The sequence below is a fragment of the Lissotriton helveticus genome, chromosome 6 (genome assembly GCF_964261635.1).
Source record: "Lissotriton helveticus chromosome 6, aLisHel1.1, whole genome shotgun sequence".
Classification (NCBI taxonomy): Eukaryota; Metazoa; Chordata; class Amphibia; order Caudata; family Salamandridae; genus Lissotriton; species Lissotriton helveticus.
Window position 1 is genome coordinate 1,583,983,936 of NC_136067.1, and position 72,089 is coordinate 1,584,056,024.

Genomic DNA, 72,089 nt, shown 5'->3' on the forward strand with positions numbered 1-72,089 from the left:
ATGTCTCATCACCAAAGGACACCCAAGGACCCTTCTCCCGCCGCAACTGCAGCTATACCCTGAGCCGCCTCCGCACTCCAGCACTCCATCACCCAATCAACTAACAGTGAACCCGACCGGCTCAGCTGCATCCTTCTCAGCATGCTCTCCCTCCACAAACATGCCACGGGAACTCTGGGACCTCCTAGACACCGTCTCTCCCAAAATCGCCTTACTCACAGAAACCTAGCTCTGGCCAAGACATTGCCACCGCCATCCCCGATGGTTACGAGGTGACCCGCAAGGAATGCGCCAACCGACCAGCAGAAGGCATTGCCATCCTCCACAAAAACACCCTCCGTCTGACCCCCACTCGGACGACCCAATGACTACCATGGAACACCTCCACTTCTGGATCCAGACCAACCCCAACACCACCCTCCATCGCACCCTCATCTACAGACCACATGGCCCGATTGCCCTTTACCGAAGCCATCATCGACTTCATTGCCCCCCCTGGCTCTCACATCCCCCGATTACATCCTACTCGACGACCTTAACTTCCACGACCAGAACACCTCATCCCTTCTGAAGAACCATGCAAATGTAGGACTCAAGCAGCTAATCACCACTCCAACCCACCCAACAGGACACACACTCAGCCTAGTCTTTTCCACTAGCAAAAACATCACCTACAGCCACACCACCAACCTCCTCTACCACCACTGCGCGCACTTCACCTTCACCAAACTCCCCATACACCATTGTCCTCACAGCCCCCCATGCCAAAGCTGGAACAAAGTCACTGAGGAACAGCTGACCGCCTCCCTCAGCACTAGCACACCGCTGACAGATGCCAATGCCAAAACTGCAGCACGCAACCTCCACAGATGGAGCTCCACCTGGGCCAACACTCTGACACCCTTCAAGAAGGCACCCGTCAAGCAACACTCCAAAGAAAGGCTGGTTCCCTGCCACCCGCCATGAGTCCAGATGCACCTGCAGATGACTAGAGAAGATATGGAGGAACAACAAAACCCCAGAAACCAACACAGCCTTCAAAGTTGCGATCACCACACACCACCTCCTCCTCAAAACCGCTAAGAAAACAGACCTCCAGGACAGAATAAACACCAATGCATACAATAGCAATGAACTCTACCATCATAGAGCAGTTCACCAGGCCCAACAGCAAGACCAGACGTCCCATCCTCCCAGGACCTCTGCGACAAACTCAGCACCTTCTTCCACCACTAGATCAGGCTTACCTATGACAGCTTTGACACCAAAGACTCTCTAATCAAGCCTGATATCACCGCACCCAACCACGCAGCACCCCAACAGATCCTGCTCATATGGACCCAGCTCACCACTGATGACACTCTCAAGACGATGAAGAGCATTTACTCTGGAGCCCCCGTCGACCCATGTCAGCACTACATCTTCCACACAGCAGCCACCGCCAACTTCCAAGCTCTGCTGTACTATCAACAGCTCCAACAAGACCACCACCTTCCCTGACGACTGGAAACACACCGAGATCAACTCTCTGCTAAAGAAAACATCAGCTGATCCGACAGACCTCAAGAACTTCAGACCCATCTCCCTGCTCCCCTTCCCAGCCAAGGACATTGAGAAGGACATCAACTTCCATATCTCTGATTTCAATGAAGAAAACCATGTCCTGGACATCTCTCAATCCTGCTTCAGGAGCAACCATAGCACCAAGACTGCACTCCTCGCTGCCACCAATGAAATCCACTCCCTCCTTGACTGAGGATAAACCGCAGCCTTTGACATTGTCTTCCACCGTACCCTAATCAAGAGACTTCATGACACCGGCATCCATAACAAGACCCTGGTCTGGATGCACTCCTTCCCCAATGGACGAACACATCAAGTCAGTCTACCTCTGTTCCTCTCTGAACCCACTGAGATCGGCTGAAGAGTCCCCCAATGTTCCTCTCTGAGCCCCACCCTCTTCAATATCTACATGGCCCCCCACGCGACCATGGTCAGGAACTATGGACTTCACATTGTCTCCTACACTGACGATACCCAACTGATCCTCTTCCTCACCAACTAACCAACAACTGCCAGAAACAACTTCCACAGAGGAATGAAGGCTGTTGCCACCTGGATGAAGAGCAGCTGCCTCAAACTGAATTTGGACAAGAACGAAGTCCTCATCCTGGGACCCTCACCCTCAGCTTGGAATGGCTCATGGTGGCCCCTCACACTTGGAACACTGCCCACCCCCACAGACCACACAAGAAATCTCAACATTATACTAGACTCCTCACTCACAATGAACCGTCAGATCCGCGCTGTCGCCTTATCATGCTTCTACATACCCCCCCTGCTATGAACTACATTCAGATGGATCCCCACCGATTCCAGAAAACAGTCACCCAAGCACTCATCAGCAGCAGACTCGACTACGGCAACACACTCTATGCCTGCGTCACCCAGAATGTCCTCAGAAAATTCAAGAACGTTCCGAACGCCGCAGCCAGACTGGTACTCGGCATCCCACGAGGCAGCCACATCTCCGAACACCTCAGAGAACTTCACTGGCTCCCAACCAACAAAAGGATCACCTTCAATCTCCTTGCGCACACCTACAAAGCCCTCCATGATGCAGGACCAGCATACCTGAACCAAAGCCTCTCATTCCACCCACCCACCAGACACATTCGCTCCACCCAGCTAGCCCTGGCCACCTTCCCTAAGATCCACAAGGCAAGAACCGGAGGAAGATCCTTCTCCTACCTCTCCAACAAGGCCTGGAACACCCTGTCAACTCACCTTGGACAATACCCATCGCTGACTCATTTCAGGAAGGACCTCAAGACCTGGCTCTTCGACTGAACACCATAGGGCAGACGAATCAGCACTGTGATATCGAGGGAAGTCGCCTAGCACCCAGGAGCAGCTCTGACTGGTATAGTTGCTTTTCTTACCCACCATCCCATCTGTTAGTGGTAGAGGGGTGTTTGGCAGTAGATATTGCACTGCCTGTTTTGTCACATTTAGGGCACCGGCGGGTGATGTCATGGTTAGCGAGGATATTGCAGGTCCCCTTTCGCTTGCATTTTAAAAGAACTCCTACATCATCAGAGACATAGTAACCTCAAACGTAGTGCTTGCAGCATCTAGTAAATGAGTTCAAATATCCGTTTTGGGTATTTCGTCATTCCTATTTGAACCTTATCATTACGGTATTTATTTATGCTGCGCGTTCAGCTAATTTACTAGATCTTCAACCTCCTTTGGCTCTTCTATATTGTACATTTTCTTGTTCCACATTATTCTCAAAATTGTGGGAATCCTCAGCCGATCAGTGGCTCATAATAACTTAAGTTCTTGAAAGTGCTTTCCCTGTTCCCATTGTCAGTCCTGTGTCACCCTTGAGATATCCGATCTTTTACGGAAAGACCACTCATCTTTCTCAAACTCACCTACGTTTAGTTCCACTGATAGGATCTGCTCTTTTAAAGAGTAAGATTTAAAACTCATCAATATCCTTCTAGGATTTTTTCTCTTCTGATTTTTTGTAAAAGGATCTCTATGGATCCTCTGTATATCTGCTTTCAGTTCATTGAGTTCTGTTGATGGGATAAACTCTTTAATCTGTTTGGTCATAAAGCCTTTTTGATCCTCTCCAAAGCCCCTTTGGGGATGTTTAGCACTCTTACGTTGTTCCTTTTTGCAATATTTTCCAGGGACTCCACCATATCACATAACTCTTTTTCCCATGCTCTTAATAGTTGAATGTCATTACGATTGGTTTCCACCTCTTTGTTTAGTTCTTCTAAGGAAGCTTCCATGGTGCTCATTCTTTCCCTTAAATCATTCATTGTACCCTCTAGGGTATCACAAGTCCCTTGTATCCTAGCTTAATTTATTTCTGTTTGAGATTGTAAATTTAGTTTTTTTTATTTCTTCCATCAGATCTACCTGTAAATTTTCCAATCTAACCTGCCCCATAGGTCTCTGTATCTTTTCCTTTGCGCCTTTGAGCTGTAACTGCATTTTGTCTACTCGGTCTGTGTCTAACAATTTCTCCGCTATTGCCTGAAATCTCTTCTCAACTACTAATCCTATTAAGTCTCCTGAGCTCTGTTTTGTTGCTTCCATAATAAAAGTCCTCATGTGGGGAGAACTAGCCTATTCATGAACAACGTGGAGCCACAAGTGAAAATTGCTTCCCACAAACTAGAAGCCTGAAGGTGAGCTTTCCCATTTAATTTAGTACCAACCAATTTCGCTGTTGAATAGCAATTTTAAGATATATACACATCTATGAGCGAAAAGGCTGGGGAGGGTCATTGGAAGCCTAGAGCACAAAGATCAAAAGGGCTTCATCAAGGGCAGACAGCTGCATGAGCTGACTCACGACCCAGTAGGCGCAATAGATATGGCACCTGAAAGACAATTGTCCCTAGCAATACTAAATTTGATGCTGCTAAGGCTTTGACAGGGTGAGCTGGCATTTCTTATATAAAATAATTAATCAATACAATCAGGGAGTGGACTTCTTAAGGGCAATTTCTTCAATTTGCAAAGAGCCGACAGCAAGAATAGTAATAAATGGTAAACTAATAAAAAGGCAGATCCATATAAGAAGAGGAACGAGGCAAGGGTGCCCTCTCTCTACCCTGCATTTTAATTTGTACATCGAACCCTTAGCAAGCAGAGTAAGAAAAAAACTGGATATTATTCCTTTAGATAAAAAGTGTCAATATATGTGGATGACTTAATGGTATATACTCAGGACAAGGTCTTTTCCGGATAGTCTGCAAACATTGAACTACTTCAGGAGGGTCCCAGGACACCTAGTGAACCAGTAAAAAACTGAACTAATGACATGGAACACCCTTATTGATAGCCCTCAAGAAAAAAATAAATATGATATCTAGGATTCAGGTAGTAAAGGATCTGGACAAAATACCCCAAATTAGCTTTGATAAGCTCATGGCAGAGATAACGAAATTGTTAATATCATGAGGTTGTCCTCCCCTTACAATTCTTGGAAGGACTAACTTAATAAAATTGGTGATACGCCCGAAATGTACTTTTATCTTTAACTCAATACCACTAATTTTCAAAGAAGAATGGTTCAGGAAACTGCAGAGAGTATTAAATAATGTATTTTGGGCTTACCAGGGAGCTAGTATTGCCTTGAAGAAACTCCGGAAAAATAAATCAAAAGGAGCAATAGCATTTCCAGCATTCAATTGAAGAATATAAGATTACTGCTAACAGACGGCTTCCAAAGGATTTCCCCTCTATTCGAAGCTCTGACTAAAAATACGCCCAGTAAGGAGGCCATTTCCTATTTTAATTTGGCCACCCAAATTCTTTTAAAAGATCAAAACTAAAGATTTACTGGCAGATGCATCAAAGTTATGTTTTGCGAGTCCTTAATAGCGAATTTTAAGGAATCGCTATTAAAGACTCGCAAAACGGGATGAATGTAGGAATCGCAATGTTATTTGCGATTCCGACAGATTCCTTATTTGCGATTCGGTAATAGCTAATTACTAATAAGGAATGGCTTTCTCATTCATTCCTATGGGCCTAAAGGCCCATAGGAATGAATGGGAAAGCCATTCCTTATTAGCGATTAGCTATTACCGAATCGCTAATGTTCCGCTATTTCAAGGGTGCCAGGGTGTCCAAAGGACACCCTGTTGCCCCCCTGAAATGGACCAGTGCACAAATGTTACACACACACATGCCCTAAGGGCATGTGTGTGCGCAACATGTAACTTTGAAAAATGCACAAAAGTGCATTTTTCAAAGTTTTAGCAAATTACCACGAAGTTCAACTTCATGGTAATTTGCTCCCCCTATTAGCGAATTCGCTATTTTTTTGGGTTTCATGCATTGCATTTAAGGAATCTCATTTTGGGATTCCTTAAATGCAAGAGCAATTTAAGGAATTGCTATTTAGAGATTCCTTAAATTGCGATTTCTGCATTTGGGATGATGCATCCCAAATGCAAAAATACCGGGAGCAAACGGCCAGATTCTGAGAATCTGCCCGTTTGCTCACGGTATTTTCTTTGATGCATCTGCCTGTATGAGAGCTGCTTGTAAGGTCTGAGCCCAGACCAGGTGCATGCTTGGAATACCATATTGTAGCGACTTCACCACGATATGGAATCTACCTGGAATGCCAACTTGCTTGCAGGACAATCTAGCCTGCCTTTAAAAAAAAACGGTGTTGAAAGATGAGGCCAGTTGGTTGAGTCAGGTTGCTTGGTCTAATGATAAACCTAGCTTGGATTACAGATAACAGGCTTTCCAAAGTTAAGTTTTACCAGCAGGCTAGCTGGGCACGCAGACTGTGCACCTTTGGGGAAGATTTTGATGAAGCCTTCACATTGCCAGATGAGATGTGGAGGAGGGACCTAACAATGATGGGATTAGCACACCTATGGCAAGAATCTATGTCTACTATAAGAACAGACTCTTGTCTGACCTATATTTCTTTATACCTGGCCTCCTATGGGTTCAAATGTTAGGCTAGACCCCAACAATGATGACATCACTAGGCTGATGACATCAGTGATGTGATCAGTGATGTCACTGACCATGTGATGAGTGATGTAATATGTGACGTCATCAGCAGTGCACTGCGGACGCGCGAGTTACAGTTAGCTGAACTAAATATAACGGGGGAATTTCAATGGTTTTGTATGAGAGAAATGTCCAGCTAACTCTAACATGGGTGAAACCTATGGTTTTTTTCAGTGAATTTCTAAGGTTTTTTAAATGCTAATTCCTAACTATAACGTGGCTGAAACCTATGTTTTTTTCAGTGAATTTCTAAGGTTTTTTAAATGCTAATTCTTAACTATAACGTGCCTGAAGCCTATGTTTTTTTCAGTAAATATATATATGCACTGGAAAACTAAACACCCACTTCCTTTACAAAGAAATGGAAAGTTTGCATCTCTGCAACCTCTCTAATTTTGAACTTTAGTCATCTTCCACTCAATGAACACAACAACCACAAATACACACACCTACTTGCTGCCATTCTTGCCTATGCTTATCAATTATTCTTCTTTAATTCAAATTCAAAGTGCAGGCCCTTTATTCAGCCTTCTTGGTAACTACTACCCGTGAATAGCAGTGGGTAATTTGCATACTACTGTCCTTTCTTGCGTCTTTTCTACCACACATTTCGACAGGTTTACAAGCCCCTTGCGCCACTTTTGCATTATTTTTCCCACGGCCTTGTAAATCTGCCCATCTGTGTGAACTTTATACACTAGCTTTCTTCCTTAGTTGTTGTACTAGTTTCTGTTGCGGCCACTGCGGAATCCAACACCCTATCTGTGTAATGACCTGGAAATCCAAAGATCCACTTCACTGACAATGCAGTGGGTAGTTTGCGTCTCTCCAACCTTTCTTATTTTTCACGTTTTTCATCTTCCACTCAATCTACACATCATCCACACATACACACATCTAATTGCTGCATTCCTTATCTGTGATTATCAACTATTCTTCTATTTTATATTCATATTCAAAGTGCAAGCCCTTTATCGAGCCTTTTTGTTGTAACTACTGTTCCAGGAATTCTGCTCATACACAGAACTGTGCATAAAGACTTAGGACCTCAGTGAATTACTGTGTTCCAAACCCATCTTACTACACAAACCCCCTACCAAACCAGCAATCAGTGACTCATTGGTTCTTCGCCCTAGAGCAAAAACAACAATGACTAGTCAACCCAGAACATGCGACTTAAATTACATGAAGTAAAGTGGATAACAAAAACACTCTTTCAATATAGTCTTACACCAGTCCAAAACAAGATGTAAATAAAGACACGTGCAACGTTGAAATGTTTATTTCTAACGCCATAATCTCATGCACAGTACCTTAGAAAATACAACCAAACATATTATCAGAAACAAGGTTGTCAGCATTGTTACTCTTCTATGAAATACAAACGGAAAAAGCATCCTATAATGCTAAAGGTAAACACATTTATAATATACCTACATTTCACCCTCCCTACCTAGCAGATTAGTTTATAACTACAGAAAGTCTCATAGGATTACATGTGCAGACCCATACCTCTGGTACTCAGCAGTAGTGGATCACATTCAGTTCTCCACAAACTGTCAAGATACGAATGTTCTCCAACTGTGTGTAACTTTGCCTCCACAATGGATTATGAAACGCGCAAGTACCAGAGGTGGCCACAGCTCCATATGTATTATGGCTCGAATGTGCGAGGATCATTCTGAATAACAGACACAGTATTCAAGATAACCTTGATGTTCCATGCTCTCACTATACACACAAAAAGCGAGGCAGTTTGCAAATCTAGCATATCTAATTATTCTCATATAAAGCAAAATACTCAGCCTTCTCTAAACAATATCACAAGTACGTGTCGTGTGCAAAGCAGAGCAGGAAAGCAAAAATAGCGTATAAGCTTCTAATAAACCCATGCTAACTTAACAGGGTGTGAGTGCAACGCTCAACCCCACAGCACCCTTTCTTGATCAAAGCACGTGATATAAACGTGGGCGAATTAAAAAAGCAGAGTCCAAGCCTAAAAAGCAGAGTCAAGTTCACATTTCCAAAAAAAAAGTTATTCACACTTTGATAGAAAGCAGTAGCTAAATAATAAAGAATACGTAGAAAAATCAAAGAGTCTTAATCCAACAGCGTGTAAGCACAGTATGTAGCAACAGCCTCCAACAGGAAGTCATTGTTCTCATCTGAAAACATTGCAGCCATCCAATTCAATAGTGAGAATGAACATACATGTTCCTCAACGACCGGTGACTCTATCACCATCGGAGGAAAACTCGGGTCATCTTCAATGTAACTGCATGCCAAGAACTCAAGCGCCGCTGCAAAAACATTCCAACGTCCCATTATTCCATCTGTTGCTGCTAAGGCCATAATCCCGCCCCCAGAACAGAGCACGTCATGAACCAGTAAGGGGCTCATCCGCTGGTCATAATCCGCGTTGGGAGACACCGTACTGCAGAGACACAAATCCATGGCCCAGTCGAAATCACAGCTCATGCAATGGAAGACAGGTTGAACGCATGTGAAAAAGGAGAATCGAAACGATAATCTATAAGCTGCACTCAACGTTGCAAGAGGCAGCGCTCCATAGTAACTAATCATTCGGTTGCGAAGCAGCAACAGCCAGGACATATTATCGTCTGCTGCAGGATGTGCATCTATATTTATGTAAACAAATTAATAAAAGCACAACGGCAACTAATGCGAGTATTAAGCGCAAACCACCAAAGATGCTGGAAAAAATTGAATGAAAAAATCCCGAAAAGACACCAAATATACTTTCTACAGAAGTCACAAGGCCACTGCTTCAAACTTTAAAAAAGTAAGGTAACCCCGTAGTCAAGGACACATTAAAGATACTCTAAATTAACTCCCCAAAATTCAAGAGCACGTCTGTATTTAATAAAGCATGCACTTCTACGCGGGTGTTTGCTATATGAAGGACAAATGTTTCTGTACCAGATATAAGAGCGACCTCTTTTTGAGACAATAGCGCTCTTATACAACTCATTTGGTTGACTCTGCTTTCAAGGTCAAAATCGACAGCCAGATAGAAACATCCAGCTTCCCATACAGAGGAATTAACACAACAGTTTTTTAATCAAACCACATGCTCAGTTACCGTAATCTTGTAAGCGATGCCTGCTAACATTGCACAACAATCTCTATTATTTCAAAGTAAATAACTCCCGTTTCCAGTAAAGTGAACGTTGTTATGATAGCAGGTGTCGGACTACCTTTCAAAACTCAGTCCAAATTAGGCGCATCTTGTATTCAAGAGCCATGCAATTGTATGTGTCTACAAATTAAGTAGTGATCTGGTACTATTGTGCAATCCTCGCCATTCAGGGATCCTCATTGAGCCCGACCCTATTTAATATCTATATGAGGCCCCTGGCTAATGAGGTCCTTCCCTGGGGAATCCAATTGGTCACCTATGCCGACGATACGCAGTTGGTGGTTTCCCTGGCTAGGGCAGATGCTGTGGATTCCGGTGTCAATAACCTTTCCCCGTGTCTCACCAAGGTCCTCGATTGGATGTACGCCTCTTTTTTGAAACTTAACGGTTCAAAAACAGGGATTATGATGCTGGGATATAAGGCCCCCATCAATCTTGACGCTAGGTGGCCCATATGTTTGGGTCCGCCCCCTCCCCTGAAGGAGCAAATTAAAAGCCTGGGGGTGTGGCTTGATCCCACCTTTAGTTTTCAAGTTCAAGACCGTAAGGTCGCCGCTACCTGTTACGGCCTTCCGAAGATCCTACGGAAGGTCCTGACCCTTCTTCCGTTCGAGGCAATACGGATCCTGGTTCAGTCCCTGATCCTCTCGCGGCTTGACTATGTGAACGCGGTCTACTTGGGGGCACCATTAGGGACCATTAAGATACTCCAGTCAGTCCAGAACTGCGCAGCCCGAATGCTTATGGATGTCCCTAGACACAGCTCGGCGAAGACGGCCATCCGGGCTCTACACTGGTTAGTGGTTACCTGTTCAGGAAAGGATCCAGTTTAAGGCCTTGTGTATGGCCCACAAATCAATAATCAACAAGGGCCCTGCCATTCTGTGCCCTCTTCTGAGGCACCATCAAGGGCCCAGAGCTCTTAGATCTAACCACAGCAATCTGCTCTCTGTCCCGAGGATCAAGCGTTCTCGTACAGGGGGCCGACGTTTTGCAGTACAGGCAGCAAAAAGTTGGAATCAGCTGCCCGATTACCTGCGGCTTGAGCCTAATCATTTACAGTTTAGAAAGCGGCTGAAGACCTTCCTGTTCTGCTGAGTGATTTGTCTGAGATGGGTCTAAAGCGCTGGGATGCCCCCGGGTAGCCAGCGCTATACAAATCTGTACTCGTTCATTCATTCATTCATTCATTCATTCATTCATTCATTCACATAGACTTCTTTTCCCTCCCTTAGACATCTATATGTAAATGGTAATAACCAAGCTTCATGCAGATAGGCGCTACCTAAACATCCACATCTGCCTATAGCATAGTACTTCATGCAAACCTCAAACTTAACCAGGTTAAAAAATAACGTTATGATACTCTGGATAAGCCACGCACCTGAATTGGATCTCCAATGAGTGACCACTTCTAACCATTCTCATAGCGCGCCCTGTGCTCTGATTTGACAGTGAGAGAGTTATCACACCATCATTTTTACTGCTAATCATTCTCAGCATACGCTGCGAATACCCTTTGACGTTACACGTCGCATCAAAGCTTCCGTGTGACGTCATGTACGGCGCCCGTACAAAAAAGACGCGAATGTTTTAATTGTTTAAAAACATATATTCATGTATTTAATGAACATACTAACGGAAGAATTAATATTGGATAATTATGGAATCATTTTTTTTTAAGTTTTAAAAATCCTATATTACTTCTATATTGTATGAGTGCAGCTGCGTGCCCCTCCGCATGGTACCCTAGACTCCACCACGCCCAGACCCGGTTCATAAGCACGCGTGATCGTCACCACAAAACCATTAGCACGCATATCGCTTTTCCACACATGCTTTTACAACTAAAATGCATTTACCACACATGATAAATGCATAATCTTAATAATGTTTTTTTGCTGACCAACACGTGTTGTAATGCCTGTGCCTTACGTCCTTCAAATTAGTTTCTAGCTATACGTGTGACCAAGTCTGATAAGATCGGAGACCAAGGACAAACACCGTGGTATCTGTGGCACGAAATCTCATCGATCACAGAGAAAATATGCACAGGGTGAAATGAAAGTAACAGGTATAAATAAAAATAACGGAGAAAAACTACTAAAATGGCGGTTAGACGGCGTATGTAATCAACGTTTGGAGCCTCGACACTACATTTCAAATAAATATACATACAATATGTTTATTAATATATTACAAAAGTATTGCACCGGATGACACACATGCCCCGGGAAAAGAAAGCGGCAAATTTAATACCTAAAATCAGGAGAGGTTTGCTTGGCGAACTTGAAGAAAAAGAAAAAAAAAGTGCACTTGCAAACAAGGCTGCGCATGCGTAGAGAGTACAACTGATGGAGGCAAAAAAACGGAAAGTTTTACATACTGTCATAGAAATATAGCTCTAAAAATTGCCCCCGTAATTTGCCCCCCCCCCTCCCGGGACCTAATAAACAAAACGGACTTCTAGTTTTTTTTCACCTTTTCCACCGCATACAAGTACTGCACGAGTACCCCGCCATTTTTTATTTTATTTAAACCAGTTGTGGAAGGCAAGATGGCCGCTGTTGGGGTGTAGAGGACAGTCGCACCTGACTCCCTCTCCTAAACCATGATGCTGATGGACGATTAAGCTCGGCATGCTGTGGATCTATGGGCGAATGCAGGATCAGAGAACGCCGGTCATAAGCTCAGAGGTGTGGATACACTGGGCGATAACATCAACGTTAAAGGATATTAAAAATCGGCTGAGGAAACTATATAACGGCGTGAGCACCTATAAGGTTTCTTGGAATATGTCTCAACACACGAGGCAAGAGAAGGAGAAGCCGCCGCCGGCTTTATCTAGCACGACAAAGGTGCTTGGACATAAGGATGGTTCAAACTCCGGGTGCAATACAAAACTGCCTCCCCTAAGTAAGCGATCAGCCTCGCTTGCCAGCATGGCAGCAAAAACACAACAGAAGAAGGCTAATAAGGAAAAGAAGCTGGAATCGAGACCTAAGCCCCCTGTGCCAAACATGGGTGAAGAAACGAGCGCTGCCGCGAAACTAAGAGCGCAGCAAAGTACTTATTTAATCATCAAAAACGGAACGCTACGGCAGCCTACCTTATCAGAGATCTTCAGCGCAAAGCCCCCCAACCCCTCCGGAATAACAGCAGCAGCGGTGGCAGGCAAGACACCGGTAAAACATCCAGCTGTAGAGGACGCCGAGCAGGGGAAAGCCGTCCTCGAGGACGCAAGCGACGCGGTTGCTAGGCAACTCCAAGGAGTAAAGCTGATCTCTGAACGCATGGCATCCGCGGCAACCATGCAGACCTTGAATGGAACGTAGAGTATGCAGCAGGTGAGCGAGGGCGCCCCAGTGGAGGAGGAGGCTGCGGTGGGGGGCACAGACAGGCCAATTAATGAACAAATGATGGACGCATTGTTGCAGGTCAAGGCAGGGCTGGGCAACAATCAGATTCCTGAAACAAAGTGGGGCAGTTTGGTAAGCCTGGACTCGCAGAAAGAACCTGGAGAGACTAGTGCCCTGGATAAAGGGGCCAGAGAAGGGGGCTCCCCTGAGGGGGATAAATTCTACTCAGTCAACGAAGAAACAGATTCTATCTCGTCAAGTGAAGGGGAAAGCTTCACGGGGGCAGCTCAGACTCTGAATTAAGCCCCACTGACTCAGAGGGTAAAAACACACAAAAAAAAGAAGGAAACCAAGCGCCAGACGATTAGGTGGTGGCTCTCCCGCTAGCGTGAATAAAAAACTATTATGGAATTACTCTGATACCTCCAGAATATATCAAGAATGCAACCCTACGGCAGCGGCAGTGACAGGAAATAAGAGTGAAAACCCCCCCGCAGCATGCCACGATGGATCTGTTGTTTAACACGCTAAAACAAATGCAGGGGGAAGCCAGAACAGATAGCCGGAGAGCTAGACAGGCAACTAAGAAGATCCAAGCATCACTCAGGAAAATGAATAGGAAGTATGAAGAAGTGGAGGACAGGGTGACCCAGGTGGAGGAAAGAACTGGCAGACTTGAAGACGATTTGGGGGAATGGCAGTCTTTTAAGGCGGATCAAGAAAAAGTGGTGGAAGATCTTCAATGGAAGATTGAGGACTTTGAAAATCGCCAGAGATGTAATAACGTTAGACTTCTTGGATTGGCAGAGGGGGCGGAAGGGCAGGATGCAAGGAGGTACGTTATCAAGCTATTGAAGGGAGCTTTCCCTGAGTCACAGTGGCAGTGGGAGACAGAGATTCAAAGGGCGCACAGGTTCCCACTTACACTTAAAAAGAGAAGGGATGGCAACCAGGATAGCCTGCCTAGGGCAATGTTGGTTTTTGATGGGAATTTTTGGGCAAGACAAGAAATTATGGATAAAGCCAGACCAGACTAAAAAAAAACATACGACGGGGTCTAATTTTTTGCAAGGCCTGATTTTTGCCACGTGACAGTGGAGAGAAGGTGGAAACTCAGGCAGCTAATTGCACCCTTCCACGGACAAGGCTCAGAAGCATATCTACCGTTTCCAGCTAGGCTAAAGGTCATTACTAGAGGGCATGCTAGGATGTTCTACTCAGAAATAAACGCAAGGCAGTTTTTAGAGGAATTAGGGGAACAGGGAAGGGGACAAACGAACAGAGGAAAAGGTCCACCTGCAAGCAAGGGGGACCCATAGGAAGAGCACAGCAACTAATGGACTGGTAAGGGAAGGAGAGGGAAGCGACAATACAACCTACAGCAGTCACACATAGGTCACACCTGACCTATTTGCCTGTAGAAGGGGGAGGGGAGTCAGTGGGAGGGGGGGGCTCAGGGGGGCAGAGAGGGAGGAGGGGGGATGATGGAGGCAGTATGGTAGGCACAGCACAAATCAATAGGACACAGCGTCAACCTTTTTTGTTATCAATTGCACTAGGGAAGAGGAGAGGGAAGGCTGGTGCTAGAAAGGAAACACCTAGCAAATGTAGATGGCGGTAAGGGTTGCTTCTATGAATATTTGCGGCCTCAATGATGGAGGTAAAAGACAGAAGGTGGCTGCTATGTTAAGAATGTTAAAATTAGATGTAATATGTCTACAGGAGACTCACATTGAGGGGAACAATAAATACATCTTAGAGCAAGTAGGCTTTGAGGTACTTGCCCATACAAGACAGGGTACTAAAACAAGAGGGGTAGCCATATTATCCAGGAAGGGAGGGGTTAAGGTTAAAAGCAAAAAAGAAGATCAGTGGGGGAGGTGGGTAATGGTGGAGGGGGAAACTGGGGCTGGAATTTGCACAATTGTTTTTATCTATGGCTCCACAGATGATGAACCAGAGGTCTTTGAATTTCTAGATACGGAGCTACCTCTTTGGCCAGAACCAGTAATATGCTGCGGGGACTTTATTATTAATGGGCTGGTTGGGCTAGGCACAATGGGGGGAAGATCTTATGATGGACGAAAAAAGAGGACATGTCAGGCTATTTGCAAATTAGCACGGCACAATGCATTAGTGGATATGTGGGCCCAGAATAACCCGCCAGGCACGGGGAGCACGTATTATTCTGCCCCGCATAGGATTGTGCTTCGGTTAGATTACTTTTTTATTTCCAGCTCTTTGGTAGGTATCAGTCAGTTGGAAAGGCTGCTAAGGCTCCTATCAGACCACAATCCCCTTGTTTTAACACTATCACTCTGCATTAGAAGGAAGAAGGAGCACACGTGGACTTTTGAGAGAGGGCTCCTAAGGGAAGAAGAATATATTAAGTACATGCATGAGTGGATCGCATTCTTCTGGGAGACTAATAGGAGGACAGCCCCCCCGGGCATTGTTTGGGATGTGTTTAAGGCTGGAATTAGGGGGGAAACCCTGAGCTATACTCTGCATAGGAATAGACAGGAGAGGATTAAGATGGAGAGAAGGCTTAAAGATCTGGCAGATCTAGAAGATCTTCTTATAGGGGCTATAGTCAAACAAGATCCATTAGATGACATATTATTAAAAATTGAAATAACTAAAGCAGAGACAACTGAAAGTATAGCAAGGAAAGCGGCAAGCAACTATCTCTCCAAAAAAGAAAAATGTTATGAGTATAGTGAGCGGGTAGGTCACCTGTTAGCAATTCGTACGAGACAAAATCTGGCAGCAGGGGAAATAAAAGAAATCAATGACGGGATAGGAGGGGTGGTAAATAAGATAGAAGACGTGAGGGAGGTCTTTAGGAAATTTTATTCAACCTTGTATGGAACCGTGGAGAAGTGTGGCTCACTGGTTAGAGGAGGCAGACCTGGAAGCAGAGGTCAGCCCGGGACCAGGGTTCAATTCCCAGCTCGGCGGGGTCTTGAGTCCTAAAATGTCCATGGACTCGACAATTCTCGCTCCGGTGCCTACTCGATTCACGGGTTCACCCTCTGCGACTCTGGGCAATAGCTTGCTTAATCTCCACAATGGCCCCTCGCGGCGGGATGCCTGGCTTTCACCTTGCGGATACCCTGCCGGGGTTATCTCACAGGGGAATACCAGGACGGGTTCCCTAAGCAAGCGCTTAGAAACCGCTTGGTGATTTGCGCTATATAAATTCCTGTACATTTACATTTACATTTATGATCAGAGCCTTCTTAACACAGGTCCAGAAATTATGGAATACCTGGCAGAAATACCACACTTGGCACTAGAAGAAGAGGAGAGAGAAGAGCTAGACTCTCCGCTTACCCTACTGGAAATACAATCGGCCATGAACAACCTCCCCTCTGGGAAAGCCACAGGCCCGGATCAAATTCCGGCAGAATTCTATAAAACTTTTTGGGATACGCTGGGTAAAGATCTGCACGAGATTTTTAGCCAGGCACAATTAGGGCTCTCAGTTCCGCAGTCATGGGCAGGCGCAGACATTATAGTTATACTAAAAAAAAAAATCTCCACTAGAACCAGGGTCCTATAGGCGAATTACGCTGATGAACGTGGATGCTAAAATCTTTTCCAAAACATTGCCACAAAGATTAGGCAAGGGTATTGAGAGCCTGGTTAGCAGTACACAGCACGGGTTTTCCCAGGTAAAGGGACCACTCAACATACGAGGCAAATGATAACCCTCCTGGATGCAGCAGAGGTTGCAGGAGATCCTGTCGCGGCCATATTCCTAGATGCGGAGAAGGCCTTCGACAGGGTCTCCTGGAACTATCTTTGGAAGGTTATGCAATGGTTCGGCATTGGTAGGGATTATATTAAAGCAATACAGGCCCTATATATGGAACCAACTGCAAGGGTTAGGGTTAACAAAGGCTATACAAAGGCAGTACAGATAAAGAGTGGGACAAGACAAGGGAGTCCGGCCTCAGATTTATTGTTTGCATTGTATTTGGATCCTATATTACGAAGGTTAGCTGGTAACAATAATATCCGCCCAGTTAAGCTGCATGGTAAGGAATACAAAGTATTCGCCTACGCGGATGACGTGGCTATTATTACACCGGATCCAGGGAGATCTATTGTGGAAATAGTGCAGGAGGCAACGGAGTTTGGCGCACTCTCAGGCTATTCGATTAATAAGGGGAAGACACAGATTGTACAAAATAGTCTCTCACCATATCAGGATGCTAGGGTGGTTCCTGTGGCAGTCTACCTAGGAATAAAAGTGACAGCTGATTTAGATAGACTGGTAGAGATAAACATCGAGCCTTTGTTAGCAAAAGTTAAAAAGAACACAGAAAGAATACACAATTTACACTTAACTCTGATGGCCCTCATAAATGTTATTAAAATGATTACATTCCCTAAATTCCTATATATTTTCAGAGCTATTCTGCTATTTTTTGACCATTCATTGTTTAATAAACTAGAACTGATACTTAATAGGCTTATCTGGGCGCAGGGGAAAACTAGGAGAGCATATCGCCACATTACTCTCCCTAGGGAAAAAGGTGGCTGGGGGGCCCCAGACTTTAGGCTTTATTATTGGGCAGCGGACATGCAGTACTTTCAGGGATTGATAGGGGGTGGAGGATTTGAGCAATTGGGTAACAGACCTGTCTTCACGAATGTATATAATGCACTGCTGGGTGGGGAGGCTGAAAATGGGTTTTTAACTACAATTGACTTTAGTTATTTAAGCACACAAGGTTTAAGACTTGAAAAGCAGCATACAATATCTGGAAAGTAGTCTCAAAAAAGCTAGGGCTATGAAGATACAATAGATACACGCGATTGTTCACAAACCTCTCATTGCCAGAGGATATCTTTAGGGATTCAGCTATGAGGGAATGGGAGAATAAAGGCATTAAGAAAGTAGTAGATTCGTGTGATCAGGAGGGTATCCTTCAGTTTCAACAATTGCAAACAAAATTGAATTTATGTGGCAGGAGTTTTTTAAAGTATTTCCAGGTGAGAAGTTTCTTTGCAAATAAACAGGGAGGGCCACTGGGATTTGGACAATGTCGGATAATGGATTACGTAGAGAGCAGTGGACACTGCACAATTCGATGGCTATATGCAGAATTATATGTACTCAAGATTGATGACAGGGAAAAATATGCCAAAAAGTGGGTAGAGAAAGTAGGCTCCCCTCAGGAGGGATTACAGGTTTCTTTAGATTTGGGATGTACTGTTTTATGTTCAGCAACGTTACAAGCGCAGCATTATAAGACACTGTACTCTCTATATCATACTCCTGCTAGAATAGCACAATGGGGAGGCACCTCGGAAACAACTTGCCCGCGTTGTGACTCGAATAATGCGGATATTCTTCACATGTTTGCGGAATGCCAACAATTATACTCCCTTATAGTAGCAATTGAGAAATTTATTGTGGTATCATTGGGAGTGAGGGTGGCAATCTCATCTGAATTAATAATGTTGGGGGTGCGGGGAGGGGCAGTGGGCCATCCTACAGAGTTCCTGTTTATGGCTATGGCAGTTTACCGAATCTGCATAGCAAAGGCATGGCTGGATACAGCTCCGCCAACATTTCAAACTTGGATTGCTAGGTTACTCTCTACTTATAATCTAGAGAAAGCAATATATGATAGGAAAGGTCGTAGAGCCAGGAACATTGGGGGGGGGAGATCTGGTGACCTATAGAACAATGGAAAAAAGGAATGGACGCTGGTTTTGCGGCAAGAGCTGTACCCATACATGGTTAATGGAGGGTTAGCAATATTTGGGCTTTACGAAGTAGTAAGTGCATATGTAAAATTATAAGTATGTGATGGAAAATGTGAACATTTGATATGTAATGGTTTGATTAAGTGTGCTGTAACACTGGTTGGATTATCTGTAAAATATAAAAACTTTTAATAAAAAAAAATTTAAAAAAATTGAGCCTAAAGATCCATGTACCATCCCCTTGACCAAGACTATAAGGTAAGAATGTTTCTACCCTGCCCCCTTTCCTTATTTCTCAACTTTCTTTTACTGTTTTCTTGTGACTCGGCTCTCGCGACAAACAAGATGGCTGCCAACATTTCCTGTTTTGGAGTATTGACAACCAATCAGCATGCAGCTCTTGCTCGTAATTGTACGTATTTCCATACGCGTACGCCACGATTTTCCTTAAAAAAAATCAAGATAAAAAATAGAGCCTAAACATCCATGTACGACCCCCTGAACAAGCCTAGAGGGCCAAAATGTTTGTAGCCTACCCCCTTCTCTTATTTCTCACTTTGCTTTACTGTTTTCTTGTGACTCGGTTCTAGCGAGGCACAAGATGGCCACCAACACTTCCTGGTTTTGAGTGTTGACAGACAGTTCACAGCCAATCAGCATGCAGCTCGCGCTCATAATTGAACAGATTTCCGTACGCGTGCTGAACTCCGTCTCTAGATATCGCTATGATTTTACTTGCAATTTTCTCAGAAACTACTGAACAGATTTACACCATTTAACAAAAATCACAATCTGCGAACAGAACTCTACCTCTCTTCCAAATTTTGTGTAATTCCGTTCAGCTGTTCGGGCTGTAGCCCTGGCTAAAGGTCCCTATAGAAAATTACATGGGGAAAACACGTTTTGGGACCCCCCTTTTTTCTCGGCCCCCACTTGACGAATCACCCCCAAACTTTCAGGGAAGGAGCGGAACCGAGCAGGCCATTTTCTTGGAGAAATTCAATATATATATATATATATATTACCTACTGGTGGTCGCCAGTAAGTAGTTATAGTTAGGATCTATTTTCCATAGGAAATCCGCAACATTCTATTTGGAATAACTTTGGCGCCAGTTGACGAATCTTCGTGACATTTTCAAAACTAATGGCAAGATATGCTCTGCTCTTATCCTGAACGTCTCGGGGTGATTCGTGAAGTGGGGGCCGAGAAAAAAGGGGGGTCCCAAAACGTGTTTTCACAATGCAATTTTCAATAGGAACCTTTAGCCACAGCTACAACCCGAACTGCTGAACGGAATTACACCAAATTTGACAAAGAGAAGAGGTAGTCCTTAGTTCAGACTCGTGCCTTTTGCTTAAATGGTGTAAATCTGTTCAGTAGTTTTTTAGATATTAAAGGAAAAAAGTACATATATCTGGGCGGAGCCTAACAACACATCTCATCGTGAAATCTGATTGGCTGTCAGCACTTCATCCAAGAGGTGTTGGCAGCCATCTTGGGACCAATATACATGATAGAACCTCATTGAAAAGCATTGCAGTTAATAGAAGGTTTTAAGACTTTAGTTACATTATACATCATTTGTTGATGGTACCATAATCTTTTTAGTAATTGTGGTGTGTTCTAAGGTGATTTTACCATGTGAAAAAGCCTTCAGCTGGGATATCATGAATCATGTTTGAGAGAAAACTATTTTCTCATGCTTGTCCCATAGAGGTTTGGAAGGTGCTCCAGAATCTAAAATGAGAGCATATTTTCTGTAAATTCACATTATCTTTCTCAGTCATGTGATAATGAAGTCTGACATTCTCAGTAAAACATGTACATCCAACAAGGGCAGAGACTGTCAGTTGATTCCTTTGGGTTCTACTGCAGCTTCCCAGAGTGTTCTAAAGAACAACTAGAGTGCTAACAGCCTTACTATTGACAACATTATGGCACAAACTGAAGCCATCTTGATTGAAATAAACTGGTAACACTTAAAACATTTAATATAAAAAGGAACACAATAAGAGGGTTTATTTTGTCAAAGAAAAGTATGGTTAGTGCTGTAGAAAGAAAAATTAGGACATGTTTAACTGAGATCTCAAATATCTTCCTGTTATATTTCAACAGGAGCAGCCCGGCAGTTGATTCCTTTGTGTTCCACTGCAGCTACCCAGAGTGTTCTAAAGAACAACTAGAGCGCTAACAGTCTTACTTATGACAAAATTATGGCACACCTGAAGCCATCTTGATTGGAATAAACTGGAAACACTTAAAACATTTAATTTAAAAATGAACAAAATGAGGGGGTTAATTTTGTCATAGAAATTATGGTTAGTGTTCTAGAAAGAAAAATTAGGGCATGTTTAAAGAGAGATCTCACATCCTCTTTTATTTCATTTGAAAATTCTGACATGCACAATGAACAATCACTTCAAATACCAGCAGTAGACTTCCAGTTAACTCCCTGGTGAGCACCGCCCCCTACACTACTCAAACACCACTGCACTACCCTAAAACACTACCCCCAGCACAAGCCCCTATACTACACAAACAACACTGCGCTTCCCTAAACCCTAAAATACTACCCCCAGCATGACCCCCTATACTACACAAACACCACTGCGCTACCCTAAAGAATAAAACACTACCCCCTACAGTACACAAACAGCACTGCGCTTCCCAAACCCTAAAACACTACCCCAGCACGACCCCCTACACTACCCAAAACACCACTGCACTACCCTAAACCCTAAATCTACCTCCAGCACGACCCACTATACTACCCAAACACCACTGTGCTACCCTAAACCCTAGAACACTACCCTCTACACTATACAAACACCACTGCACTATACTTAACCCTAAAACACTACCCCACCACGACCCCCTACACTACACAAATTGCACTGCACTACCCTAAACCCTAAAACACTACCCCCTACACTACACAAACACCACTGCAGTACCCTAAACCCTAAAACACTACCCCAGCATGACCCCCTACACTATACAAACACCACTGTAGTACCCTAAACCCTTAAACTCTAACCCAGCACGAACCCGTAAACACTACACAAACACCACTGCACTACCCTAAGCCCTAAATCTACTCCCAACACGACCCCCTACACTACCCAAACACTTCTCCACTACCCTAAACCATAAAGCTACCCCCAGCACGGCCCCCTACACTACCCAAACACCACTGAACTACCCTAAACCCTAAAACACTACCCCCTACACTAGATAAACACCACTGCACTACCCTTAACCCTAAAACACTACCCCCAGCACGACCCCCTACACTACACAAACACCACTGCACTACCCTAAACCCTATATCTACCCCAGCACAACACCTACATTACCCAAACACCACTGCACTACCCTAAACCCTAAAACACTACCCCAGCACAACCCCCTACACTACACAAACACCACTGCACTACCCTAAACCCTAAATCTTCCACCAACACGACCCCCTGCTCTACACTAACACCACTGCACTACCCTAAACCCTAAATCTACCCCAGCACAACCCCTACACTACACAAACACCACTACACTACCCTAAACCACTACCCCAGTAGGACCCCTACACTACCCAAACACTGCTGCACTACCCTAAAACACTACCCCAGCACGACCGCCTACACTACATAAACACCACTGCACTACCCTAAACCCTAAAACACTACCCCAGCACGACCCCCTACACTACATAAACACCACTGCACTGCCCTAAACCCTAAAACACTGCCCCCTACACTAGACAAACATCACTGCACTTCCCTAAAGCCTAAAACACTACCCCAGCACGATCCCCTATACTACACAAACACCACTGCACTACCCTAAACCATATATCTATCCCGAACACAACGCCTACACTACCCAAACACCACTGCACTACCCTAAACCCTAAAACACTACCCCAGCACGACGCCCTACACTACGCAAATACCACTGCACTACCCTAAACCCTAAAACACTACCCCAGCACTACCCCCTACATGATGAGGAATTTATGCAGTGCCTTGTTTCGTATCCTGTTTTACAAACATGTCTGTTTGCAGTTTCACAGTTTCGCTTTTAGCATAGTTTGTTTCAGTGCCTCTAGACTGAGGAAAAGTATTTCACTAGAGTGATGTCACATAATTGAGCCCTCCATTCAGACCTATGAAAGTGCCTCAGTCCGTTTTTTCAAAGGTTTGTCACGAATATTACTGCAGGCAGTTTGTGCAAATGTAGAAATTATTCAGAACATGCTAAGCAGTAGCACAGTTGAACTCTGATAGATCGCTCACCACTTAAACGGTAAGTCAGGTGACAAAAGGGGCATGGCCTCAGACCACCTCTCTGCAACGCAGCTCTGTGGCGCTTACTGGAGGTACCTGGTGGGCTAGTTGGACCACAGGAACCCTGAATATTCAAGGGGACTAAATCCCCCAACTTAAAACGCGCCACTGGCGCGTTTGTACAGTGGCGAAGGAAGGGAGCTGGGCCTGAAGTAGGCCAGGGTGGTAAATTCCGTTCCATTCGCGGAATTTGCGGAATTTGGGTACTTTTGCGTTCCGCGGAGAACGTGAAATTGCCCAAAATTCTGCGTTCCGCGACTTAGCAACATTTTTTGCTTGTTCAAGTTTTCAAATGCGTGTTCACAAGATATTTCCCCCGTGCACGCAAACAGCAATTGCGAACAGTAAAAAAGCATCGCGAGCAAGCAATTCTGCGTGTTCGTGGAATTTCTGTGTGTTCGCAGAGATTCTTTACCGTTTTGCGGAGTTTTGCGTAAACGCAATTACGCAAATTCCGCCCACCCCTAGCCTGAAGAATAATGTGTGAAAACACGCCCTGTGGCGTATTTTAAGTTGGGGAATTAATTCCCCTTCAATCCTGAGGGCCCCTGGGGGCCAACTAGCCCACCAGGTACCTCCAGTAAGCACCAGAGGCCTTCGTTGCAGAGAGGTGGTCCATGCCTTGCCCCTTTTTACACCTCTCTGCAACACAGCTCTGTGGCACTTACTGGAGCTACCTGATGGGTTAGTTGGACCCCAGGGACCCTCAGGATTCAAAGGGACTTAATCCCCCACCTTAAAACGGCCACAGGACGTGTTTGCACACATGTCACCTCACGCCCCCCTTCCTTCACCACAGTGCAAACGCGCCCTGTAGCACGGTTTAACAGGTAGTTTTAATCCCCCTGCCATATTATGTACTAGGGCCTTACAGAGGAGGTTATGCTAATCACATGGGTACCCCAACGCATAGTGCTCCCTAGTGTATGTAGGTGTTTTCCCTGTATTCTAAGTGTATTTTAGCATACCACTGGCTCTAGGCCTGGTTAGTCGGAGTCAGTTACCACCAGTACCCGTCTGAAAAGGTTGTGGACACAGGATGATTTTCTAACAAGGCCTCTTTCTGCTCCTCTGTTGGTTCTTTCTGCACATGTCTTGCTTCTACCTGCACTTATTTTCGTCTTTGTGGACTTCTGTTGCTTCTTTCTGAATTTCTTTTGCTTCGTTTTGTGCGTTTTTTCTTCTTTATTCACCTGTCCTACCTCTGTAGCCATCACTAGAAACTAGCATTTGGAAAACGTCTGAAATTCACTGAAAAGAAACATAGGTTTCAGGCACGTTATAGTTAGAAATTAGCATTTAAAAAACCTTTGAAATTCACTGAAAAAACCATAAGTTTCAGGCACGTTATAGTTAGAAATTAGCATTTAATAAAACCTTAGAAATTCACTGAAAAAAACAGAGGTTTCAGGGGTGTTATAGTGAGCTGGACATTTCACTCATACAAAACCATATAAATTCCTCCGTTATAGTTAGTTCTGCTAACTATAACTGGCGCCCCTGCAATGCACTGCTGATGACGTTACATATTACATCACTCATGACATGGTCAGTCACATCACTGATGACTTCACTGATGACATCTCAAACGACATCATTGATGACGTCACTGATGACATCTCAAATGACATCACTGATGACATCATCCATGTGATAAATTGATGCATCTTCTCACACCCTAATATAACTGTTGATACACCCACTCTAAATTACAGACTGCCATTCTCAAAACCATGGACATTCTAACAGCAATAACTAAATACACACTCACTGATTCTTAGGTTTAAACACACATCCACTCACTCACCTGTACAGTCACTCGTACTCATGGTCACTCAGTACAGGACTATAATATGCACTCATACCTATATAAACACTCACACACCACCACTCATCCATAGAGGTACTCACACATCTATTCAGTCATGCAAATAATTAATCACACTGCCTTTTACTCACCTATACAGTTATACACGCACCAGCTCAAATACTCATACACATACTAGCATATTCTTACACTCTTATACAATCACTGATACAAGCACACATCCATCTATACAGCCACTCTCAGAATCACACACTCTCACTTATAGCCATTTATATACTCCAACACCCATATATACTGCCTTTAACATATGTAGTTACTCACACATGTACCACTGAGATACGTATTCACTCACTAACATGGCCATACACACAGTCACCCACCCATACAGTCCATCACAGATGCACTCTTGAAACCATGCACCCAGTGAATCATCCACTCACACATCTATCCACAGAGTCACACACACCCCACCAACATAAACACTCAGGCTCCCATACAGATACTCAGACAAACAATCAATAACACATATAGACACTCATGTAGCTATTCACAAACCCATGTAGCCGGTTACATACCAACAAACAGACAGATACAGACATTCACACAGTTTAGTCACTAACCTATGCATCCAGTAAGATACCTTTAATCACTCACTTATAGAGTCAGTCACGCACCTACTAAATCATCCATTCAGACATTTATACACCCACTCATTCTTCAATATGACTTTCCCTATATATATTAAACAAATTTAAACTTTACAGAAACACAGTCACTGGATGATGTCATCAGTGATGTCATTTTAGATGTCATCAGTGATGTCACTGACCATGTCATGAGTGATGTAATATTTGATGTCATCAGCAGTGCATTGCAGGGGCGCGAATTATAGTTAGCAGAACTAACTATAACGGAGGAATGTCTATGGTTTTGTATGAGTGAAATATCCAACTAACTATAACACCCCTGAAACCTATGATTTTTTCAGTGAATTTCTAAGGTTTTTTAAATGCTAATTCCTAACTCTATCGTCTATAAAACCTATGTTTGTGTGTGAATAACTGTATGAATGAGAGTCGGTGTCTGAGTGTATGTACAGATGTGTGAGTGGATATGATAATGTTGTGGAGATAGCTGACTGTATGTATGAGTGAATGGGTGAATGAATTGATGTGTGTGTAGACATAGGAATTAGTTAGTGGATATGTACTAACTGGTATTGGTATGTTCATGGTTTCGAAAATGATAGTCTGTATTTTACAGTGGCTGTATCAAGTCTTATATAAGAGTCTGATGAGGTGCAGCAGATTGTCACATGGATGACGTCATTTGTGATGTCATCATTGATGTCATTTGAGATGTTATAAATGATGTAATATGAGACATCATCAGCAGTGCATTGTGGGGGCGCGAGTTATAGTTAGCTTAACTAACTATAACATGGGATTTTCTATCATTTTGCATGAGTGAAATGTCCAACTAACTATAACGTCCCTGAAACCTGTTTTTTTCAGTGTATTTCTAAGGTTTTTTTAAATGCTAATTCCTAACTATAACGTCTATAAAACCTATGGTTTTTTCAGTGAATCTCAAAGGTTTTTTAAATGTTAATTTCATGTTTTAAGATATATAAAACCTATAATTTTTCTATTTTTTTTTACAATATTTTGCATTCTATTATCCTTTTTTTAACTTTCTAAATGATATAATATTTTATATCTTCCCCCAAAAATATGTATATCATTCTTTCTTTTGTTGGAGAAAACTAAAGTGTTGTACCAGTAGTCTACCAAGCTCCATCAGCACACAAATCCCATCCACCATATTGAAATGATGCGCATTTCGTATTAGACGGATTGGTCCCGCATAACAACATATACGTATGAGGTCGTGCCAGCTGCTAGTTTGGTATGTGACGGGTACGCAGTACCAAGCCGCGCATTATGTCATGTACGTATGGGTCCGCGCCCGCTGCGCGTTGCGTATGCGACGAGTGCGCGCTGCAAAGCCCTGTCTTACGTCATAGACGTAAGGTGTAGTGCCGGGTACGCCATTCGCTCATTTTATTTATGTCTCAAAAGGATATGTAAATAACTTTAAAGTGTATATGAGACAAAGCGATAATCTAAAATATTTGAAACATTTATATATTTCTAACTGCCATAAACTTATATTATGGTAAATATATTGTCTCAAAATCGCGTTCGGTGCGGTCTCCTTGTACGCTGAGTGCGCGATTGTCATGTGACCTTAGTTCATAACATTTCCCATTGAAGCAGTTGCACATTTTGGTTATTCTCTCTACAGCATTTGATGAGACACACCTCTTCTGCTTAGAGAGCTTTTTTGAAACTTTTTGCTATGTACACATATCTTACACTACACACAACATGCAACCACCATCTTCATCAATATTCATTGTCTGTAAAGTAGCCTTCCACCTGTGCTAGCCATACACCTAAAAGCTACATAACCAAAGTTTTCCCCACTAAAAGAGGTAACATGGATGCATACGCTGTCCACAGCACAATGTAATGTAGTATGGCCCAAGGGCAATATCATGCATAGATAATGAACACAGGGACACAGATAGATAGTGGAAGTGGGTACAGGCACGCGCGCTTGACACCTTTTTATTAGCAGGGTCACATATCCAGTGACGTCTGTGGTGGATGCGTGTGGAGTGAGTGTAAAGCAGCCCTCAGGGAATGGTTGCTGCTACCATCTACTACAACAGTAATAATTGGATCACACACAGGCATTCAATAATAAAAGAACAAATAGTTTGTGCTGCAGTAAGGTAGGGGCAGTAGATGCAAAATAATACAGAAAAATATTCTATTGTAAAAGCACCACGACTTGTGGTATACTGAGACACAATCAATAGATCTGAAATAATACACAAAAAGATTGTATAATAAATGGTCCATCAGTTCTAGTGCACTCAGATAGCCACACAAAAAGCATTCAGCATGTGCACAGCCAGCGATGATGCGTGCTGCAGGCGGGCCGTACTAGGAGTAATATATGTTGCCATCAACACAGCATCATTTGCAATAGCGACTCGATCTGAATTGTGAACACTGCTGTCTGCAGTGTAGGCCAGACAGAGAGCGGTCAGCAAAGGCCCACAGCCACATAACGTAGACTTGAGCTGCCCAGTTTTTCATACAAGAAGCAAGAAAAAGTGTGTGCGGACAGAGCGCACTGGATCAATGTTTTTTGCCTACAGGACTGCGTCATCTACAATAGCGACTCAATCTGAATTGTGAACACTGCTGTCTGCAGTGTAGGCCAGAGAGAACGGTCAGCATCGGCCCCCAGCTACGTAAGGTGTTCTTGAGCTACAGTTTGCCATACGAGAAGCAAGAAAAAGCGTGTGCGGAGCCTGCAATGATGCGTATGCGTGATGCGGACAGAGCGCACAGCAGCAATGTCTTGCCTACAGGACTACCTCTTCGACAATACCAACTCGATATGAATTGTGAACACTGCTCTCTGCAGTGTTAATTGAAGGCAGTACTCACACAGACATCCATGAATACTTTTTCTCACTTCCTCTTCACAAAATACAACAACATAAATTACAGAAAACTCTGCAATAAATACATCAAAACAATTCGAATTCCTATTTCTGCTGTCCACAGTGTAGACTATTCAGTGTTCCTTTGCACTTGCAAAATAAATTTGGTCATTGTAGTAAAGCTATAAGTCATCTTAAAAAATGTCTTCAAGCAAGTATACTAAAAGGATAATGTGTATATTTCAATAGACGTTGTAGTTACTTGACTACTGAATTCTGTAATTAAACAACCACCACTCGATCTGAATTGTGAACACTTCTGTCTGCAGTGTAGGATAGAGAGAGCGGTCAGCAAGGGCCCACAGCTACGTAACATGGACTTGACCTGCCAAAAAAAAGTGTGTGCGGAGCCTGTAATGATACGTATGCATCGTGCAGACCGAGTGCACTGAAGCAATGTCTTTTCCTATAGGACTGCGTCATCTACAATAGCAACTCAATCTGAATTGTGAACACTGCTGTCCACAGTGTTAATTGAAGGCAGTACTCAGTCAACCATGAATACTTTTTCTCACTTCTTCTTCACAAAATACAACAACATAAATTACAGAAAACTCTGCAATAAAGAAATCAAAACAATTCGAATTGCGATTTCTGCTGTCCACAGTGTAGACTATTCAGTGTTCCTTTGGACTTGCAAGATGACTTTTGTCTTTGTAGTAAACCTATAAGTCATCTAAAAAAAATTCTTCAAGCAAGTATACTAAAAGGATATTGAGTATGTATTTCAATAGACGTTCTAGTTACTTGACTACTGGATTCTGTAATTAAACAATCACCACTCGATCTGAATTGTGAGCCCTGCTGACCGCAGTGTAGGCCAGAGGCACTATTTATTAACCCCTCACAGCCACGTACCGTTGAATTCGAAAGCATGGAGTTGGTAGCACCGGATCGGAGGGGGTACACAGAAATAATCACAGACTTATACTTGTGACATCCTCAATCATAGAATCAAGACCCCGTTTCACTGTTCGGACCAGCTGTACCACAGTGTACTCCACCGACTGGTGTCAACCAAGCACAATAATCATGTGCAACAGTTAGCTTCGCAAGCACAGAGCCTGAAGCACCTCAACGGAAGGAGTTCTATAAAAACCAAGCAACAAGTAATTTCGGACATCTTTCATTGTGGAATCAAGACACCGTTCGACTGTTGGGACCTAGAGTAGATTGCACCTGGTCGAAGGGAGTACCTTCATCTCCACTCTCAGATGCAGTTCTAACATCGTCCATTGTGGGATCAAGACACCGTTCCACTGTTGGGACCTACGGTTGGTTGCACCTGGTCAGAGGGGGTACACAGAAATTATCACAGACTTTAACTTCTGACATCCTCAACCATAGAATCAAGACCCCATTTCACTGTTCGGACCTGCTGTACCACGGTGTACTCCACCGACAAGTGTCAACTAAGCACAATAATCATGTGCAACAGTTCGCTAGGCAAGCACAGAGTCTGATGCACCTCAATGGAGGGTTCTATGAAAAATAAGTATCAGGTAATACCCGATATTCAGGCAGATGCATCAAAGAAAATACCGGGAGCAAACGGGCAGATTCTCAGAATCTGCCTGTTTGCTCCCGGTATTTTTGCATTTGGGATGCATCATCCCAAATGCAGAAATCGCAATTTAAGGAATCTCTAAATAGCGATTCCTTAAATTGCTCTTGCATTTAAGGAATCCCAAAATGAGATTCCTTAAATGCAATGCATGAAACCCAAAAAAATAGCGAATTCGCTAATAGGGGGAGCAAATTACCATGAAGTTAAACTTGGTGGTAATTTGCTAAAACTTTGAAAAATGCACTTTTGTGCATTTTTCAAAGTTACATGTTGCGCACACACATGCCCTTAGGGAATATGTGTGTGTAACATTTGTGCACAGGTCCATTTCAGGGGTGCAACAGGGTGTCCTTTGGACACCCTGGCACCCTTGAAATAGCGAAACATTAGCGATTCGGTAATAGCTAATCGCTAATAAGGAATGGCTTTCCCATTCATTCCTATGGGCCTTTAGGCCCATAGGAATGAATGGGAAAGCCATTCCTTATTAGCGATTAGCTATTACCGAATCGCAAATAAGGAATCTGTAGGAATCGCTAATAACATTGCGATTCCTACATGCATCCCGTTTTGCAAGTCTTTAATAGCGATTCCTTAAAATTCGCTATTAAGGACTCGCAAAACATAACTTTGATGCATCTGCCAGATTGTCCATTGTGGGATCAAGACACCGTTCCACTGTTGGGACCTAGAGTAGATTGCACCTGGTTGAAGGAGTACCTTCATCTCCAATCTCAGATGCAGTTCTAACATCGTCCATTGTGGGATCAAGACACCATTCCACTGTTGGGACCTACAGTTGGTTGCACCTGGTCAGAGGGGGTACACAGAAATTATCACAGACTTTAACTTCTGACATCCTCAACCATAGAATCAAGACCCCATTTCACTGTTCGGACCTTGTGTACCACGGTGTACTCCACCGACTAGTGTCAACCAAGCACAATAATCATGTGCAACAGTTAGATACGCAAGCACAGAGTCTGATGCACCTCAATGGAGGGAGTTCTATGAAAAACAAGCATCAGGTAATACCGGACATTGTCAATTGTGGGATCAAGACACAGTTCCACTGTTGGGACCTAGAGTAGATTGCACCTGGTCGAAGGGAGTACCTTCCTCCCCACTCTCAGATGCAGTTCTAACATCGTCCATTGTGCGATCAAGACACCGTTCCACTGCTGGGATAGACAGTTGGTTGCACCTGGTCAGAGGGGGTACACAGAAATTATCACAGACTTTAACTTCTGACATCCTCATTCCTCAGTCATAGAATCAAGACCCTGTTTCACTGTTCGGACCTGCTTTACTGCGGTGTAGTCCAGCGACTACAGTCAATCAAGCCCAATAATCATTTGCAGCAGTTAGCTACAGAAGCACAGAGTCTGATGCACCTCAACGGAGGGAGTTCTATGAAAGCCAAGCATCAGGTAATATCGGACATCGTCCATTGTGGGATCAAGACACCGTTCCACTGTTGGGATCTAGATTGCACCTGGTCGAAGGGAGTACCTTGATCTCCACTCTCAGATGCAGTTCTAACATTCCCCATTGTGCGATCAAGATACCGCTCCACTGTTGGTACCTGTTGTACTACTGTGTTAGTAGTATACAGAGCACTCCACGGTGCTGGGCCTCAGGCTGGGCACTGTGTGCCGGTGTCGCAGTAGCCAATGTGGATCTCAGGAACGTTCCGATCTCGCAGACCTCTGCCCAGGAGCTTCCGCCGGCACGTGGTGGGCCCTCTTTCACATAATGCGGTAGCGAAAGGTGAACTGTGGGGCATATGTGCGTCGCAGCGGCCATGACAGTTTCTGAGTACCAGCAGGCTGAGAGCATCATTCACGCAGCCACCTTCACTCACGGGGTCAACCTCATGGCGGTGTAAGCTGCACAGACCTGGCAGACACGTTCGCCATTCCTGAGCAAAACCACACCCACAGAAACGTGCCTTTTATTCATACCCCTATGCTAGCTTTGTGTACGCTGAGCCAGTCCACAACGCTAAAGATTTGGGGGGAGATGGCACGTACGTGCTATGTTTTCGTATTCTTCCCTACTGACTGTACTATCATGGTTGCGTCCACTGTCTACTTCACTCAATAGACCATCAGTGTATATTCACATGTACATGTCTGTGCTCTGCATACTCAAGTCTGTCTGGCACATCCCTTCAACACTTTGCATTGTATACTTTTATAATCGAGAATCACTTCCCACCTTTCCACATACTTTGCTCCCATCTCTCCCCGCATTCTGAATTGTGTGGCAGAGGTGCCATGCCATGTTTGGTTTGTATAAATGGCTAGCCACGGTTCCCACAGTACATAGTGTCATTGTGTCTGCTAGGTGTACATGTTGTTTGTCATGTTGCATGTGATTATATAAGGTAGCGCGTTTATTCACGAGCAGTGGTTTCTCACATTTACATATCGCTGTCTTAAAGAGGATACAGAACTTTGTCTCACAGGTGAAAAGTGCGACCACAATGGCACTCATTCATTACTATCCAAGAATGTCCAACTGCACGACGCTTATAAGTTTACAGCCCAAATCTTGCGTGCTTTCTTAAAACCACACCAACTCCCGCAATCAGCCCAACATTCACACAGCTTTCTAACAGCAGTTATCAGTTTCACAATAACATGCACTCCTACTGAATATGAGCTGGCATACCTTCTGTCCTTACTGTTTCAAACTGAGTAACTTCCTGTGACACCCACACAAAACCTACTTTAAAAACAGATTTAATTAAACTAACCAAACTGAAACAGCTTTTGTTCAGAACAGAAGTGTCCCTCACTTCTGCAAAAGAAATTTATCGACTGCAGATAACACGAACTTCAAGTAAAATACAGTTCCTTTTAAATACGAACCTTCCATTACACTTTGTGAATTGTTACACAATTTTCAACACATCTCCCACTTAAGGTCTAACAGACTTTTTTAACACAGTCTCCTCCGGCCATCTCACACTCTTTCATACTGTTTTTGGTATAATACCAGACTTCTTTTATGCAATCATCTATGGAATACCAGAAACAGTTCCCATAATTCTCACTCTCTTTGCGGCCATTCTACTACTATTTTTGCTTGATAAAATGGCTGCGCTCCTCGTACTAACAACCATGTCTGACAGAATACGCCTCTACGCGAAGCTACATCAATACTGTCAAACAATTGAACAACTTTTCGCCTGCCTGATTCTCTCTACTATCGGAGGCAGCTCAAACATGACATTTATTTACACATATGCAATCTGCGTACAACCATCTTTTCATTGCAAAACTTGCCCATTCGACTGGCGAATGGATCTATGCCATGCCAATATCTCAACAATCGCTCCTGATATCCAGCAGGTAATGGAGTATCTTGAACTTGATTGTTCAGGCAGTGGAGCAATGGCGGATGCAACGCAAAAAGGTATTGTGGTGGAATGATCTCCTGCAATGTGCGACCTTTGACAACATCACAGATTGCCTGCCAATTCAAATTGCCGCTCCAACATTCGAGGAACATTACTGTCCGTTCGAGGATATGAATTGGATCGCTTTGCTTTTCGCACACGATGGCAACATTGACCTCTTGGAGCATTACGCATCTCAAGCCGCTGAAGAACTTCCGGACTGCAATCTCCAAGACCTGTAAGAAATTCACGTTATTCTTGGATTGATTTTTTCCAAAATGTTTTACTTTTTCCTTTAATTTTTCTTAAATTAAATTATTTTCATATAATAACTTTCTAAGTATGCACACGCATTTGAACTCTGTTTTCATTATTGCCCCTTACGTCTCCACTCTAACCAGGGATCGGTGATGTATGGCCTATGCAAATACGCTATTTACTTGCTAAATTAGTCTAAACCCGACATCCATTTTGAAACCATGTCTATTCTTTGTGCATACGTCTCTCTGCCTGACTGGTATCCACAAAGCCCTTTCACACAAATGTACTCTTCCTCAGCCTGTGCTCACAAGCTGGCGATCAAGATAAAAAAACATGACATTGTTTAGGAACTGGCTACCAAAGTGTGGTAATGTATCCTACCTTTATTTTCATTATACAATTTAGTCATTCAGGTCTAATAACTATTGTTCATGTCACATGGAACTGTAACATGTAATGTGGTATTCACTGATGGAGGAGCTTCGGTTTGAATACAGTAGAAGCGGTGGGAGTTTGCCTCAGCACGGTGTCTTAGCTCTCTGCACAAGAATGTTTTTTTGAAACAGCTGAAGACAATAATTTATGGTTTGACCAGAAGGGTACCGAATGTGCTTCTCAGAAGCGCAATGTTTGTATGCCTCCTCAAAGTTCAAATGTGGGTAGAACTATTAGAACTATTACCAATTGTGACACGCACCAGATTGAATCTACTGTACAACAGATTCCTGGCTGTTCTACTTTTGATAATTTTGTGTTACAAAAAAGCAGTACCAGGGCACCTAAAAAGGGTGATGATTACATTTTCAAAATCTTTTTTTTCTTTATTTTTTTAAAGGATACATGTGGTAATCGTATCCTACCTTTATTTTCCTTATAGAATTTAGAGTCATTCAAGTCTAATAGGTATTGTTTATGTCACATGGAACTGCAACATGTAATGTGGAATTCACTGATACAGGAGCTTAGGTTTGAATCCAGCAGAACAGCTTAGAGTTTGCCTCAGCTGGATGCCTTAGCTATTGCATCAGTGGGCCATGTATGGCACTTAAATAAAGACACTTTCTATATAACTTTCAAACTCCAGCGCTTCATTACACACAGCCACTTTCTTAGACACATCTGATTTCACCATTTGTCTTCTGTCGCATTGAAACATTCGGCATTATATTCTTCACGATTATTTCATTATTCCTGCTTGCTAAAACACTGCATTCGAGTCACCAGACCGGTAGGGGTGAGTAGTTCGCTTCCCACTCCCTGCATAGTATAAACGCATACTAACACTACTTACACAGGTATGCTACAGCGGCCAGTATACTACAGCGCCCACAGCAATCAGCTCACGACTTAGACTCACAGTTTCATCCCTGAGTCTTCAGGCCATTACCAGTGAGTAGCTTGCTTCCCACTCCCGCTATAGTCTAAACGCATACTAAAACCACCTGCACAGCTATGCTACAGCGGCCAGTATGCTACAGCACCCAGAGCACATCAGTTTACAGCACTCAGCTCACAGTTTAGGTGCACAGTTTCAGCCCCGAGTTTACTGGTACCTCACCTCAGCACCATCTCACTCTAGGCAAACAGCACTTTCACAACAGTAAGGGTAAATACTTTGCTTCGGCCAGTATGCTACAGAGCCCACAGCACATCAGTTTTAAGCACTCAGCTCACGGTTTAGGCGCACGATTTCATCCCCGGGTTTACCAGCACCTCACATCACCACCATCTCACTCTGAGAAAAACAGCACTTTCACACCAATAGGGGTAAATACTTCCCTTCACACCACCTGTATAGCACACCATAAACACCCCACAGATGTTACAGTGCTCCTACCTTCCTCTTTCCTACTCTTTGTGCCCTTTTTCCCCCTTACTCGCTTCAACGGAATCACAAAATGGCGGCCAACAGGTTCCTAGTTGCAACCGCTCACTCCGCTCGCAGCCAATAAGCAGCAAGCGCGTGCTCGTAACGCCTTAGCCAATCAGATGGCAGAATTCCCACATTTGATGTCTGTAAATTTCAATTTTTCTCAAAAACGAATGAACAGATTTACACCAAATAAACAAAAGCGTGCGTTCTAGACCAAGACCCTTCTCCCTGCCAAATTTGGGGTAATTCCGTACATGGGTTCGACCTGTAGCCTTGTCTAAAGTTTCCTATGGAAATTAACAAAGAGAAAACACGTTTTGGGACCCCCCCTTTTTCTCGACCCCCCCTTGACGAATTACCCCTAAAATTTCCACATAGGAGCTGATATGAACAAATAATTAGTTTGGGAAATGTCATGAAGATTCATCAAACGATGCCAAAGTTATAAGCAAAACGAAAAATGCTCTTCCTATGGAAACTTGGTCCTAACTATAACTACCTACTGAGAACGCCAGTAGGTAATATAGATATATAGATATTTAGTTTAAAGGAGTTTGTAAAGCGCCTGGTGACGCCTCCCGGCGTGTCCCCGCGCTGTGGAGAGAGCATATTAGAAGGAAAAGAGAGAGCGCAATCACAAAGTAAAAAGGCAAGTTTTCAGCTTCTTTCTAAAAGAGGACTCATTAATCTCTAGCCTGGTATCCAGAGGCAGGAGGTTCCAGTGCCTAGCCGCTAAAGTGCGGAATGATCTACCTCCCATTCTAGCTTTTTTGGGGCAGGCAGTTCTGAGCAGACCTATTCCTTTGGATCTGAGTGGTCTGTTGGGTTCATACAAGGATGCCAGATCCGACATATAGGCCGGTGCTCTGTGATGGATTATCCTATGGCACCATAGCATAGCTTTAAAAACAATCCTCTTATTGATAGGTAGCCAGTGGAGGGCTGCCAGAGAGGGTCGTGAGGGGGCTCTGCGGGGAAGCCTTAACACCAGGCGTGCTGCCGAATTTTGTAGAACCTGTAGTTTCTTGATGTTTTTCTCCGATGTACCCAGGAGCAGTACATTCCCGTAATCAATGCGGGAAGTTATTAATGCCTGCGTCATGGTACGTCTGGAGTTAAGAGGTAACAGGTCAAGGGTGCGATTGAGCGTTTTCATCACCCCAAAGCATTTGCCTACAGTTTTCTTTATGTGGCTATCAAAGGACAGCTTGTTGTCAACCCAGACGCCTAGATTCTTCGCCTCTCGGTTAGGAGGAGGCAGAGGACCCAAGCAACTGGGCCACCATTCTGCTGTCCATTTGGCCTCATTGCCTCCAATGATGAGGACCTCCGTTTTTGTACCGTTCAGTTTTAAACAATGCTCTGTCATCCAAGTGGCCAGCTTAGTCATGCAGGCATTAAAGTTATCAGCTTCCATGGACGGGGCTTGGGTCAGAGATATAAAAAGTTGCGTATCGTCGGCGTAAGAGACAAGCTCCACGCCGAACGATTGCACCACCTCTGCCAGGGGGGCCATGTACAGATTGAACAGGGTGGGACTCAGGGCCGAGCCCTGAGGTACCCCCTGTTCAAGCAGCACCCTGTCTGAGAGGGAAGTCCCTCTTTGGACTTGAAAGCTCCTATTGATCAAAAATGCTTTCAGCCATCCCAGTGCCTTATTGGTGACTCCAGCTTTGTTTAGACACTGTAGCAAGATGGAGTGTGCTACAGTGTCAAACGCGGCACTGAGATCGAGCATGATGAGGGCCATAGTCTTGCCCCCGTCTGCTCCCTCTCGTAAGGTTTCCGTGGCCCTCAGGAGAGCTGTCTCCGTAGAGAAACCAGATCTAAAACCCGACTGGGACTTATGGAAGACATTATGGGCCTCAAGGTGTTCCATGAGTTGATTGTTGGCAATTTTCTCAGCTAGCTTAGCCACATAAGGTAGCAAAGATATTGGCCGGAGGTTATCCATCTTGTCTTGGCTGATGTTCGGCTTTTTTTTAATCGGTAACACTACTGCCTGTTTCCATTCCGCCGGCAAACAAGCAGTGAGGAAGGAGATCTGCAGTAAGTGTCTGAAATGAGGTTCTAATGCAGGGAAAGCTTCAGCTAAGATTTTAGGAGGCGCCGGGTCTCGGGGAGACCCCGATTTGATTTTATTGCACAATTTAGACAGGACTTCATAAGGGGGAACTTCAAAAGATTTTAGGCACTCAGGTGTATTTACACGGTTGTCATTTTCAGTAAAGTCCGTGGCCGGCTCTGGCTGATTGGAGAAACTTGTTTAGATTTTATTAATTTTGCCTGAAAAGTATTGTGCAATTTTATTACAAGATTCCACAGAATCATTTTGGGCGGAGGAAGTCACATCCACTATAGATATTTCTTTATATATCTGAAACAGTTCCTTAGAGGAGTTGCCTGCTTCCATGATACGGGTGTGATAGTGTTCTGCCTTGGCCAGACGTACTGATTTATAGTATTCTCTCTGTGCTGCTTTATACTGCATTTTAGTATCTGCACAGAAGTTCTGGCGCCAAGCTCTCTCAAGTTTTTTACATGCCGTCTTCAAGGTTTGCAGTGCTTGGCCAAACCAGGGAGCAGCTTTTTTTGATCTCCTGGCATTAGTCAGGGTGCGACTAGGGGCAGTAATGTCAAGAGCCTTAGTGACGATATTATTTAAGTTCTTGTTAGCTGCCTCACAGTCGTCCCCTTTAGGAGGGCCTTCGTCCTGGGCAATTTGAATGAAAGAATCTAATGAAAAGTTCTTCCATTTTCTGCGTTTATATCGCAGGGATTGATGTCGGAAATGCTCGGTTTTGTCAAGTTGAACCGTGATGGGGATGATATAATGATCCGACCAGGGTATGGGTATGGGATCTGAGGTGTAAACTCCCTGCCAGTTCCCAAAGATGGGGTCTAATAAATGCCCTAGTTGATGTGACGGTTCTTTGTTTTTTATTTCGAGCTGAACCGAAAGAAGTTCCATTCGAATATCAGTAGCGTCCTTGTCTAAGGGATCTTCAAAATGAGCATTGAGATCTCCTAGCACTAATAATCTGGATTTCCTAAGTGCTAGATGAGTAATAGCTTCCATTAGGGTAGACGTGAAGTCATACAGTCTACCAGGTGGTCGATATATCAAGATGCCTGATATAGAATGGTTGGGACCGGTGTTGATTGTAAAAGATCCGGCTTCACTGTGATCAACCTGTATGTACGATAGGGAGCAGACTAGAGGGGCTTTCTTAGCTATGGCAATGCCGCCTTCTCTGCCGTTTTTCCTATCCAGTCTAGAAAGGGAGTAGCCGTGGGGCATGGCCTGGATAATGTCCGGGTCTGAGTAATCATCTAGCCAGGTTTCCGTCAGGAAAAGGATGTTAAGGTTTTGATCCTCAAGTAGATGGAAAATTTCTAGGGCGTGCTTGCGTAGAGATCTACAATTGAGTAAAGCTGCTTTGATGGTAAGACCCGTACTAGTGGCTGGGACTTGCAAGATGGGTTCAAAGCTGCACCTCATACATTTTGTTAGCGACTGGGCAGGCATGGAATGTTTACAAGCGGCAAGCGTGTCAGGTTGTAGTGCAAGCAAAGCATGTCTGCCATACCTTATGGTAGTTTGAGTCGATATACCAGGGTCCATAGCCCCGCGCCCCGTCCGGCCGCGGACGGGCGCAGACGGGCTGGACTTTGGCTCGACTTCGGCGCTGCACGCGTCCGCTGCACGGTCGCTGCCCCAAGCACATTTATGCTGGAGGGAGGGGTCGTTAGAGCGCTGACCTCTGCTCCCTGAGCCCGGATGTGCAAGGCTCCTCCTCGCCCTCCGCATCAAACGCCCATGATTGGACGCGGCGGACCGGGGCGGGAGTAGGAGAGAAACTAAGCAGACAAGGTAAATGCAATGATTCACAGTAAATGTGTCCGATTAACCCACACTGAACGTTTTTAAAAAGATAGCCTCAATTGCTACATTAAAAACTTTCGCTATTACAACAGCGCGAGCAGTGCAGTAAAAACAGTTGTGAGCGCTAAGTGAATGGAGGCTGCCTCTGCCACCGGCAACACTCTTCTCCACAGCGCGTACCTGTTTCTGCTGACCTAAATAAACTTTTCGCCTTCAGCGTCACTAGAGCGCTGACCTCTGCTCCCTGAGCCCGGATGTGCAAGGCTCCTCCTCGCCCTCCGCATCAAACGCCCATGATTGGACGCGGCGGACCGGGCGGGAGTAGGAGAGAAACTAAGCAGACAAGGTAAATGCAATGATTCACAGTAAATGTGTCCGATTAACCCACACTGAACGTTTTTAAAAAGATAGCCTCAATTGCTACATTAAAAACTTTCGCTATTACAACAGCGCGAGCAGTGCAGTAAAAACAGTTGTGAGCGCTAAGTGAATGGAGGCTGCCTCTGCCACCGGCAACACTCTTCTCCACCATATAGATATTACGTTCACACACAAAAACAAAGGTTACAGGGATGGTATAGTTAGGGTTAGATTTTTCTCATACAAACCAGAGAAATTCAGCCGTTATAATTATCCGGAGTTCACTATAAGAATTCACTGATGTATGAGTACAACCTGACCCTTACTATAATGTCCCAGTAACCTTGTTTTTGTAATTGAATTTCTCAGATTTATTTTATTCCATTTGCTAACTATAACTTCCTTGTAACCTTTGTTTTTTTCTGTGAATTACCAAGGTTTTTTAAATGCTAATTCCTAACTATAATGTCCCTGTAACCTTTGTGGTTTTTTAGTGAATATCTAAAGTTCTTTAACTAGCAGTCCTATTTGCAAAGTGGTAGAGAATTGGGGCTTCCTACCAGCTCTCAGGAATTCCACTGTGTGGGACTTATAGGAGTTACCATGAGGGCTTCTTGGTCCCCAAGGTCCCTTTGGAGCCAAAGGTACTTTATCCCCAACTAGTAGTGCACCAGGAGGCACATTTGTAGAATGCTGGTTGGTTTACTTTTGGCCCAGGACAGGGGGCAATTAAAAATAAAGATGCAGGGGTTTGTGTGGGCCCCTGTATTCCTGGGACCGCCACCTCCCTGGGGCTAATTGTTTGAAGTGCGGGGGCAAGGAAGCTCACCTGCAGCCCCAGGGACCGCCACCACCCTGGGGCTCTTTTTGTGAAATGCAGGTGGGGCCATGTGGCCCCGCACCCCAGGGTCTCCCACCTCCCCAGAGCTTATATGTGAGTACTTCTATGGATGAGTGAATGGGTATGCAAGTGGTTGTGGAGGTGTGGGAGTGCGTATGTGAGTGAGTGCTTGTATGGGTGAGAGCGTGGCTATGTTGGGAGGCTGTATGTGTGAATGAGTGGTGTGTAAGTGACTGTGTAGGTAAATAATCGGGTGTGTGAGTAGCTGTAGTGGTGAGCATGTAACAATGTGAGTGGCTGTACGGGTGAGTGACTGAGTGAGTGTGTGAATGGTTGTTAGAATGGATGTATGAGTGAGTGAGTGGATGTGTGAGTGATTCTATGGAGGAGAGAGTGTCTGTGTGATTACTGGTATGGCTCTGTGAATGGGTATGGGAGTGGTTGCGTGGGAGTGGGAATAGGCATATGAGAGGTTGTATGGGGGTGTGAGTTGATGTGTGAGTGGTTCTGTGGATGATGTCATCAGTGATGTTATTTGAGTTGTCATCAGTGATGTCTCTGACCATGTTATGAGTAATGTAATATGTGAGGTTACAAGCAGTGCATTGTGGGGGCAGGAGTAATAGCTAGATCAGGTAACTACACCTGCTGAATTTCACTGGTTTTGTATGAGTGAAATCTGAGCCTAACTATACTTTGTTTTCATCAGTTAATTTCTAAGGTTTTTTTAATTCTATTTTCTAACTATAACAATACTGCAAACTTTTGTCTTTTAAGTGAATTAATATGTCTTTTTCAAATTCTATTACCTAACTATAATGTTACTGTATCCTTTGGTTCTTTAAGTGAATGTCTATGGTTTTTTAACTAGTAGTTGTGTCTGCAGAGTGGTGGGGAAAGGGGGGGGCCTTCAATCCCCTTCCTGAAATGCTGGACTTACTAGAGGTAACAGGAGGGCTTCTGAGCCCCGAAGAACTCTCAGCATCCAAGAAGACTACATTATCAAACCAGCAATGCCCCAGGAGGTGCATGTGATGAGTGTTGGCAAAAGGGGAGATGGCCTCCAAACACCTCTCAGCAATTCTGCTACGTGGGACTTATTCTAGGTAACAGGAGAGTTTGTTGGACCCCAAGGACACTCTAAAGCCAAGGGAATTTCTTCCCCCAAACAGCAGTGCACAAGGAGGTGCATTTGCACAGTGGTGGAGAAAGGGGAATGGCGTCCAAAGTCCTTTTAGCAATCACGCTCTGTGGGACTTACTGGAGATAACAGGAGGGCTTGTTGGCCCCCAAGAACCATCAGAAGCCAACAACACTTCACCCCCCAATCAGCAGTGCACCGGGAGGTGCATTTGCAAGTGGTGGTAAAAGAGGATGGGGCCTCAGGTGACTTGCCGTCTTTTAAAAATAAATATTCAGGGAGGGGGCCATGTGCCCCCCCTTCCGTGGGTCAATTTGGGATGCGGGTGATCTATCACCGGGGGCCAGCCCTTTTTGAATGGGGAAGGGGTGGCGCATGGCCCCCTCCCATGCCAAGTCTGGCCTTAGGGTACCCCATGGCACATTCTTTTATAAAAAAAAATATAAATTAAAGGGAGGAGAGCTGAGTGGGGCACCTCCTGGTCTGATTTTGGAACCAGGACCCCATCACCGGGGACCTGGTATTTTCTTGTTTTTTTAAATTAATAAGTAATGGGAGAGGGGCTGCGTAGCCACCCTCCCGGGAAGACTTTGGCCCCAGGGACCCCAGCCCCAGGACCCAGCCTCTAGTGTGCATGCACTGGTCCTACCCAGGGTACCCACTTAGTAGTGCTGGGGACCACTGGGGGATCCTCACGTCCCCTGTGGTCCATGCCAGCTCCCAGAGGGAGCTGACATTGCTTTTTCAGAGAGGGAGCTGCTGAACATGCAGCTCACTTTCTTTTGTAGCAATTATGCTATGCTTTGAGCAAGCAAGAGTATTTTTATTGCTCTTGCTTGCTAGAAGCAGAGTACCGTTTGCTATGGCTTGGCTGGAGTGGTAAACTCCAAGACATTGTAGGAGCTGGCCATTGGGGGTGGCAGTCCCCAGCGCCATCTATGGCTACACCCCCACGACCCCCCCCCCTTTGTTTGATTTTGCCCCAGGGAGGAAGTGGTCCCCAGGGCTGGGAGGGGCACTTGGCCCCTATTTAAATTAACTAAAGCCCCATATTGTTTTAAAAGAAGCCCCAGGGAGGTGGTGATTCCCGGGGCATTACTAAGCCTCAGGAGGGGGGGCAGTGCGCCTCCTCATATAATATCCAAATGCCCCAGAACTTGGCTCACCCTGGGGGCGATTAGAAACAAAGCACGGGAGCCCATGCTTCATTTCTTTTTTTAATTTTTGATGAGATTTGCGGATCCAGCGCAACTCCTTCTGTAAATGTTTAAAAAAATTATTTTTGGGACCCCCCCTAAGTGTCCTACGGGGCCAGGGGTTTTAAACCTATCCCCTTTTCTTTTGTACTAAAAGATTTAGGTAGTAGTGTTCCCAAGGGAAACATCCGCACAATTCATCTATTGAAGTTGTATTATATACACAGTATAAAGCGTGACAAGTTCAGTACAATACAAGATATATAAGAATCGGGTGCTGAGTCTGTCTCAAGCACCTACTACCTCAAGGTACTGTAGGTACACATGAATGTGAAAACAAAACTAAACATACAAAACTGAGGCTACCCAAAGCACACCTTATAGTTTTCTTTTTTAAGTCCTAGCTAAATGATTGCTACTTTAAGGATCAGTATATCCTCTATTGGATAATGAAGTAAAGTACAACAAACATCAGTTCCAAGAACGAAGATCCAGGCAGTTCAGAGTAAGTTCAATGTCAATCTTCTTGTAATTTCATCAATTCTTTATTATTATTCAAAAAATCATATAAGATCTCTCAGCACGTAGTTTGCCAACACGTGTTTCGTCTTGCACTAAGACTTTCTCAAGGCTAAGCATAAGCAAACATGGAGGTGAATGTTGTCCTCACAAAGTCCTAATGTCAGACAGGATGGGTGTCAGACTGTTCCATACAAAGTTGACCCCAAGATATTCTATCCTATGGTCAAAAATTAATTGTGGTGGCTTCAGTTGGATAAGGCTTCACGACTAAGTCCTGTGTGTACGGCGAATGATTGTATATCCAAAATGTAGTGATAGTAACTTCAGTTGGGTGAGGGTTAACAGCGTAGTCCTATTTATATTTGTGTATCTCTGACCCAAGAGACCTGAATAAAGATCCCCAGGTATCAAAATTTGAGAAACAAAGTAATTGCACGGTCGCTGGATATCAAACAAGTAGTAAAAACCTCTCGGAAAGCATAACCATAGTACGTTTGCAATCCGGACAGTCGAAGTTCATATCAGAAACGCGCTCCGTCACCTCCAAGTTTTGTAATGTTTTTTTCAGTGTCACAAGATAGCTGCCAACCCTTCTTGGTTTGAAGTGATGGCAGCCAATCAGATTTCATCACGAGATCAGGAGGGGTCAAGGATCCTCTGCGTACCTAGATATACAGTTAGACATTTCTTTAAATAACTTTGCAACTACTGAAAAGATTTACACCACATCACAAAAAGGCACTTCCATGTACCAACATCTACCTTCCTGACAAATATGGTGTAATTCCTTTCAGTACTGTAGCAATGTCTACAGTTCCTATGGAAATTAATATCAGGGATCTCTGGGTAGTTCCTTAGTTCCCAAGTGTAATTTATCTGGAGAGCAGCTCCTGTATATGGAGCATCACAACACCACCAGCACTCTGAATCTGCTCACCTCAAATGCCTATTTCTATAGGAGAGTTTTTAGGCATACGATTAGAACAGTGCCATCCTCGCATAGCGTGAAACATTTTGACACTTTAAAAATAGACAATGCAAAACAATTTCTTTTTGCTTTTTGGCGGTTCCTGTCTTCTGCAGGGGTCACCAGGAATAGAACTGCATCTGCTGTTGCTTGCCTCAGAGAGTCCAGAACATATATAATAAAGATTCTTCATGATTCAAAACAGTATATGTCTTTATGATGTGATCTTTGCAGCTCATTTCATTTTAGTGTATTCATTTGTACCATTGCATTGAGTGGAAATTCTTAGAAGTAACAGATTCTAATCAGGAACTTTTAAACATTCATGACCCCACCGCCATCCTGGTGACGACATTGCCATTATTGAACCATGAATAGCTGCCTTTTTTCCCAATTTGTGGCCTAAGGTGTTAGTATAGATAGAGCAAAATTATAGTCTTTTGCTTTTGTGGAGCACACACCCTGAACTAATGTATCTCAAGGTGCTCTCGAGTAATGATTAAAGAAAAGGAGGCACAGTGAAAAAGTAATTGCCTATGATCATAAGATATGGTCAAATAGAAGCAGGGATTGAGGCAAGGTGTTTGTGCAGTACAGCCACTAGATGGTTTTCTTATCCTCTCTCCAATTATAGATCAAATGGTAATGGTGTCTGTTTAATTCATGGAGGTGCTAAATTAGTGCACTGTTATATACATCCACACAATGCATGTTTCATTATGATTGGTGGTAGCAAGGTTTGTTAAATGTGACGTTTTATTGCAGAAGCTAAAATGAAAACCAAAGCACCCACCGTTGGTCAATGTATTGAAACTATTTGCTCCACATTGCAAGAAGTATTTGTTCATTGTCATATATTCTTGAATTAAAATATTCATCCACTCCTCACCGGCCAACTATTCATTAATTGAGGAATGCAGTCCTTTTTCCGCTCTACATCTATTTATTCAATGGCTGAAAATGGTACAATAATGAAAGATTTGTTGCAAAGCGCACTGTATATGTATTTTTTTTTTCAAAACATTCTTAGACACAGAACTCTCCTTCAAACCCTACTTGCAGTGGTAAAGCTATCCTGCTGCACTCGCTCAGTTCATTCAGTATGTGGGCTGGTCTGACAAAATTTGCAGGGGCGGCTCCTCCACTAGGTGGAGGAACGTCTGCCCCCTGCTTTTTCACAGTGCGACAAGTAGAAACATAAAATGGTAAAACTACCATTTCATGTTTCTGCTTCTCACACTTCAAGAAAGCAGAAGTGATTGTTTAGGGCGGGCGGGTAGGCAGTGCTGCTCAAGGTCAGGGGAGGAGTGGCTTGCCCACTGCTGCGGGTGCTGACGTTTGGTCGGCCCTCGGGGGGCGACCAAACCAGTCATGCGCACTCTGCCCTTTCTTTATGAAAAAAATTGCCTCCTCATAGGCGCCAGGCTGGTTGGCGTCCTGACTAATCACAACGCTGCCATTGCAGCATTGTGATTGGCTTAGGGGAGGGAGGCTGCCTGATTCCTGTTCCTGCCGGAGGCAGGAGAGCAGAAGAGGAGCAGAGACAATGCGGGACCGGGCCAGAGAATGTAAGTTAACCTTTTTTAATTTTAAAGTAAATCACCCCCTGAGCGACCCCCCCCACCCGCGAGTCATGCCGCCCGCGACTGCCGGGACCGCTTTTGGTTCCCAGTCTGGCCCTGCATAGGACAGATGTTCTGATTTACACTGCCCGACAGCTTTGTGTTGTATGCACAGTAGACAGTCAGGCATGGCTTTAAGTGGGATGACAAATATAGGGGTTCTCTCAAAGCAGTGTGGACTATGTAGTTTAGGCATGGTTTGAAAACAAGTAAGCTAAAAATCTGTGCTTATTATAGTGTGCCACCTGACTGGTATTTTGCTGCTTCTGGCATTGTATTCAGATATATAAAACAACAAGTAACATTACAACTGCAACAAGTCATGACGATTGGCTTTGCCAGGGGTTGTTAGTTGTATAATATAAATAAGCAACAACTATAGCTTCGTTGTATAGAATATTGAAAATGTTTCCGTTCTGAAATGAGCAGAATGTAAGAACTATAACCAGCTGCCGGTCTGAGCACCGGCAGGACCTGGCCCACTTAAAGCCCGGCGGGTAGGGATTCTGGTTCTCAGCAGAAGTTGGTGCTTCATCCACCTCTAAAATGGGTGGGTGGCTGAACTGCGAGTTTGGTGCACAGAGAAGCCACTGTTTTTGGGCGGATGCCCCGCATTCATCAAACTCAAAGTGACCCTCTAAGGTCGAGTATCTGAACTTTCTGAACTAGAATACATCCCTTTTTCAAAATCCACATTACTATTACACTATATGACGTTGCGCACGTTGTTATTATTTACCAGACAATTTTACACGTTCTTTGAAAGAGGATTTTTTATTTTTTTTTTGGTGTAAAAAAAAAAGCCAGCACGCTCGAGCTAGGAGAATACGTTACTCATCCATGCCGGGAGGCTGGTAAGAGCCGAAATCGACTGTTGACTGAGAACTGTTTCCATTGTAAATGCCAAAAGCAATGTTTAGAGAGAATTTGGATTATATCCAAACCTCATACGGATTGATTTAAGATAAAAGACTCCATGAAAAGAATATCATGCTACCATTAGAAAAGGCAAGAAAGATTTATTTTCTCACAGAATCGCCTCAGCTGCTGACACTGATAACATTTCACAATGGCTTATGAATCGCGAGCTAATAGAGCACGGCTGCCTGGAAGCCAGTGCACTTGAATCAGGTTTGCATTGTAATTTATTAGGGAACGGCTTTTTTTGACAATAGCAAGATAATAAAGTACTCTGTTAACACAGATATTAGCCATGGTCCATCTGCCGCGCCTCCTTCTGATTGTGCGTTCAAGCTGAGCAGTTTCTTATTGCAATATATTAGCTGTCTTGATCAATGTAAATAGTAAGTTGATAGCGTCTGGGTCACAGCAGAATAGAATGGCAGTATCTTGTTGTCACTTTCCAAGTAAGGCTGTTATGGTGAGCTGCTCTGGAAATGAGCTCCTTTTTCCGCGCTCTGGAGTCACAGATGCTGGCGGTGCCTGGAGACAGAGAAAATCCAGGCAGGTGTGAGAGTCGAACCCTGAGGGTCCATTAGGAAAAAGAGAATTACCAGGGGGATCTGTATTTCCGATTCCAGTTAGCTTCCCCTGTAATTCCTTAATTTGGGCTTGAATTTTATTCAGAGATTTTGGCTGTTCTGAGCAGGCGAAATCTCCCGTGAAATTAAAAGATCCACACACTGCTCCTGCCAGTTTTGACATTCCGATGGGGCTGGCAACTGCTGCTCCCAGCCCACCTAATGTGGGCCAAAGCCGTGATTTGCTTAATCGTGTTGAACGAAGCTGCAATGTTTCTCCACGTTTATGTCTGTGAGTATCAGATTGTTACCCACTCTCTGACACTTAAAATCCCAGCCTCAGAAACACGATAGGCTGAGCCTACAGTGCAAGGATTTAAACTCGTCTCCAGGAGCATTCCTGTTACTGCCAGTAGAGCACCTTTGATTCAAAAGACAGATGCTGGTAGAATTAGAAAGCCTCATCACAGTCTTTCGCCACTGGCTCCAGGTGTGGAGCAGGGAGATAACAGCAGTGGGATCTGGGTCACAGGGAGTTCCGTATAGCTAAATACCTGACCTTTCTTTCAATTTAATGCTCATAAATTACTATATATTCATGCCCGTAATATTCATGCCGGTATATCAATCAAGAGGTAGAGAATTCTATTTTCTGGGAGATTAGCCGAGCAGGACTCCAGTCAGGTATCATCGGCTTATAATTATAGCTTTAGATATTATGGTGCCTAATCTCAACTTCAGGTCTTGTGTAGATGCTGAGAATAAAAGGGTGGTAATAATTGATGGGACTACTGGAGGATTAGAATTCAGAATACAAATAAGGATAAGAAAAATGAAACACTCTATTATTAGCTTTAGGCACCTGTCGTCATTGCCCTACAGTAGAGTACTGGAAGAAATAGGTTGTGAGATTTTCCTTAAAGGAAGCAAGATGTATTCCTTCCTAATGCCAGTGGTGCAGGAAGGAGGACACTGTACATTATTTTCCTAGTTGCTCATTCTTTGACCCCCAAAAAAGGGCAGTTTGAACATGTTCTGGGTCAGAAAGATCCTATGTGAGGATCTGAAATCCCTCCCTAGATGCTAGTTGCTGATATTGGGCTGAAGGTATCAGTGAATCCGTACCTGTATTTGAAGATAATGCGCAGACACTTGTTTCAAATTTTCTCTTATACTGACAGCCAATGCTTGCTCCTCCTGGACATGCATAATGGATCGCATATGGAGAACTTTGATGCCAGATGAATTTTTGGGTACCAAGCCCTTTACAGTGGATGGGTCCTAGTTTGGGTTAGGCCATACAAATAGCACTGCAGCACTCAAGCAGGCTGTTGAATATTTCCCTCATGAAGCATGCTTCGAGGGTCGGAGGAATACATTTCATCATCTATTGAGGTTGAGGAATGTGAGCTAAATTGTACTTGTTATTGTGTTGGCACACCTTGTTATGAAAAGAACATCCTCAAAAATAATACCCATAGTTTACACTTTGGGCATGAATTGAATGATCTTATTAAAGAGTGAGGGAAGAAAGAAGTTGTTTTTTGTTTATTTGGTCAACTGGTTAGTGAGACAAATGTGCAAAGAGGGTGACTACGGTTTCATCTCTATTACACAGCTCTGTAGAGACCAGTCATTTTGAGAACTGCTCCAGATCTTCTGGGTCTCCTTGGCTATAACCTTCCTATATGATACTGGATATGTGTGTTTTTTGTTTTCAAGAGTTTCCTACCAAAGGACCTTGTTTCTTGTAAGCCGAACAGCCATTTCCCCTCATTTTTTTTTTTAGTTTGAAAAGCTTTATTGAAGAAATTGTTAACAGACAAAGACATCAGCAAAAAAGAACCGAAAATATGCTCAAACATAATATGAAATATAAGCAGTGCTGATATCAATATTAAGAAACAAACAGCATTTTGTGGGGTCTTTAAAGATGGAGGGAGTGGAGAAAGAAGGAAGGAGAGGGGGAGGAGATTACAAATTAATCTAGCAATATATAAATATTAAATAGTAAAAATATTAATTACGGCATATATGTAAATGATATAAACGTTCAATACATAATGTTCAACGTAAAAATGATGTAACAAAAAAACCCTGTAAAAGATGACAAGAAGTGAGAGAGTCAAATTCTTCAAGGAGGTTTTACATTTTCTGATTTGATATGCAGAGATTTCTTTAAGGCTAATCGATCCAAATATGAGGTAAAAGGTAACCAGAAGAGATCAGTGTTATGGATTGGTTTACAAGACGAGGCAAAGGAAACACCCAGTCTGTGGAAATGACATAAAGTATTCCACCAACCTTGTATGGAAATGTTTGTGAGGGATTTACAATTAGATGAAATGTGATGAAATGCAAGAGCAAGCATGAGATCGAAAAGACCATGTGAATGTGTAGGGAGATCCAAAGAATGAGAAAGACTGCCCAAGAAGAGAAGAGTTATAGAATAAGGAACAGTAAGTGTAAAGATATGAGTAAGATATGTCCACATTTTTTCCCAGAATTTAGAAACGACAGGACAGAGGAAGAAGAGATGAGGAAGATCAGCATTAAGAGTACCACATGTCGAACATTTAGAGTCAGAAGAGGTTGAAAAACGTGACAAAGAAAGAGGAGGAAAATAAAGTCGTGATATAGATAAAATAAAGATGGAGTAAGAGAAGGAGAACGAGAAATTTTTAAGGATCTGGACCAAAGTTTATCTCAAAGAGCAACAGACCAAGTACAATCAAAGTCCGCTTCCCAGGAGAGTTCCAGTTTAGTTTTAGCACGATCTGGATTAGGAGTAGCGAAAAATGTATAAATAAGAGACACTTTAGGAAGGGTAGTGAGAATTTTAAGGAGAGGAGAGCAAGATATAGGTGATGAGGAGGATGGAAGAGAATTATAAAAGTCAAGAATTACTGCCATGAGAGTGGTAAATTTCTGTAAAAAGGATCGTGGACAATGAAATAAGAGTTGAAATTGGGGAAAGGAACAAGGTAAAACTCCATCAAAGAGTTGGTTAACCCACATGTCACCCCTTATTCTCCAAGCATTCCAAAAAATGGGTCTGTTATTTAAAAGGATCAGTGAGTTATACCAAATAGTAGAGTTTAAAAAAGATTCATGTGTGACAGTGGCAGGAGACACCAGGGGTTTTAAAATAGAAGAAGTGTGTCTGAATAAAGGAAGTGAGGTATGAGGAGTTTTGGCACAGAAATGTATAACTTCATCAAAGGAAAAGTGTAGCAGTAATGTTTGCTCAATGAGGAGCCAAAGAGGGGTAAAAGGGGAAGGTTCTGATGAAAGCCATCTCAAGGCCTGGCGTAATGAAAAAGATTTATGGTAAAGGCCGAAATCTGGAAAATTGACTCCACCATTAGATTTGGACTTACGAAGAGCTGCAAGAGAAATTCTAGATTTTTTGTTCTTCCAAAGAAACTTCGAAAGAGATGAGCCAATACGCTTAAAATAGATTGCAGGAACATGAACAGGTAACATATAAAAGGTGTATATTAGAATAGGGGCTATCATCATCGTAATTAAACCCCACCAGGAAAGAAAAAGAGGATTCCAAGCGGTGAATGATTTATCAATGCGGGACAAAACGGTGGACATATTTAAGTTAATTGAAGAGGGAATAGAGTTAGAAAACCATATACCTAGGTATTTAATCTTTGAACTATTCCAATCAAAGCCAGTAGAGGAAAAAAGATGGGGAAGACAAGTTTTGGTTAGAGGAAGGATTTCAGTCTTATCTGTATTAATCTTATATCCTGAAACCAGTGAAAAGAAGTAAAATTCAGATAATAAAGGGGGAACAGATACTTCTGGATCTGAAATAAATAAGAGAATATCATCTGCATATGCAGAGAGCTTCAATTGATTATCACCATATGGAAAGCCAAAAATGGAGTGATTGCTACAGATGGAGGAAAAAAAGGGTTCAAGTGCTAGGACATAAAGGAGTGGGGATAAGGGACAACCTTGACGTACACCTTGTTGGAGAGTAAAGGATGAGGAGACCTGACCAATCACAAGCACCAAAGGTTTGGGTGCCGAGTATAACAGGTAGATAAGAAATATGAATTTGGGACCAAAGCCGTGCCAGCGTAATGAGGCTAACAAGAAAGACCAATCAACCCTGTCAAAAGATTTTTTTGCATCAACAGAGATAGCAGCTAAAGGAATTGAAAGATATGAGGCTTTATTCAATACGTTAAGAAAAAGGCGAGAATTTTCGGAGGTGAGTCTGCCTTTAACAAAGCCACATTGTTCCTTACCAATAAGATGGGGCATAGGTCTAAGCGTAACGGAAATAATTTTGCAAATAATTTATAGTCAACATTGACTAAAGTAATCGGATGATAATTTTTACAGAGTTGGGGATCACAACCATCTTTAGGGATAAGACCGATGGTAGCATCTTGAAAGGTGCCTTCCGCCTTACCAGATGAGCAAAATGAATAAAAAAGCGTTAAAAGTCTAGGAAGTAAGAGATCAGAAAAGTGTCAATAAAACTCAACTGGGAATCCATCAGGACCAGGTGTTTTACCTTTAGTGAGGGATGTCAAAGCTACAGAAAGGGGGAAATATCACAAATAATGGGGAGCTCGCACAGCGAAGTTAATCCGTGGTGAAGGGTTTTTTGATGAATTGAAGTGTGCTACTAGGGGGAAAACACTGTCTGGCCAGGCAGTGGAAAGTGAGAAACTGAAAGGCAGCTCCCCCGCCTAGGGAGAGAACACCCCTGAGCACAACGTGAGGATGACCAAATGGTCTTATTCCATAATCATATGGTAATTATCGAATGATAGTCAGGTTGAAGTTATCAAACTTTCAAGATTTATTGAACACATAGATGAAATGTCTTTGTTTTCGACATATAAAGTTGATTGTGTTCCACATAAAGTTCAGTATGTGATGATACAAATATTAACACACATCCCGATGCATTTCGGGCGGAGCCCTTCGTCAGGGGATTACTCTGGCGCCGACGTCGCCCCCCGTGGTGTCTGCGGAGGTGATGTGCACCTTTACTATTCTGATCCAGGCCGAATTTTTCTGGCCGACATTTAAAAAATGGTGGGTGCTTTGCAGTGATGATGTAAGATTTCAGGAACCATGAGACGTTTATACTTCATTTTGGTGTCAAAACATAGGTTTTGGGGGTCAGGAAGTCTTATGGAGACAGAAATTAGCTCCTCAGAGCAACCCTTCTGCCATGTTCCGAAATGGTGGTTATAATAGAGGAAGAAGAGACATATATAGAAATGAAATAAATAATAATGGATTTTAATCATTTTATGTATACACCATGTTTATGATATTAATATGAAAAAAAAATAATGTTTATCACTTCTGTTTTAGACACATTTTCAAAGTTCACTGTATTTATTTGTTTCAGCAATTGCTCTTGGTACATTTGCAGAATTGAACATTTGGGAAGAGTACATCGACAGGGACATCTTTTTGTAGCACAGGTTTTGCAAGTACATGTACGTGTAAGTTCTATGGGTAGAGGCTTTATTATTCTTTTTGATTTTAGCACCCCATCAATATCTTCCCATCCAAATTCACACAGCTCTTTCTCTACATATGTGTGATACAAAACAATTACACATCTTCTGATCAGATAGGACGCTCTTTTAATATGTCCACCCACAGAATATGACTTTGGTGGAAAGTCACTTAGAGGGACTGATCTCTTGAACTCACTGTACCGAAGATCTTCAAATGTGTGAAAGTCAGAACTAATATTCCACACACGCACAAGGCACGTTCCTACATCTTTAAAGCCACATTCTTCTTCTGCCTCAGCAAATCCTTTCAGAAACTTTGAAGGTTCAGCAGTTAAAACTCCAAGCTTTGTTACAATTTTGCTCATAGCATCATCACCCATAAGAATATGTGCCTTGATAAGAACCCTGGACACCTCTGGGTCAGGTTCCTTTACAGAATCTGAAGCTGGATTAAGTGTCTTTTCTCGTCTGTTTGATAACTTATCCATAACTCTGAACATCTTTGACTTATGAACATGGCAGCAAATCTAAGTGGTACTATAATAACATCTGTGTCATTTGACAGTGCAATGCCATGATTGGAACCATTGCAAAAAAAACATTCAACATGTGGCCAATATGAAGGTCAGCTTCCTCCAATTTGCTTTTAAGTTCTTGAACAATATGGTCTGTAACTTTTGAATATATCTCTGCAGGCACCAACTTCTCATTGACAATCATTCCACTTGAAATACTTGGAAATTCAGTGTTCACTGAAGCATCAGCAATGCTTTGGCAAGTGAACATCTCCAAGTTCATCTTGTTTGATGTTGATGACCAGAATGTATCAAGTTGCACAGGTATAGGTGTTGAATTTTTGATACAAGCAAGTTCAATTGTTCCACGTGTAGACATTCATGTGATTCTCTCACATTCTTTGACAAATAGTTCAAGATAACTGTCAAAGACAATGTGCAGTCCTTGTAAGGTGCACACTGACTTTGATATCTTTGGACTGTTTGAACTACCTCTGAAGTTTTGCATGGAGTAAAACGTGACCATTCACAACTGTGACATATAGTCCACAACAACAGCAGTTGTCAATGATGACACTTTTTTTAACTGAAATTCTTCAGGTAAAAGTTTTTTTGAGCTCTTGTACAAGTTTGTGCTCACTGGTTTGGTTGTAGCATCTCCCTCAAATAATGCATTTGATGGAATTAGATCATGTAACAGAATGCCCTTGATAAATTCACCCCTTCTTCTGCTACATCCATCTCTCTATGTGCCTGCCAAATTTGTTTTTATTTAAACTATTTTGTAGTGGCTTGGTGGACAAAACTCTTACTATAGCAATTAAAGTATGGAAGTTAAGCTTTAGTAATTATGTCAAACAGCTTTTTCTCTTTCAAAATACATCTTTCCTGCTTCAGTTCTGTATATAGTTTTGAGCCATGTTCTAGGACATCTAGTAGATATATCTTTATATCGTTATCTACATATTGTTTGGTCAGAAAGTTGTGCAGTTGCATAAGTTCAGTCAATTCAAAGGGGTTTCCTTGCTGCTGCATGAAATTAAGAAGGCTGTCAATCTGTTTGTTAAAACGTTCCCATCTCTTTCCCAAATGTTGGTAGTGAGGAACAGTTTCACGGTGGCCCATTAATTTTGGATTTGTCATCTCTCTGAAAACATTGCAAATAGAGATGACTTTATGGTAAACTAGCTGCCACTAAGCAATAAGATTCACTTTTATGTGTGTGACCAACAATTCCCTTAGAGCTTTTCGGTAATCTCTGGATTGTCTGTTCCAGTTTCATATCTGGAGCCAAAGCATTGAACCTTCCTTCTCTGTCTTTCACCACAAAATGTCCTTAGATGAACTTTCTGTAGAGGTATGGGTTTCCCACCTCTAGCTTCTCCCCTCTTTCCAACTATCAGGTCCCATATCTCAGGTCGTCTATGCAAATTAATTCACAAAAGACAGTAATCAGTGACTTCACTGGCATCACATGCAGCTCCCAATCACCTTCCCGATCAGCATGTACCAAGTTTGTCATTACAGCTATCATGTGTAAAACATTTTCCTAGTTCTTGCAAAGTTCACATTTTTCTTCACATTTTTTGACAAAATCTACGGACTTGATATTTGGGTTTTTTGGTTTTGAACTGAGTGTATTGAACATTGCCAGGCTTTGCATTATGTATTTTGAATGAAGTGCACCCAATCTCTTGTTCACTTCTGAGATAAAATATGCAAAACCTAATTTGTCATTCTTGTTCCAGAAAGCATTCCAACACAATATAGCCTCAGATATGATGAGTATACCTTTTAATGAACTAACATAATGAGTTCCGCTCAATACTAACTGGACAGTGTTTCTTCCAAAGAATTCAGCCTCAATAAGTGCATTGTCTATGCCACATCCACTCAGATAAGTTCCTGCACACTGCAACACAACTTTTGTCATGTAGGAAACGCTCATCATTGGATAAAGATGATCATATTCTACTGGATTGCACATAAACATGTCAGCTACAATACAGAAACCAACTTCATCACAGGTAACTGGCAGGATAGGCTGGTCTTCAAGCTAAGCACGCATATTTTTTAAATTTATTAGAGCTCTCTGTACTGCTGCGTAATTTGTGAATGGAGATGGTATTACTGGTATTACTGGTAAAAGCCAAGAGCATGAATTCCAGCCCATGGAGGAACTGGCTTTTCTTCATCCGCACCAAATAAGCAAAAGGATAAATTCAGTTTACTCAGCTTTGGGGACCACAGCATCAGGTAGAAGAAGATCCATGTCCTCAACTACTTTGAAATTTTCTGGTAGACTGGGACATGTTGATGGCTTGTAGAGATTCTTCACATGTTGATATGGCAGTTGGGTTATAAGTTTGCAGCTTCATTTGTTTATGCCTACAGCTGACACAGATTGGTTTCCAGCAGCTACTTCATTGGTACAGTCTTGAAAAAGCACAATGGCAGTATCATGTGTGCTGGATATTCCATACGAAGAAGAGCTTTCTTCAAAATCAAAATTAGCTAAAGCAGCAATTATAAATATTTTTCTGGTAAAGTGGCTTGGGTATGGTCTGCTATCAGATGCACAACATTTTACAGCTTGGGCTGCTAACAAGTTCCTGCTCTGTACTATGTCATTATAACTTGTTGATAAACCAGTCCTTATCATGAAAGTGATTAACTCTCTACTTTGCACTTGTCATAGATTGCATAGGCAGTCATCATGTGTAGCGGAGTTTTCTTGTTGCTGTGACGTAATTCATAAAACATGATTTGGAAAGGACAGTACATGTGCACAGCATAAGCCTGTCGGTTCATGGGAATGTCTTCCACTTCTTCACTTATATCATCAAAGCCATCACCAATGTTGTCGGCTTTTGTTCTGAACTCAAGTAACAGATTAGCTTTGCTTATATTAAACAGTGATGTAAAAAATGTTAAGACAACATCATGCATTCTTGTTGACTCCCATGATTTGTGGATCTCTGGGGCATCACAAAATTTGTCATTAAGTTCAAAATCTAAATCTTTCAGGATGTTTCGTAAAATGGTTCCTGCTGATTGTACTACATCCTGTGATCTTATTTTGGCAGCAGTAACTTCAGGAGTACATTCAGCTGAGAACACCTTTGGTGTCTCATTATTTTTGTTAGATTGACAAAAATGAACGTTGTCATTGTACATTGTCACCAGAAAAATCTTAGTTTCATTATTATGGATAAATACAGTTTCCTCAATGTTGACCATTATGTCTCTAATTTCACTGAGTGTGAACCCACAGCCAGCACTCAAGAGTGGTTTTGAAACTTCATTTGCTTTTCCAAAGAGTGCAAACTTAACTGAATCCTGGAGGTCATGTTGCTGCTCTGAGCTCATTGTACATTCATATTTTCGACTGTATGCACACATGCAGTTCGGGTGGGCATACAGTACATTCACCTCACTGTTCAGATCAGCTACTCAGCTGAAAACTTCATCTTGGAAGAAACTAGCTGCAGATAAAAACATATTTTCCCTTTGAGACTCACATACTCTATACTTTGTTCTTTCAACAATCCATGTGGCCCTTGTTCTGGCTAAACCACAGATAATACAATGAAGATCTTCTACGTTCCAATAAGTTGTTGGAGGCGGACGAGGGGTAGCTATTGATCTTCTTAGTGGATTTGCATTGGTTTTTTTGTATCGTAGCTTTCTCAGAAGATTCTGATTCTTGTTGTGATTAACTTGTTTCTGCTATTTGTCAATGGGTTTTTTCAAGGATTTTTTCCATTGTTTATGACTTGTAGCACTTGTTGTTAAAATATTTGAGCCTCTTCACTCATCAGTTTCAATCATTTGGGAACTGCGTCTTGACGTATTTCTGCAGCATCTCAAACTCTCTTCTGTCCAGCCGCAGTTGGTGATAACTTTTCTTTTGAATTAGTTTGGCATATGGCACATTTTTCTTTGTTGAAGGAGACCTCTGATTTTGTAGTTAGCAACACTCTATCAGGGGGTAAAGATCCTCTGCTACCATCTGCTTTGCTCGTGTTTACGAATTTGAATCAACAGAAAACCTGAAACAAAAACAGTATTAAAATAAATTATCAGTATGATGGCTAAAACACATCATTATAGAACCGCCATTTTAGAAAATGGCAGAAGGGTTGCTCTGAGGAGTTCTGTTCTGTTTCGATAAGACTATTTGACCCTAAACACCTATGTTATGACACCAATATGAAGTACATACGTCTCATGGTTCTAGAAACATTACATCATCACTGCAACACAACTGCCATTTTTAAAAATGTCATCCAGAAAAATTCAGCCCGGATTAGCAATGTCTACCCAAGCTAAATTTATTCTCTAATGATACAAAAAAACAAATAAAAAATGAAAATCTCTGAACAACAATTTTTTTATGGATGTATATTAAGCGGCCAGGACTATAAAAATCAAGTCACTCACATCTTCTCAATTAGATATAGGCCTCAACATTTGACAAGCCTGTAGTCTGAGCTTTTGATCAACATGGCGCCATAACTTCAAAAAATAAATCATTTTATGCAGCAATCCAATGTGATGAGGTACTGCATGAAAGGGACAGGATAGGATTGGCACATAGTAATGGTCCATTCCTATCCTCACACACTTAAGCAGTGCAGTGCAGCACAGCTAGCAGTCTTGCTATGTTCTGCAGCAGCAAAGTGTGTTTCATATGACACTCAGGGATTGGTGGAACATAAATCTCCCAAAATGTCCATACCTGAGGCAAATCCCACATTGTTGTGTGTCTCACCAATGGACTAGCATGCAGAATAGCAGCACTTTGCATGAGAAAATGTTGTCACAGATACTATCATAGATCATGCGTGACAGTTGTCATGGACAAAGGCGTAGTCTCAGGTGTAGATGTTAAAATGTGATTTGTCATGAGACATACATGCAAGTGGTGTGGGGATACACAAAACACTGCACATGTGACACATTTCCTGGGCAGATTCTCATACATACCACATCTGGGCACTGTTAACAAAATATACATTTCCCATGCTATGCTCAACAATGCAGTGAGGCATAAAGGGCTGCACCAGAACACTATGAATAGATGGCCTTGCAATGTGTGGCATTAACTAGAGAATGAAGACAATAGAGATATTTTTGCAAACATCACATTACCTCAAGAATACAGAGATGGTGAACGTGTGAAGTGAACACATCGGAAAACAAATACACCCTTATTTTTCGAGCCCTAATTATGGACTCAATCACCCTGCTACAAAGGAATTCCATCTAATGTGGGTGAATTTTAAATTACTAACAGAACACTTTTCTAGTTCCATGGGCATTTATAAAAATTATTGGGATGGCCTCATCCCCCCCCCCCGGGTATCATGCTACATCATTGGCCATCCCGCATTCACCAAAGCATTCTCTGATGACAAGCAAGCCCCTCGTTCAGAGCTGAGGGGGCAGGGAACCAAGGGAAGGGTGTATCCAATAAAAATCCCTACCACCTACCATCCATACCTTTCTAGACTTTATGATGGCCATGACACCTGGGATGGGGGGTGAGGCCATCCCATTAATGTTTATAAATGCCCAATGAACTAGACAGTTTTATTGCAGTGAGTTGTGGTACACCCACATTAGAGGGAATTCTTATATAGCATGGTGATTGAGTCCATAATTAAGGCTTGAATAATAAGGGCGTGTTTGTTTTTCGGTGTGCTCATATCTTGATGGGAGAGCACAAACCGTCTGCCCAAAATACATTTCTTCTCTTGCCCCAGTATGCAGGGACTATCATAGCAGAAAGTGTGAAGTGTCCATGTCAAAGTTTAAGCACAAATGTATGTATACATACACACAGTCTTATGAACATGATGCAATGGACAGATTAGTATGAAATGACCCAAGCATGTTAAGAATAGTGTACACCTGCCCAGAGTGTACAACTGCATAGTTGTGGGGCTCACTAATTATTGTTTCATCCCAAAGAGGAACATGGAATATGTGTGTGTGCCATTACATAGGTCTGGTTCATGAATTGCAGTCTGTTTCGACCAGGAGGGCCACACAAAGACCTACCCTCAGGAACGATGTACTGCTACTGCCTTTGCCAGGAGTAAGACAGAGCTAAAGTGGCACGTGGCAGCATGCTGTGTAGTGAACAGTAGTAAGAACATGGCTATCTCACCCTGGTTCACTGCAGTGAGGCCTACTGTCTAACTCATCTCTTCAAATGGTCTGTTGCTGTGTGTTACACTCACCCCTGCCTAACATCAGGTTGATCATAAAATATGTGTGTGAAAAAACCATTTACAAAATGCATGTGCCTGTGCAAGACATACACAACACATAGGTTGTAATGTGGGAGAGTGTGCACATGGTTAATTTATGTGTACTTGTGGTGTGTGCTCACCGTGACACACTCTAGAACAGTTCAAAGGGAGTATAGAATCAAACAGTGTACGGTGACTGAGGGGTGTGTGGTGCATGTCACAATGCTGGTGGTAGGCCAATATATGTGGATCATAGTATTGATCACAGAATGTCCTGTGACTGTACACAATGGGGCATATTTTCAGCATAGCCAAGCAGTGCAGCACAGAAAGTCATCCTACTGCAGAGCTATGTGTGAAAGCAAAAGTGCAAGAATGTGCTGTATCTAATAGTATGCAACACATTCCTGCCCTTTCCTCTGCGCCTGTGCCGTTTTGCTGTCTAGTGCCAATGCAGGTACTCTTGCACCATGGTGCAAGCGTGCTTGTGTAGCATGGAGGAATATATAAGTGCATGAAGGGGCACTTAGCAAGTTACTTCACCATCATTCTCCCTACCTTTGAGCTCAAGGGGAGGAGAGATATAGGTCTCTAACTGTACTCCAGCATCAGGTCCTGATTGATTTTTTTAACTGAGGTTTGATTACACTCTCCTTCCATTTTATTGGACTCTGCCCAGTGGCATAAGAATAGTTCATGATAATTGTCATTGCACGAGTCACTATTTTTGCCATATCATGTAAAATTCTGTAAGGGCAAATTGCATCAGGAGATCCAGACCTAATAGACTTCATTAGTTGGACTGTTTTGTTTTCCTGAATGGCAGTGAGAAGGTCCAATTTACAGATCGCTTGCCTGTCGAAACGACTGGCTCCCCTTGACAACAAATCTTCTCTGTCTTTAGTCTTTGTGGAAGCCTCATGTGAGACTGAGTCACTTTTAATACTTTTTTAGATTTTATGAACTTGATTGGTAAATTAGAAAGATAATCTGTCACACAGTCCCTAGGTGTAAATTACTGAGCTAGCAGAACAAAAAGGATTAGTAAGCTCTCTAACAATTTTGAACAAGGTGTGTATAGAGTTAGAAGCATCAGTTTTGTAGTTTCTCAACTGCAATTTAAAAGTTAACAATACAGTTTTATCATACTATCAATGTCAGTTTCTTTCAGCTAGCATGACCTTTATTTTTCACATTCAATGGAGGCTGAGAACCAAAGTTGAGAGGGTCGCCAAAACGGACCTTTGTTGTTAGTTGTTGAAACAAGATCTTTAAAAGCTACAGATAAAAAATAATACAAATAGGAATGGAGCAAGGTTTCATACGTACAGAAACTTGCTTGTACTCAACCCTCTCGAAATAACCTGTAATATATTAACCAACATGTTGTGTTTACTAATATTTACATTTCACAACATTTCTAGTATCTTGGGAAAGCTCGCCCATGTGCTTTTATTAACATTAACTCGAACGTCCTAAATGGGCCGCCGCAACCGGGAATTTTACTGCGCATGCTTCTGCCACACTCACATGGTGTAAGGTCCTCTCTGCTTTGGTGGGTAATCTTTGCTTCTGCGCACTAGTGCTAGAAATGGCCACTTCAAATCTCACATGCTAATGCTTATGCTGCAGCTTATACTAAGTTTGTTAGTTTTGCTTAATTATTAACACACAAGTTGAATTAAAGTAATGGGAATATAGTAGAGATAAGTAGTATACAGTGCATTCATTTATTTTTGTATTCTAGTATGTTTCTTTTTTACTTTGCTACTAGCTCGTACTTTGGGCCTGAACACTGTCACATCCTCCATCTTGGACGATGCCACGCACACGCACTCTGACTCTGAAATTGCTGAACCTCGGCCAAGAAGCATCTTGCCCACGATGTGCCTGAGAACCTCACCCCATGACTTGGGTAAAGGAAGAAAACTTACCAAACGTGTTAACATTGTATGCGAAAATGAAATAATGTTGATGGGTGGAATAAAGTCATGGGAAAGTAAATTGTGGGTGGGTATTCAATCAATATGATTCAAATTGAAATTACATCATCTTAGTTTGGTGTGATGACCCCTCCTTGCCTTTCCAACCAATCACTGAAGAGGAACACATAGATTTGCAACATTTAGGGGTGGTACATTGCCCTTGAAATGGTATAACTAAGGTAGGCTTAGATAGAGAAATTGTCCGACTTGTCCAAATAGCTGACCTGTTACTGACCCAACACACTCAATAGGCAATCGAGAACAGAAGTGCTGGCAGAGGACTCTGTCAGAAGAATCGATTATCCACTCGGGGTACTAATTTGCTTTCCTAGAGAGAGGGGTGTGACGCTGGCGTTGCAATTAGCTGAGGTCACCTGTCCTGATCTGCACCTGTCTTGTCCCGTGGGCACCTGATTAGTCAGGAGCCGGGTCCTGGTCCTTTTTGCCTAAGTCCGTGGCCAGGATTGGTCATTGCACCATTCTAGGTAAATATAATCTATGTGGTATATCCATGTGCTATTTCCCTTTCTCACCCTTCCCAGGTACCAATGTCTAAATGTGTTACTGTGATTTCTTACAAACTTTATGTCCTACTGGTCATATTCTTGCATGTAAAATTTATGGTCACTAGATTGTGGCCCTTTTCATTTGACTCAGAAATTCTATCATAGATAAAGGTTTTAAAACTTTCCCTGAGTCTGTCATTATTATAAAAGAGTAAATGTGTTTAAATATTGCCTATTTATTCTAACTCCCTCTGATTCACAGGACTTATAGTAAGGAGACGAGGATTGGTAAGTCATGGTTTACATTTACAACTCCTAAACGGACCTCTGGGCAACTGATAGGGTGACTAAATTAATAATTAGTTAGGCAGGACTGCTAGCTCAAAGCGTGAATGGTATATGGGCCCAAGGTGAGTATGGTAAAAACTGTGCTAGTTGGTCCCTGCGTGCTCTATCAGGAAAACTAGGTTTAAGGGGCAACATTGGAGGAGTATTTACTCAAAACTCTGAGAATACTTAGGAGGTTTTTGTTAAACCAATCTTACTCCAAAATAAATAGAGAATGGGCGTGTGTGTTAAAGAAGAAAATCATGCAATAAGGTTTATGTTCGGATTCTCAATCCAAAAAAACCATGCATAATGCTCAAATGAAAATTCACTCAAGCAACAATCTTGTGCCACCTTCATACTAACTAAAAAGTTAAAAGTAGGGACTGGTGCTTTCAAAAGAGCTGTGGGTCATTCTAGTTACAACCTGCATTAAAATGTTGGACTAGAAGACCCTGCTTTTCATCTGTTCCATTATGAGGAATCACTCTGTACACAAGGTGTCTTTTCCAATGAAATACAAATGTATTCAATGGGATAGGCAGGAAATTATCAACATCTCTTCTCAGAGTAGGACAACACTTATAAAGGCATTCACAATAAAAGCCCATGTCTCAAATGTTATTCCAGTCTTTACATTGTTATGCCTTCAGCCTTCAAGGGCTGGTCTCTCTTTTTTCAGTTCAGTTAGACCATAGTGTTATTCTTGACCTCTCTTTCTCTCAAAGTGGATAGTGAGTTATTTCACATGAAAGAGAGTTCCCCAGGTTATAGTTTCTTTTAGTAATCTTCATCTTCCCTCCTCCCTCTCTATTTCACACACTTGCCTGAGGGAAGGATTGGTCCTGTTCCCATTCTTTATCCTCAACAGACTGATTCCTTCCTAGCTTTCATAGTAATTGGCTCCTCTTTCCTCCTTTCACTCCTTAATTTCTCATGTATTCATTAGTTTCCACCTCCCATGTTCCACACGTTGTCTCCTGCCTCCTGTTCCTTTTGGTTCATGCACCCTCAGATTCTCTCCCTATAAAGCCTATAAACCTTCCCCCATCTTCTCACAGTGGAGTCACGGAGCTCCTAGTGTTTTCTCTGTTGTGTGGCTTTTATTCTAGCTTCCTGGTCAAATATCTGCCTTCCTTGCAGTTAAGAAATACATAATTTTGGGCCTCACTATTTCCCTGCCCTGTATGCTGTCTTGGGATTGTGTGCCTAGTTCCTTCCTCCTGTTTACTTTACCAAAATAACTCTGTCTGGTGAGGACTTCCTTTCCACCTGTTTGGAGCCCCTATACCAAGAAAGGGAGCGTCCACTTTTCATCCAGGTATGTACTGTCATGGTGGCTACATGTTCTATGGGTATATACTTGTGCGCATCACCTTATGCCCATATTTCGTTAGAGAGGGATCAGAACTATTCAGTTCCAGAAAGAGGGTTACTAATCATGAAAGTTATTTGGGCCAAATGGAGACATCCATGAAAAGGCATAAATGAGCTATGGACTTTGAACTTTTCACTGACGCAAGGAACTTACTAAATATATGAAACCTTCAATGTATGAACAGTTGTCAAGCCAGAATGGCATTTTTATTTTCATAATACAATTTTACAATAACTTATGTTCCTGATTCAAAGAATCCTTTGACCGATGCATTCTCTCATCCTTGTGCAGAATCATTACTTACCCACACCAACCTAATATCCCTTCTCACCATGTGGTTGGAATTGTTTGGTCGTTCTAATAAAAAAGAAGGAAAGAGTCTCAAGAACAAGGACCTGGAGGAACGTCATTCATGTAATAGGCTGTATTTCAACCAGCAATCTAGTTTTATTCCTACTAAAAAAAACTACTGGTTGATGTGATTCACGTTTCATGGATATGACTCATCCTGGTAAGCTCAGAGCTTCAAGAGAGTGGCATATTGTTGCACCAGGGGTGGAGCCTGAACTCAGCTGTTGAGTGGTAATTTTGCCTTGCATCTACAGGGGTGGAGGAAGCATGTCTTTGGCCATTGTGCTTGGTAAGGATGCTGCTTCGGCTCCAGCCAGCTTTTGCCTGCATTTCCACAGCTGCAGCAGTCTTAAAAGCTCCCGCTTGTGTCAGGCGCTTCCACCCACAGTGCAGAGTGCTGGCTGAAGACTCAGCTTTCAAAGCGTGAAAACACCAAGGACATGAGGACTAGAGTCAATTGTTCTCTGTCAAGTCTTGTTTACATTTTTTTCAAATTAACACTGTAAAGCAAATTCTGACTGCCCTGTATATGCTCCTTCCATGTGGTGCTTTTTTGTTGTTTTTTCAATGACGAGATATTAACTGTAGGAATCATGTATTTTGAATATGTTTTTTTATTCTTTGTAGGGCACTTTGTTACCCTCTTATATGCTTTTATCATGTATTTGTACGTGATGATTTAATATTGTGATTTTCATTCTTGATATATTAATAAATCTTTTTTAATATAAGGAGTGCCGTATCCTGAGTGGAGCTGTTCCAAGTGTGTGACAGTGTTGATTGAGTGCTCTGACATTGGGTGTTTGAGTAAAACAAAGAATATTAGTTCAAAGGGAATCTTTATAACTACATTGTTGACCTTTGTAACATGGCACAAAGGTGCCTGCACTGGTGCTAGGCAGATTTTTTAGTGCCAGCACAAGGGGAAACACAGGGGTGCACTGTATTTTTGTAAATACGGCACAACCCTGTGTTTAGAAAATGGCAGACTAGGCAGTTACTAATTTGGGTGAAACAATGCACTATGACGTTTTTTTGTAAATGTCCCACAGTGTATTAAGTATTAAAGGCAAAATAGAAAAAACTATCTGAAAAGCGGGGAGCCACAGAATAAAATTGTTCTTTCCCATGTCCCTCACGGTTACATGCAGAGGCATTGGCATCTATGCATACATAGACAAACGTAAGGATTGAATGCATACATAAAAATGCAACGCACACCTGCAAGTATTCACACGCCACCTTCATACACATGCAGCCATCCATTTACATGTAAGTAGTACACATAGAGAGACAGATACGAAGACACCAAATACAAAATCAAACATTAAATGCACACAGGGACACATGCACACACATGTAGATATATAATGCATGATTACATGTGCCAATGAGCAAGGGGTGCATGGGAGTGAGGAGATGGATAACTGGATTAATGCAGGAATATGGGTGCATTCAATGGAAAGAAGGAGTGAGTTTATACAGGGATTGAAAGATGTTGGGTAAGACTGTGGTTAGATGAAGGGATGAGTATAAGTGAGTTAATGAGTAAATCGACAGAGTGGAACAGTGGGTGGATAGCCCAATTATTTATATACCCATGCTATCACACTTCATCACACATGCTCATTCATCTTTCAGTTACTCCATTTATCCAGCTACCATTCTTCCACTCACTCTCCTTTGCATCATGCTATACACGCTCTCATTTATTTTCCCATCTATCTACTCATCATCCATGCACTCAGTACACTCTTGCATGCTCTAACTAGTCTATTCATCGATCTTTGTACTCATTCTCCTATTGTTATGTTATGTTATTAAAATGTATACAGTGCACAAATACCAAAAGGTGTTTGGCACTAACAGTCCGGAAGCAAGCTAGTGCACTATTCATTAAATAGCCAGGTCTTAAGGGCTTTTCGAAAGGGTGTTAAGGAAGTAAGATTTCTGATGGAGAATGGGAGGGTGTTCCAGATTTTCGCAGCACCCACAGTGAAGCTTCTGCCACCCCAATTAGCCTTGCAGAATCTCTGAGGGAGCATTTGTTTTGCCCCTTCAGACCTAAGACATCTGTTTGGGGAGTACCAATTTAATGTCCGTCTCAAAAACTGAGGACCGGTACCGGGAAGTGCCTTGTATGTGACACATAAGGCCTTAAACTTAACGCGACACTTTACTGATAGCCAATGCAGTCTCCGAAGATGCTTGCCTAGTGATTGAAACATAGGGATCCCCAGCAGGAACCTTGCAGCTGCATTCTGGATCATCTGCAATCTATGTAGCTGCTTCTCTGGCATGCCGAGATAAAGGCCCTTGCAGTAGTACAGTTTAGCCATGACTAGGGTAATCACTATTTTCCTGCTGTCTACTGGGATAAGAGATAGAAATTTCTTGATCAGCTTGAGTAGAAAAAAACTGGCTGATGAGACTGCTTTGATTTGAGCTTCAAAGTTTAGTCTCTCGTCTATGATCACTCCCAGACTTTTTGCTTTATTGACTGGGATGGGTACTGCTCCCAATTTTCCCGCCACCAGATCTGTGACCAATTAGGGGAGTAATTCCCAAACATGATTACCTCGGTTTTTCCTGAAATAAGCTTGAGGCAGCGCAAGCTCATCCATGAGTTGACTGCCATCATGCAATCTCTAAATCTTGTTACCGGCAGCATGACATTTTTACAGCTGGACAAGACAATTTGAGTGTAGTCCGCGTAAGATGTTAAAGCCATTCCGAAGGATCTGATTAATGCGGCCTGTTCAGCTACATATACATTAAAGAGTTTAGGGCTCATATGGGAGAGTGAAAGATGGGGAATCATAATTGCCCAAGGCAACCAATTGTGTCCTATCAGACAAAAAGGAAGAGGTCAAAGCTAACGTGTTGTCTGCAATGCTGAATTTAGACGGTCAAGTAACAGGTTATGTTCGACCATGTCGAACGCTACCGACAAGTCGAGCAGGATAAGGGCAGCAGCACTACCTGCATCTAAGACTGCTCTGATTTCATCAGTGGCTTGTATCAGGGCAGTCTCTGTGCTGTGCTGTGCTCTGCCCTGAATCTGAATTGGGATTCATCCAAGAAGTTGTATTCATGTAAATATTGTGTAAGTGGATTATTCATAACTGTTTCAACCACTTTGGCTGGAACTGGGGGACGTGAAATAGGCCTGTAAATATTAGAATCAGCTTCATCAAGATTTGATTTTTTCAAAAGAGGCAAAATCAATGCCCTCTTCCAGATGGAGGGAAAACACCCTCCATAAACATGGAGTTAAAATTGAGGTTAGGCTGGGGCCGAGGATCTCAAGAACTTGTTTACAGATTGTAAGGGGAAAAGGGTTGTGGGAGAGCCAGATTTGACCTGTTAAATATGGGTGGTTACCTCATCCACCGTTACTGATCTAAAGTCTTTGAAGGCCGGAGCATTAAGATGTAGGCGGATTCCTAAATTGCGAATCTCAGATCTTGTCCCATTATCAAAGGTAATATAAATGTGTTCAACTTTAATTTGAACATGTTGAGCTGGTGAGTTACAGAAGTCCTGAGAATGATTATTCACTACCTTTCCAGGGAGTGTAGACAGATTGGTTACCATTCGAAACAGCTCTTTAGTGGAGTTTTCTGCCTCCTTTATATGTTTGGAAAATAGGAGCGTTTTCCTGTCAAGATTACATTCTTATAGTCTGCTAATACTATCTTATACTTAGCGAGTTCATGATCATTGTAGTTTAATCTCCAACATCTCTCTTGTCTTCTACACTCTTGCTTTTTTAATCTCAAGGATTCTGAAAACCAGATGGCTTTTGGGCTTTTCCTATTGCTTGAGATTTTTTTTAAGGGGAGCTATATCATCAGCTGTCTGCATAAGCCATTGATTAAAATGGGAGGAAGCCTGTTCTGCCTTTTCCAGCATTTTTGTTTGAGAGCGCGAAAGCTGGAGCTTAAGTAAGCTGTTGTTTAACTGTTTCCAGTTGCGGTAGGATCTGACTGGCCTGTTAGATATGTTCGGTAGGTCCTTGAGCATACTATTAGGCTCAAAGATAACCACAAAATGGTCGGTCCAGATCTGAGGTAATGTCTCCATAATTTTGATTAAATCATTAGTGGTAAAGATGCCATCCAAGGTCTAATCCCACCAATGTAAGGGTATCAAGTAAGGAAACAGTATTTATGTCAGTGACAGACTCTAAATGGAAATTGAAGTCGCCTAAGATATGAAACTATTTTCAAGGGCGTAGGGTTCAAGGAGTGTGTTAAGGGAGGCAAGAAAACCATTTTTTGCCCCAGGAGGACGACAAAGCAGCAGCCTTTTAAATGCGAAGAGGTTACTTATCGTTAAATTGAAAAAGAAAACTTTGCAGTCTTGAGAGAGTAGAGGTTCGAAAGAGGCTGTGTAAGTATACCAATAGATCAAAGCTAGCCCTCAGCCTTTTTTGTGAGTTCTGTCATGTCGGAATACCGTAAAACCCAGTGGGACGGCGATGCAGAAATCAGGGTCTGATGACTGATCAGCCTTTGTTTCTGTAATAAAAAGCATGTCAAGTCCCTGAGCACCTATCAGCTCAGCAATGTCCAACTTGTGTTTAGGCAGAGACCGTGCATTAATAAGGGCTCCACGAGGTGGTAGCTGAGGATTGGTAGTATCTTACATAAAAGGAGAAGTATTGAGAGGGGGTGTGCAAGGTCTTGACGTTCGTGCTAGAGAGAAACCAAAGCTAGAACAGGTGGTGAATTTCTTGATAGACAATTTATCAGGGTCAAAGCATGCACATTTATTAGAATGAGTAGCATGTATATGATTTAGAGTCCACAATTCGTTGCCTGTATAGAGGAGGTGGTGCACAGTCAAGTTAGACCGACGGGCAGCATGTCTGGCACTGGGTGCGGTCCAGATGCGGACGCGTACAGATGGGCTTGCCTTTTCACGTGCCTGTGGCGTGCCAGCGACGTGCCCACTGCGTGCCAGCGACGTGCCCACTGCATGCGTCCACCGTGCATCCTCCCACACAGGAAGTTGGTGCAATAAGGGGAGGAGCTATGTCCCTCAACACAATCGGCAGGAACTGCCGCAGTGGCCGGAGACTGGGGAAGCAATCAGGGGAGGAAGGAGCAGAAAGTGGGATGTGCAACAGAATTGTTGGTTAAGGTAACCAGTTTAAAATTACATTAAAGGAGCTTTTAGCCCACAGCGCGCTGCTTACTTGGTGCTTTCTGTGCACTCATTCATCTATGCACTCACCAGTTAATCTGTGCATTCATTCGACTATTAATTCACAGTTTTTCCTGTCCTCTGCATGTATCGTACATTCAGCTTAATGTGCTTATGGCTCTTTATTTCTGCTAGACCTATTGCATTGAGGAAGCAATTACCTCCTAGTCCGTCTTCCTCTCACGGTCCTAACGTATCATTGTTTAATTTGCAGTTTCACTGCACAACACGACACAGTACTCATTGTGGGATGTACCTAAAATGGTCTATGGAAGATAGGAGTGTGAATAAGGCTTTAAGTTAAAGAATGTTTGAAATCGAGAGTAGGGATGAATATGTAAAAGTTAGATCGTGCACATGAATGTGAGTAAAGGCATTCAAAGGATCAACTGTGAGCAACTGAGTGGAGTTTGTAAGTTAGTGCATGTTGAAAATCTGGATGTTAGAATGTGACTGACAAATAGACTAAGATGATGAATGGGAGTGGGTGTGTGAGACTTCAGCTGATTAATAAGACACTCGAGTAAGGTTCTCTCAAAGCTCTATTCTTTTTCTTGACTGGTGTTGAACATAACTATCCATACAGCCACATTACGTCATGGTATTTAGTGCCTCTCAATTCTCTATCCATCGGGTCTAATCTCTCTCTTGATTATTTCTTTCAGGTCCTTTAATATATAAGGGATAAAGTACCCTGACGTACATTATAAGGCTATCGCAATTCACCAAGGAGTTCCATACCCTCTAGAGGAACGAGATCAAAGGCTGAGTTCACTTATAAGGTTATGGAATTCTGAGGTGACATGTAATAACCTTATCATGTACACCAAGAGTATAATTTATCTCATATAATACGTGATCACACCATCACCTTTCCCACAAACCACTTAAAACTAACCCTGGGCGTAGTGGGCGTAGTGGGGCTCCGCGGAGCTACGCGGAGAGGGCGAGAAGCTACGCCCACTCCCGCACTCCGCGTAGCCCCACTACGCACCTCCCTCCCGCTCTCCCCTACATGCATTATTTAAGCAATTACCCTGAATAAAACAACTTTAAAGCACTTACCTTGTCCGGGGCTCGTCCGGGGCTCCCTCTTTGAATAGCGTCCTTTCCTGGATACCAATGCGCATGCGCGGGCGACCGCGCATGCGCATTGGTATCCAGGAAAGGACGCTATTCAAAGAGGGAGCGCCGGACGAGCCCCGGACGAGCCCCAGACAAGGTAAGTGCTTTAAAGTTGTTTTATTCAGGGTAATTGCTTAAATAATGTATCTAGGGGAGGGCGGGAGGGAGGCGGGTGGCGGCCGACTCGGCTACGCACACAGAGTGGGCGTAGTGTTGCCGGCTACGCTGTCTACGCAAAATGCGTAGAAGGCAACACTACGCCTACTCCGTGGGCGTAGCCGATTCGGACGCCCAGGGTTACTTAAAACCTTGGTGCTTAGCTCGTTCATCTGAAAGAGTGAGGATGTTTGCAAACATAATGAATACAAATTAAACCTCTAGAGCAAATCCAAACAAATCAAAAAGGAGTGTAAAAAATAAACATATTCTCTCTGCTTGTCATTGTAAGCTATTAAAATAGAGCAGAAGAACGAAAAGCAACATTCCATTTTAATTGCTTTACACAGCTGCTTCAATTTATGAGCTGACCTGCCTTTCACAGCAGCTGCCGACTTTGGTAGCAGGTATTGTGATATCAGAACTCAACTGTTATACCTTATAGTAGTCGGGTTCTGACTTCTTTTCTTTATAATCGGCAACTTGGTGTGTCACAAGGCACCAATTATAAACAAATTATTGAGTGGCATTTACACAGTGATTACAGAATCCCATGTATTGTAAAATTCCTTTCAGTCTTCCCTCCAACCAATGGGAGTTCAGTTGCTCCCTTTACTTCCCAAAACATCACATGTAGCGAGAGGATGAAGGATTCCGTGAAGCAGAAAGGTAGGGTGTCTGATGTCCTTCCTCTTACCAAAGAACAACTCTCTCAAGTGACCTCACTGTGGACTGTATATAGATACTGGAAAGGATAACTCCAGCAACTATGAGAATGTCCTGAATTTTAATGGGCTTCTGGAAATGAGGCCACTTCCCTTTTCTATCAGGCCTTTCATTGACACTGCAAATTACATGGTATACACTTTTAATATTGGAAGGTATTCATCATTCTGACTATGGTGATCAATCTAAATACGTGACAGTGGTCTGTTGATCCTGGCCCTTTTTTTGCAGGGTCTCCCCACACTTTTTTGCTATCTGTTGCTGAATTAGCTTTTTTTGTCATTAGGGCTATATGCACTTTTTCCCTGCTAAGCAGTGGTAAAGTGCTTGTACTCTCTCCCAACAAACA